The 63,083-nt window shown below is 42.4% G+C and overlaps 1 protein-coding gene and 1 pseudogene across 2 annotated transcripts; both read right to left on the bottom strand.

Annotated features, from left to right (window-relative positions):
* Window positions 1-10,596: 10,596 nt before the first annotated feature.
* Window positions 10,597-61,419, bottom strand: PCMTD1 (protein-L-isoaspartate (D-aspartate) O-methyltransferase domain containing 1). 2 transcript variants are annotated; one of them, XM_088469542.1, is made up of 6 exons: window positions 61,242-61,419; window positions 49,459-49,889; window positions 33,689-33,791; window positions 25,444-25,615; window positions 18,228-18,351; window positions 10,597-13,213 (listed from the first exon to the last, which is right to left on the bottom strand). In XM_088469542.1, exons 2-6 carry the CDS (start codon window positions 49,763-49,765, stop codon window positions 12,846-12,848), a joined length of 1,074 nt encoding a protein of 357 aa, XP_088325668.1. In that variant the 5' UTR covers window positions 49,766-49,889; window positions 61,242-61,419; the 3' UTR covers window positions 10,597-12,845. The 2 variants fall into 2 exon arrangements, with proteins under 2 accessions (XP_088325668.1, XP_088325669.1); XM_088469543.1 differs by lacking the exon at window positions 61,242-61,419 and adding an exon at window positions 60,911-61,224.
* On the bottom strand, window positions 30,221-30,339 carry LOC148526815 (5S ribosomal RNA; annotated as a pseudogene).
* Window positions 61,420-63,083: the final 1,664 nt, after the last annotated feature.

The following is a 63,083-nucleotide window of genomic DNA, read 5'->3' as shown; positions in this document are numbered from 1 at the left end:
CCAACATTCCCTATGTTCAAAGGAGTTGCAGTGCATGTGAGTGCCGAGTTTGTATGATATTTTTTTTATATATATATATATATATATATATATATATATATATATTAGGGGTGTGCACCGGCCACTTTTCGTGTTTTGGTTTTGGATCTGGATCTTTCTTCGTGTTTTGGATCTGGATTGGTTTTGCCAAAACCACCCTTCCGTGTTTTGGGTTCTGGGTTTTGTGTTTTGGATCTGTATTTTTTTTAAACAAAGCATAAAAACAGCTAAAATCACAGAATTTGTTGGTTTCTCTGCTCCTATGCTATTATTAACCTCAATAACCTTAATTTCCACTCATTTCCAGTCTATTCTTAACACCTCACACCTCACAATAGTGTTTTTATGTCCAAAAGGTTGCACCGAGGTAGCTGGATGACTATGCTAAGCGACACGAGTGGGCGGCACAAACACGTGACCCATCTAGGAGTGACACTGCAGTGGCAGACAGGATGGCAGTTAGAAAAACTAGGCCCCAAACTGTACATAATGCAAAGAAAAAAAAGAAATGCAAGATGGAATTGTCCTTGGGCCCTCCCACCCACCCTTATGTTGTATAAACAGGACATGCACACTTTAACAAATCAATCATTTCAGCGCCAGGGTCTGCCACACAACTGTGGCTGAAATGATTGGTTCGTTTGGGCCCCCACAAAACAAGCTGGCAATTAATGTGTCCCTGCACAAACTGGCTCTACGGAGGCAAGATGTCATCCTTATCCTCCTCATCCACCGATTCCTCACCCTCTTCAGTGTGTACATCCTCATCCTCACAAAGTATTAACTCGTCCCCACTTGAATCCACCACCACAGGTCCCTCTGTACCTTCTGGAGGCTGGTCTCCCTGGAAGAGCTGATAATTCATTTTGATGAACATCATCTTCTCCACATTCTGTGGAAGCAACCTCCTACGCCTTTCGCTGACAAGGTTCCCGGCTGCACTAAACACTCTTTCGGAGTACACACTGGAGGGGGGGCAACTCAGGTAAAATAGAGCCAGCTTGTACAGGGGCCTCCAAATTGCCTCTTTTTCCTGCCAGTACAGGTATGGACTGTCTGACATGCCTACTTGGATGCTGTCACCGATGTAATCCTCCACCATTCTGTCAATGGTGACAGTATCATATGCAGTGACAGTAGACATGTCAGAAATTGTTGCCAGGTCCTTCAGTCCGGACCAGATGTCCAAACTTGGTCCTGCCTGCCCTGCATCACCGCCAGCGGGTTGCTTAGGATACCTAAGTTTTTTCCTGGCAGCCCCAGTTGCGGGAGAAAATGACACAATACTTGTGTCATTCTCAACTTTTGGCCATGGCTGTACAAAGCCTTGGAGAAAGATAAAGTGGATTGAGATAAACACAGCATATACAGTGGCGTATTTATAATGCGTGCAAGGTGTGGTGCACATGGGCCCCTTGGTCCAGAGGGCCCACACCGCACACCCTGTCCCTTCCTAGTTATACTTACCTTTCCTCAGATTCCGGCATGCAAGACCGGCGCTGCAGAGCAGGCAAAAAGTCACTGGGAAAATATCAATGGCCATTTTCCCGTTGACTCGCGCATGCGCAGAAAAGATGTCCATGGGAAAAAGGCGCGGGCGCTATTTTCCCGGAGACCCGCGCATGTGCAGTAGATTCTGGCATATAAACAAATAGAATGGAGGGAAGCGCTCTGTGGTGGGTTGATTACTGATAGTAGGTATCTAGAGGGAATTGTGCGGATGTTAGATGGTTAATTTATAACGTTGGTGTTTGTATAGTGTGACTGAAGACTTCTTAGTATGGTATATTCAATAAAGATGTTGTGTGGGATATCTGGTCGGCAATGACTTGAGGCTGGAACTTGTCGATATAATTTAAGAGTCTCAAAAAAATCTGTATAAAAGTCTGGTAGGCAATAACTGTTGGCAGGACATTCAGCGTATATGTGTAGAGGGTGGTGAGGTGTATGATTCTGATACTTACAGTATATCCAAATAGATTGTGACTGAGTGGGCAAAAACTTTCAGCTGGGTGTTCAGATTACATGTGATAATCCTTCCTCACTGTTGTTGTGGTTAAACTTCTCCCAGCTCACATTACTTCAGAGAGTAGGAACGCAGTATGAGAGTGACAATGACACTATGATGCAGTGTGATAGAGGTAAGAATAACTTACTTACCAATAGTGTACATCTGCTGGTCCATCACTTCTCCTCGAAACCTCCTGTGCATGCGTGCATGTGAGTGGGGGGGAGTAAAAGGATATGAACTGAAATGATGCTGAGGCTCTGGTAACAATAATCTAATTTAATGAGCAATATAGGTACAGCCTTAAATCACAGCATTTGATATACAGCAATAAATAAATTGGTGCATTTTCATCTGAGAGTCTTCTGAATTGCTCTTTCGGGATACCTTTTATCCAGCTTGGGTGATGTTTGCTCTATGACAAGACATAACTGTTGACATTTATTTGCTTGTAATGTGTTTTGGTCTGGAGTTTGGAATCTACGGCAAAAATTTCCAAATCTAAGAATTCTATCTTTTCTTTACTGTAAGTGGAAGTGAACCTAAGGATTCTATCATTATCGTTAATTTAGGTCAGAAATTTAGTCAAAGATGCTTCGTCACCCCGCCATATGCAGAGGACATCATCTATATACCTCATCCAGAGGACCAAGTCCACCCCAAGCTACACATTGGACCAGATGATGAGGTCCTCCCAATGGCTCATGAAGAGATTTGCGAAGTTTGGGGTGAACTTGGTCTCCATAGCTGTGCCCCTCCACTGCAGATAGAAATAGTCACCGAACCACATATAGGGCCTGATTCAGAGCCGGACGCTATTTGCGCTCGCTCGTTCAGAAAAAGGGGCCGGCTATTTAAATTGAGCGCTCACTCTTTGCGGTCTGTTGACGCCTCTATGTCTGAGCGAGCGAGCGAACGAAATATGCACTCGCTATTTTGTAAAGACGCCCCCTGGCCGCTCGCATCCTACGTCATCTCCGCTATTAGATTAATCAAGTACATCGAAAGGCGTCTGAACTGCTCGCAGTGCTTGTGGTAGGAATTTCCTACCGCAATCATGCGAACAGTTCGGCTAAGAAACAACCAAGTGACGTGGTCGATGACGCTGCTTTGTTAATTATGCACACCCTTAAAATGCCCATTTTGACCGTTTGGCACGCCTGCGTTCAGATCTCCACTCCCCGTTTTAAAGCACCTTCCCCTGTAGCAGGCACTCGCTATTTTGTGAGCGCTCGATTTCCAACCGCAATGACTGGTTGGCGCATGCGCATTACGACCCATACGCATGCGCAGTTGTGCGAACATCACTCGGAGCGAACGAGCGGCCGCTTACGAGCGGCTCTGAATCAGGCCCATAGTTATGTGTTTCAATGAATCATATTCCATCAATGATGAAATTGATCTGTTCCTGCTTGAGTTCCCCATCCTGATCTAGAAAATACCTTATGCTGTTAATGCCTTGTTGTTGATCTATTATGGGTTAGAGTGAAGTGACATCACTCGTGACAAGCCAGAGTTTGTCACTCCACTCTACACCCTGTAGGTCCTGTAGAAATTGGGTGGTGTCTCTCAAGTAAGCTTTCTGTATTGTCACATAACCCTGCAGAAACTGATCTATATATTGTGAGAGTGGTGAAGTAATGGAGTCAATTCCAGATGTTTGGTTGTATTTTTATGGATCTTGGGTAGGTGGTAGATGACAGGGATGACCGGGTGTGATGTATTCAGAAAACTGTATTCTTGTTTATTTAAAATGCCTATTGATTTCCCCATATCTAGTAGGGACATTAGTTCTTTTTGAAAAGTGCTTGTCGGTATGTATCTTCATCATTTAAAATTCTATGTGCCTCCTCATCACAGTCTGTTCTATTCATAATAACGATTCCACCACCTTTATCGGCCAGCTTTACCACTATATCCTTGTCCTTCTCTAGTTGTCTCAGTGCCTCACATTCTTCCTTGGAAAGATTTGATCTTTTACATTCTGATTTCAGGTCTAATTTTTTAATGTCATTAAGGACTGCCTTTTCGAATGTTCGCACATAACTGCCTTTCATGTGGCTGGGGTTGAACGTTGATTTAGGACATAGTGTTATGTGTTTATATGTTTTCTGTTCGGCATTTCTCTGTATGCTCATATTTTTATCCTTTAAGTATTTTTTCAGGCTCATTTTCAGAATGAAACTTTTCACATCCAAGTACGTGTCAAATTTGTCTAATTTGTTAGTGGAGGCAAATTTTAGTCCTTTATTTAATAATGTAATCAGTGGCTTTGTTACAGTGATAGTACCTAGAATGAAGATTCTCCTAGTGTGTCTAGTTTCCTTTTCATTGATGTTTATGTTTTTTATTGTTGGTTTATCGTGCTGTTTTCTAATTCTAAAAAAACAGTGTCCCCATTTCATTTTTTGTGCCAGGGTTCCCTTGTGTTTCTTGATTAATACCTCTAGAGGTGTTCCTTACTAGATCTTGTCACCCCCTTTCAAAGATCTGTGTGCTAGGTCTGATAGGTGATTGGTGTTGTCTTCCGGTTCCTCTAGAGAGTAAATGGAAAAACTGTCCTCTGATATTTGACTATCGTTTGCTGTTAACTGACTATGAATAGTTAAATCCAATAAATTGATGTTAACATTGTCTGACTGTCTGTCAGGCTCTGTGTGTAACCCTTTCATGTATTGCTGGTGAGGTTGAGCTTCTCATATATTGGGGTCTTGACTTTATTTCTCCCTTTATTGATGTTTAACTTGCTTTTTGTGGTGTAGCCTTTTGATAAGTGCGTCGGCGTGTTTCAATCAGTCTATTATGTTCATTAGTTTTGTACGTTATTCCAAATTTGTCTCACAACTTTTGGACCTCTTTGTGTCAATAATATCTCTTTCGCCCCTATCTAATCTTGTTTTGATCAGACTCTCGAGGTTAATCAAATCAGTTTCTTTCTTATAAGATTCTAAATCTTGATCCAATTTTGTTATGTGTTCCTCTAAGTTCACTAACTTTAAACTACTCTCTTTAATGATTAATTACATTAACTTAAATGAACAATCTGTTAGGATTTTGTTCAATAAAGCTTATGTTGTCATTATTATATGTGGGTATCTTTTTGATTTTGAGGCCCTTAGGAACTAGGTTTTCTTTTTGGTACCATTGGATACATACATCCCACCATACTCTGGTTTCCCTTGTTAACGATTTCTCTAGTTCAGTGAATATGTTACAGAATTTATGACTATTTGGGGTAAGTGGTAACCCTGTATTAATGTTATTGAGTAGTATGTTTGCCTTATCTAGTCTTGATGTCCTGGAGTCTAATAACCCCATTGGTCTAATAACCCCATTCTGGTACCATAGGTATTATGCAGATGCCACCAACTATGGTTTCAAAGACTACAGTATATATCCTAATGGCACATATCACTGCATGACCATCCCTTATAGAAGTAATCTAATGAAGGTTGTACAAAGTAGGGTCATATTGGTCATAAGTCACACCAAAGATGGCCACCGCCTCAAATGGAGTCCAAATCATAGAAAGTAGACCCTATACTATACTAGGGAAGCATAGGGACATCACTAACACTGATCCACCATGCATGTCCTTTGCCCGGTCATTTAGAGACTTGTAACACACGAGCATGCACGATGAACGGAACCCGTAAGTGAGGCTCCTCCACGACGCACCAGAGTTTTAATTAATGAAGACCCTCACTATAAAGCAGAGTAAGTGGACAGGAGCAGATATCTGCCCTTGAAAAAGTCCCTCTTAGGGATGAAACACGTTGGAAACATTTACAGACCCTCTTTTTGATTTTATCCCAAGTCTTATTGCTGCATATCAAATGCTGTGATTTAAGGCTGTAACTATATTGCTCATTAAAATAGATTATTGTTACCAGAGCCTCAGCATCATTTCAGTTCATACCCTTTTACTCCCCCCCCCACTCACATGCATGCATGCACCGGAGGTTTCAAGGAGAAGTGATGGACCAGCAGATGTACACTATTGGTAAGTAAGTTATTCTTACCTCTATCACACTGCATCATAGTGTCATTGTCACTCTCATACTGCATTCCTATTGTCTGAAGTAATGTGAGCTGGGAGGAGAAGTTTAACCACGACAACAGTGAGGAAGGATTATCACATGTAAGCTAAACACCCAGCTGAAAGTTTTTGCCCACTCAGTCACCATCTATTTGGCTAAAACTATCAGCATCATACGCCTCACCACCTTCTACACATATACGCTGAATGTCCTGCCAACAGTTATTGCCAACCAGATATCCCACACAACATTTTTATTGAATATACCATACTAAGAAGTCTTCAGTCACACTATACAAACACCAGCGTTATAAATTAACCATCTAACATCAGCACAATTCCCTCTAGATACCTAGTATCAGTAATCCACCCACCACAGAGCGCTTCCCTCCATTCTATTTGTTTATTTTTCGAGTTAGGGAAGTAAGGGCACTCCCTGACGTAGCAGCTAGTGGTGCCATATAATCCCTTTTCAGGAGCGCTGACCGCCAACCCTACTTTATTACCAGACTCTGGCAAAAAGCCAGAATCTACTGCTCTGACAGAGAGGAGGGGGCCCAAAGGGAGTCTGCACACGGGCCCCTTCCTCTCTTAAAACTCCCCACAGCCTATAACATGAGTTAGGAGCTAATTGGTTTGTACTTTATCTCCATCCACTTTATCTCATTACAAGTCTTAGTCATCCCCTGCTTGTACAGCACTGTGCAATATATTAGTCAAATATAAATAAAGGACTAATAAAAGAGAAGAAACAGTGACTATCAGGTCACCCTTGCATAAATGTGCAATAGTAACATTTCTAAATTAAAAAAATAGATTTATTAGCCCCTCTGTTTCACAGGGCAGACACACATGGGATTTGTTTTCCTCTGATGTCATTGATATTCCAGCCCACAGGACAACAGCTAATCTGCATTATATGTTATGCAAAGTGGTTTGGGATGCCAGACAGAGTGAAGAGTGTATATTTGCCGTTCATTGCTCAAGAACAGTGCATGAAATGCTGCTTGTAGTAGTCCATACTCCCCAATGACACCTCTCATAGAAGCTGTGTAGCTAAGGTCCATGTATTACATTTGGTTCATGCCCTTGCTTGAAACAAACCAGGGAAGGGCTTTGTACCAGCATTAGAATTAAGTCGCAGACACCACTGCAGCAAAAGACGCAGATACAGCTGCACCCAACTGAGAATCAGGCCCTAAATCTACCCAAATACCACCTCACTGCACTGCTTTATATTTATAAAAGTATTCATAATAGCTGAGCAAGTAGTACACACACACGGCCTGATTCTGAGCTACACACAATGTAGATGCTGATGGAGTACAGCGTTTGTTTGCTACCGTGCATGGGTGACAATTGTGTTTGTACACATTGTAGCGATTTCAGACACACATACACTGAAGTGGATTGAAAATGTATTAGTGGTTCCAGGGCGGTGGCTAAACAAATACACGGAGGTGTCCATCTTATGGGTGTGTCACTGAAGTGTTTGTGTACTCAGACGCTCAAGTGCCCTTGCCCAACCATTTTGGGAACACTGCGCAGCAATCATGCTGAATTGAAGTCTCTACATAGTGATGTTACTGTTTGGAAGTTTTGTGTATCATTATACAGATGTGCCCTTAGTTAGCTTTGTTCTCAGTGTGACACAATCAATAGAGTGGCGTGCTTTGGTTTACTCTGTTAATTACACCATCTTGCACTAAGGTTTTTCGTGTTTATTTTCACACTGCCGCTCTACACTTAACATAGCACTCTGAATCGAGAAAATTTGCATAAAATTAGCACACAAAAGAAAAAAAAGTAGCAGAAAACTAGTTAAAAAAAAAAAAAAGCTGCAAAGATCATTATGACAGTCAATGATACAGTCTATCCATAAGACAGACAATGCCGATAAAAATGGAAAATCATGTTGTAATATATTGTTAATTGTCACATATGTCATAGTTAACTATTATATGTAGAACATGATTTTCCACACTTCGCTACAGTTAGTCTTATTGATAGACAGCGAGTAGTCTTAATGCTCTATGCTACATTATGTTGATATTGTATATTTTTGCAGTTTTAGCTATTTTATTTGAATTTCCTAGCATATTTAATAGACAAACATTAATCTTTTAAAAGGAACTTGAACATTACAAATGGCTGATAACATAATACACCACTGTGACATGAGATAGATGGGTCTTTGGTGTGGTTTTAGCAAAGCTTAATAAGTATCACATCTGTATTAAGGGTTGTTGTCAACCCTTTAGTTTTAGATGCTTGTGTTTAGTTTTGAGTATCTAAAGGGATTCTTTCATTTCAGTAGAGTGGGCTGAGCCCACCCTCGCTCTAGTATTGTGTTAGTGGAGAAAACACCCGTCGTACTGGTTGCAAAGACAGGGGGCTAGTTTATTACCTTCCAGAATGTGTGTTTTATAAAGAGAAAGAATCTCTATATCAAAAAAATTACAATTATTTTAGTGGGTGTTTTGTATGATCTTTTAAGAGCTATCTTTGCCCAATAAACATCACCATTACAAAAGTCCTGCTCTGACCTCGTGGCAACCATATTTCTGCAATTTACAGATGAGAACAAATATTCTTCTCATCCATCCTCTGGCTGTCATATGTTGAAATCAGTATCCTGATTTAATACTCTGCAGGACCCAGCAATCCTGATCCAAAGGAGTCATCCACATTCAGCAACAGCTACGTCAACCTCACAGAAGTTCCAGACGTTGGTGAAGAGGCCTAGTGGTGGCAGCAACTATCCTACAACTGACTTACAATTGACACATACAGTTGATGAATGTATGGTGACCAAGTAATTGTTCTTCATGGTAACTATTGTTGGTAGGAGAAATCCCAAGTCAATCTAAAACCATCCCCCAACAGGATCAGCTAAGCTTGCCGTCACCAGTATCAAATACATATTTACTCAGTAAATCTCTATGCCACCCTATGCCATCCGCGCCTCCAAAACACATCAGACCAAGTGGGCAGGACCGCCAGCAGAGCACCTTATGCTGGATACATACTGGCCGACATATATCGTGTGTGCATTGGCCTGTGTGTAGACAATATGTCTGAACGACGTCGTTCACAGACCTATTGCACAGGCTGTGCAGCACAGTCAATGGCAGGCCGCCGGTGACTGGCATCACAACTGGGTGGGCAAATGTAAATGACTGAGTTGTGAAGTCAGACACGACACATTGGAACGACTATTTTGGAGTGTATATGCACACTTAGGGCCGTATTCAATTAGCCGCAAAAAGTGCCGTTTGGAGAAAAATTTTCACCTACTCGAACTTTGCCTGTTTTCAACTTATCTCCAGATTCACTTGTAGGAGTTTTTGTTCGCCTAAGTGGAAAAAAAAAAAACAGGAGAAAAGTTTACTTTATGTACAGTATAGGCAGGCAAATTGGAAGTGCAAAATCTCTATTTTGTGGTGCAAATGTGGGGATTTGGTCCAGAACCCTTTGGACACCCAAATAACCTAATGATCAATCAGTCCTAAAACGTTAAAAAAAAAAAAAAATTAAGACCCCAAAAATGACATGTCGAAAATTAAAAAAGGGTTTGAAAATGGGTAAAAAGTGGGGGGCCTGGTACTTTGGGGGGCTATATGGATGGGACAGTTGTTTTTGGGATTGCACGAGGCTGCAGCAGGTGTATTTTTCAGATTTTTAAAATCTTCACTTTAGAGACATCATAATATGCTAACACCCATTTTCATGTACCCCAAATTTGATCTCAGTATTTATTTTTTCCAAAAAGAAATTGCTTTCTATCATTTTTCAGCACTTATGCATATAACAGCCAATTTGGACACTTTAAGAACACAAAACAGTTATTAGGGCTATTAGAACACTTCTATATCGTTATCTAATGTTAGTGCAGATTTTTCAGTGGTACAGACTGATTTCCCCAAAACCTTGGGGACTTTTCGCCAGTTTAGGTTTTCGCCTATTTGACTGTTCTTGCCATTTGAAATGGAATATGGAGATTAGCGCAGGGAAAAAGTACCGCCTAAAAACAGGCGAAAACATTGCGGCTCGGCATTCTAATTGAATTCGGCCCTTAGATTTAATATTATCTGGGAATGCGATTATTACACTTGGTAACTGCATGCCACCGACGTGCAAATTAGTAGCAATATAACAGGGCAGAGCAACATTATTGTTTTCCTGTGTTCTGATCCGACTGGATGAGTACCGCGCCACATGTGTGAAAATTAAAGGTACGCAGGCACCAGGATCAATCATCATGGCATGTGCCTTATTTTTTAAGCAAATTTGCTCACTCTGGGTTTCTATGAACTGTCAAAACACATCTGAATGAGTCCTAAAATCAGTGACAGCAACCTTCTAAGAAGTACTGTAGAGTGCTAAATATTGTTTTAGAAAATAAACTCTACAAACATGCTATACAGGTATATAAACTGAGTGACTATTATATGCATACATTTTTACCTATGGCCTTACAAAGAAAGAAAAACACATTTTTTTGACTTTTTTATTGCAATAATCCCTGTCAACAGCATATGCAAAATGTTCCAATAGCCACTTGTTTTTACTTACTTTTCAGTTAATGCAATCTTAAAGTTGGTGAAAAAGATGAGACAAGCATTTCATGAAAATACATATATAAACCAAACATATCTATTAAATCGCTTTCAAAGAGTACAATCAAATATTGCATTCAATCTTTCTACAAAAGCATTTTACATATACAATTTATCCACTACCTCAGATGTCCTATAGGCCCAAAAAATCAACACATTAGAAATAGCACTACAGTTCTTGAAAATGCTAAGAAAAAAAAAAAACCCATACCTAAGAGCAAAGTCTGCCATTAACCTTTACAATATTCTTAATGCAGAAATATGAAATAAAACAATATAGGTTTCAGGGCACCTATAGCAGCTATGCAGGTCTCTGCACAACACACGTTATAAAAGTGAATTTAAATGAAGCTACATTTTAAATGCAGTAAAACTTTTAAATAGATTTTTTTTTTGTCCACAGTAGTGTTTTTGTTCAAAACTGGCAACAGGCATAATGGAAACAATTGGTATTTACATTCAAAATGATCTCAGAATAGAATATGAATGGACACCATCTACTGTATTTTACTTTAAATATTTTGACAATATTATCAGAAAATCTATTTCATACTTTAATCTATTGGTTTGTATTGCTCCTGCACAGAAATAGAATATTAAACTAACTTTACTTAGCTGGTGATGTTATTTTAGAAGGAATGTTTGACATTTGTGCCCAGCAAAAAACTTTTAGTGAAGTCCAAACTTGTACCTAAAAATCAAATAAACTCTTACATACAAATGCTATATATTTCTACAGTAAATTAAAAGCTTGCCACCTTCAAAAGTGCACAAAACATTAGAGGGTGAAACAATCTGTCCAGGAAGGGAAATATTGACTTTTGTTATGTTTATAGGTTTGTAGACCATTAGACTGTTACTTGCCTATAATATTAGCACTTTAATATTAACATGGTTACCATGATTTGTTAATATATTACACAAGGTGGCTCTCTTTTTCTCTAATACAGTATTTCAATTATTTGTGGCACTAAGGGGGGCAATTCAGTTAGCGGCAATATCTTCACATATCAATTAAGAGTAATCATCTACTGATGGAGCAAAATCATTTTTAACAGATTAAAAGATGATTTGATATCTGGATATAACATTTTATATGAAAAGGCCTCACAGTTTGCAACTTGTATCATGGTAAATTGCCTAGTACCATATACTGTATATGGGAAAAAAACATTAACTGTAGTAGCAATTATGCTACCATACATTGGTGTTATATTTAAAGAAATTGTCTTTTTTTTTTTTTTGAGTATACTATTAAAATTAAAAAAAAAAAAAAACCAGGGCTGGTCATTAGAACAAAGGATCCAATGAACATCAAGCTAATTATTAGACTGAATAGTTTGCGGAAAATAAGAACACACAAAAAAGGCTAATTTTTTAGCCTAGGTATTCCAAAGCATAATAAAATATCAAAAAGGTAGAAATAACTATATAGAAAACCAATAAATTACAATTCAACGGAGCACGTACAGTATTTAAATTATGAAATGCTCAACAGCAGTAAATTAATTGCTAAGATCTTATCACTATAAGGCAGATTCTTCAGCTAGCCAACATAGATTGAAATACTTATAAACACATTAGTAATACAAAAAATATACAGGTTTGATTAATTTAAATAGGATTGTAACAAAGCAACATTTCTTTTAAAGGACAACATGATCCATATTTAAACACCTTTTCTTAAAAAGCACAAAACCATGACTTTCACAAAATGCTAGCTTTGCAATTTTCATTCTTTTCAACTGGTATATATGTATATGAACAGTAAATGAAACAAACAGAATGGAATGTTTCACCGCGATCGAATGATTTATATTAATTTAATAAGACAACAGCTATTAAAATAGACCAGGCTTAAATATGCTGTGACCTGTATATAGACTACAAGTCATACTGCAAAGTGGTAACTCGTTACAGCTAAAAACTTGTGTACATTGTATCTCAAAAATGTTTAGAAAATATACAGGTTTTAAAAAATAAACTCAATTGGTTAATGGAGTTAGAGACATTTGTAGGTGTCCACTGGATCTGTTGCTGAAAGTTAACAGACATTTTTTATTTTATTAACAAATGCTACATTTTCAAGGAAAAAAATGAAATATCAGCAGGCAATAAAGTTTCAGATTCAAGTGCATCATCATTTTTCTCTGTAATAGGTCAAGTATGCTTTTAAAGATTCAGGAAGAGGTAAGCTCAGAATCTTTTCTCGAAGCAGGTTCTGTGGAGGCTCCTCCGATTTCAAAGCATCATTATGGTCTTTATCTTCTTCTTTGCTGTCCTCGTCATTTTTTTCATCATCATCACTATCTAAGGCTTGTGGAATTAGTTGGTTTCCTACAAATACATAGGTATTAATGCGGCGTCTACGACATCGCCTCCTTTTCCGCTTTTGAGGCGCTTTTGGAGGGACACCTTTGGCCTGCATCTCATCATTTATGCAGTTCCTAAGTGTACGGCGAATATAGATGCGAGCCAAGTCCTGAAGGCTTCTTACAGTACAGGAAGCTGTTAAAAAGAAGTACAGTGGTAAGTAACTTTCTGTCTATACAGTATATTTGAAAAATAAAATGTGGTGTATTTCAGACTAGTCCAACCAGGACAGTAGATTGAAAAGGAGTTAAGAATACAGCTTGGAGCAACAGGACAAGCAGTCTGCAAATAGGACATTGTGCCTTTTAGGAAATGTAGCTGGTTCTGTTTCCATACATTTGTGTATATATCCAATTCATATTGTACAAACTCCACTAGATTTACTTACAGTATAGTAGAAGATTTGTCTATTCTCTGCTTTATTAGATCTGGCAAGCTCTATTAATGAGACCAGCATCAGTCATAATTTTGTAAGCTTTATATTTCAAACAATAGATTAGCACTTGAACCAGAATATTTGAATATAAACTTTACAGGTGTTGAATGGCAATGCACAATGTTAACAAACTCACCCCCAATATAAAATGGATATTTATTCATATAATTTTATATATACAATTCAACTGGTAATAGTACGTAGTCGTTTAGATTATACTCGCAAAACCTGTGGCTCTCCAGCTGTTGTAAAACTACAAGTCTAAGCATGCTTTACCAGCTGATTGGTGGGATGGTATGCTGGGACTTGTAGTTTCTCAAAAGCTGGAGAGCCACGGGTTGGCCAGGCCTGAGCTATAGTATTAGTTATTATAGAAAGACATGCATAAACTCATGTAATGCTTTGTGTCTTTTATACAAATATGTACATTTTACTCAAGCTCTAAAGAATTACTAAGGCTAGAAACAAAAGTTTTCCTCAATGTCTTTCATGCAACTAAACAGGACCGGTTGTACTGTGTCAGAGTCCCTAGTGATGTACCCTCATGCAGGTATCTGAACTTGAAGGTCACCCATTTCAAATGACTTGTAAACCAACGTTATAAGCACTATGGGTTTGTTGATCTCTTCCACTAAGACCGAATCTGCTAATCACTTTGACAACCAGAACTTTGTTTTCCCTACACCTGTTTCACTGGTCTGGCAAACATATATCAGGGGGTACACAGGACACAAAACAGTGAAGGAGAACTTCAACAAATTCAAACTCATATTGTCATTGGGATCACTTGTTCGGTGCACCTCCAGAGGAACATCTATTTGAGGCATTTAAGGAACGTTTGTAAGCTGATCCTACTTACGAGCAATAACACAGTTACAGTTCCAAACACTTCATTTGATTAACTGTACTTTATATACGGACATAAGCTTCAGCTATTCTAAGGTTACTAATGAAACTAATCTTGCTGTACTAACATTTTGCATATGCTGCCTTTGAGTTTTGATAGTCTGAAGAGTATGTATATACACACACACACACAGTGGCGTAACTAGGCCTTTGAAGGACCCACAGCAAAAGTTTGTAAGGGCCCCTATTTACAGATGTGTCCTGCTACATGTTTGCTGCGTACACAGTGAATCGCGCCACATTACACACAACTGTAATCCTTAGTAAGACTGCAAAACATTCGGTAACAGAGTACCATCACAGCCTCATGCACACTTGCAAAAGCTCTGACCTTATTCAGAAATTGCAAACTTCATTGCACGTTATGAGTACTCAGTTGGTGTAAGGCATCGCAGTGGATAATTTATGCATGCCCCTGCAACAGTGTTCAAACTCCCTGGCACGCCTGCATTTCGCCCACCACCAACCACAAAAGGCACTTCCTGTCAATCACTCTGCGATGGGTCTGCGCAGTCATTGCGATCTCTGTCCCGATCACAGTGGCCGGTTCGCGCAGGCGCACTGAGATGCATATGCAGAACGCAACAGTCAGCCGATTGCGTGCGTAATCGCAGTTGTGATCGGTAATGAATCAGGCTCTGAGGGAATAATAGTGTGTGCACCCTAAAGCTGGGCACACACTAACAGATACATTGGCCGATCAATTGATTGGCCAATATATCTGTTGCCCATCGGCCAATGTGTACCCGCGATATGTCGTGAACGTCAGCGTTCAGACATATCGCATTTATTGTGCTGCACAGCCGATGGACAGATATGTCTCCAGACATATCTGTCCATCAGAAAGTGTGTACGGGCGGTCTGCAGACCACCCGTACACATGCAGCGGCAGCCGCGAGGCGGGGGGCGGGACACGCCCCCTGCCGCCGGGACAACCCCCAACATGCCCCCTGGTCGCCGGGACCCGCAGCGAGACACAGATGATGGGCGTTCAGTATGAACGACCATCATCTGCATATATATCTGTCAGGTGTGTACCCACCTTAAAATAGCTTTCCTTTTCTCTGGTTTGTCATTAAGCTATTAGGTAGCATCATAAACAATTATCATCCAATAGGATAATTGACATTTTGGTGTGGGATTTATTTTCTTTTCTTTTATCATCTCTCAGACCATTTACAAGTGCAGTGTAATTGGTGTTTTTTTGGCAAAAATTAGACCCACCTAGTCTATGATAGCTTTTTAGTATCACAAGTACAAATGTACTGAAAAATTTCAACATTAGAATGTCAACCTGGTCAGAAAGTCGAAATGTTCACGTCAACATTATCCAAGTCCACACTGATCATGTCAACACTGATGAAATGTTGACAACACGCCCCTGGTGGTCTAGTGGTGACGCACCTGGTAAGCCATGCATGGCAGCTCCAGCTATGTCTTCCAGGTGCAGCGGTCATCTGATAATGTATTTCGGCTGATCCAGCGTCGAGTATGCTCAACTCCTAACCCTTCTCCTAAGTGCCTAATCCTAACCTTCCCTTCCACAGCCTGCCTAACCCTCCCTCCCGCAACCTCTCCCTAACCTTCCTCCAAGTGCCTAACTCTAACCTCTCCTCCCTCAGCATAACCATAACCCTCACCTCCCACAACCTAACCTTATCCTCCCTCAGACAGTCCTGACGTCTCCATTAGGCAGCTGTCTAAGGGCGCCGGCTGCGGAAGGGCAGTGCTGAGTCCATCAAACTTAAATGAAGCTTGTCACAAAGTGACATCCTTCCTTTGCAGTGAGCTAGCACTGGCTGCAGATTAGGGATGTGCAGGCTCGGATAGGTTCGAGTTTGCACGTGGAGTTCGGATTTTTCCCTCCAAAAAAACGGAACTCAGAAAGAGGCAAAACGTCATCTTGCATGGACGAACATCATCATTCCTGGACAAAAGTCCAGGAATGATGATGTTCGTCCATGCAAGATGACGTTTTGCCTCTTTCTGAGTTCCGTTTTTTTGGAGGGAAAAATCCGAACTCCACGTGCAAACTCGAACCTATCCGAGCCTGCACATCCCTACTGCAGATTTAACCAGCCGCAGCCATCAGTCACCCCACTCCTTACACATGATTTCACAGCTCACTGCTCTGTACAATGCGTACGCCGGCCGGGATGTCAGCTGAGCGGTGCAGCGCTGATGCGCTGTTTACAAGTGTAGATGCCCGTCCCCTGGCCTGCTCTCTCCGAATCCTTCCCTTAACTCCTCCTCTTCCTTTGCAGAAGACTAGGAGCAGGGCAGGCTGCCGGGCTGGCTCAGCTGAGCCTGGGAAGAAAAGAGTACTGTTAAAAAAAAAAGTATGACAGCCAGTATACGCAATTCAGCTCAGAAACTCGTTAAGCTTTTTTTTTTTTTACAATCAAGGAGTTTCTGTAAAATCTGTTTTGTTGTGTTTTAATATTAGGGGCATACGTATCATCAGGTTTTGCAAATGTTACAACTTTATTTTTTTGGTGTGGCTCTAGGTCTCATTTCCTTATCTGTAGACTCATATGTCTACTACCCACTTCTTTTTTGTAGTATGCCAAAGGAGACTTTTGCATAGACAACTAGCAAAAGGACCTGGGTCACCTCAAACTCCCTCACAACTCTGCCCCAAATCCCCTCTCTGCTGCTCTGCCCCCTTATGTTTTCGGGGGACACTGACATGTGGCATAATGATGTATTGGGAGTACAGATGTGTGGCATAATTATATATTGCGGGAACTTGTTTGTGGCATATAGGAATGGGTATGTAATGCCGGCTGTCGGGATGCCTCCTGTCACAATACAGACAGCGGCATCCCGATTGTTGGTATCCAGACAGGGTCAGATAAGTAATCTTACCCTCTCCCTTCCCCCCCTAACCCTCCCTTCTTGTAGCCTAACCCTCCCCGTTAGTTCCTAAACTTAAGTCTCCCCTTCGTGGCTAACCCTCCCCTCTTAGTGCCTAAACCTAACCCTGCCAGTGGTGCCTAACCCTAACCCACCCCCCTTGGGTGCCTAACCCTAACTCCCCCTCAAAAAAACGAATGCTAACCTCGCTAATGGACCTAAACTCAACCCTCCTCCACGGCTAACACTAAGGATGTCCACTTACCTCATTCGGGCAGCCGTCCTTCTGTGTTCTGGCGTCGGGATTAAGATAGGCGTCGGTATTTCGATGCCTATCTTAACTCCCTTGCCGGGATTCAGCCATCAGGATTTGCTAACTACATCCCAACTGTCCATAGTGCACACACAAATGTTGTTCCCAAGGCTTGGTTCAAAGCATGCAGGTTAGGTTTAATGTAGATGGCTGTGAAGAGTACATTGCTGGGAGCAGGGGTGGCAGAGTGAATCTTTGCCTAGGGCGCCTAGAAACCTTGCACCGGCCCTGCCCTCAGCCTAACCCTCATCCTAGTGCCTAACCTCCATTCCCTTAGAACTAACAATCCCCTCCTGCAGCCTAATCCTAACACCCCTACAAACCCTAGCCCTCCGCTGCCAGTCAGCGCAGGATGTCAGCATTTCACATGTTGATCTTTCACATGTCGACACTGAACATATCGACATGTTCAATGATAACATTTAACAATGTTGACAAAATAGATACCAACATTTTACTACATACCCTTTGAGCAGTACATTCGAAAATATTGCAGACTATTGATTTAGAATTACATAGTATTTTCTCTATTGTGTTGACAGACTTCCGGTATTGATCATCCTTATAAACATAACAAGTTTAATGTAATTAAAAAGAAGTTATGAGGAGAATGCTTATACAGATACATAAATACTTACGCAATCTCACAGTTTCAGATTTGTGGTTGTCATTCTTACTTGGTTGCATCAAAGGGGCAAAGGAAACCGCTAAAATGTTCTTGCTTTCCCATGTATTTTGTCCTGTTCTCTGTATCTGAGTAAGCTGAAGTGAAACAAAATAAGTTGCTTCTATTAAATAAACTTAATTTAACAAAAATTTTAAATTGCGGGGTTTTTCCCTTTTCATCACCAGACCAAATTTTACATTTTACTATACTTCAAAACTGGCATAATATTATTTATTACATGACTCCCATGACCCTTCACCACCAAAGCTGGCTATGGTGGTGGCATTATCTACACAAGCCAAAGGCGGCGCTGTAGAAATTCTTCAAAGTCAGCCTTCTAATACATTTTAGAGAAGCGGTAATACCCCTTTTGTCTATATAAACACAATTAAAAATATATAGTGCAAAATCAGACATTTTCAAATATTATTATAAACAAAGTCCAAATATATAGAAAGCCAGCTAGAAACTTAGGTCCTGATTCAGAGGTGCTCACTATTTGCAAGCGCTCGCTCTGAATCAGGGCAGATTTTTTTATTAAAAAAAAAAATCTGCCTCCAGGGCGCTCGCATAGCTGTGGGTGACCACCCACAGCTTGTGCGGGCGACCTGGCGATGGTCGCGATTATCACGACCATCGGGCTTGCGACGAGAGCCTTGTGGTAGGGTCTCATCCACCGCAAGCCCCAGTGAACTTTCTGCTCTAATAGAGCAGGAAGTTCACTACTGACATCACGTGTGATGTCAGTAGGGTCACCCCCAAAAACGGCAGGCGTTCCTTCGGGAACGCCTCCATTTGTATAGCCATCCCCCAACCCGCCTACAAAAACGGAGCGGGCTGTCGATCAACATCGACGGCCGCCCCGTTTTGCTGCGAGCCCCGAGCTAGTGAAGTTCTCACTTGCTCCGGGGCTTGCGCACTGCCCGACCATCGACCCGCTTGCGCTCGCAAGCTGGTCTGAATCAGGACCATAGGACGGTATTCAATTAGCCCCGTTAAGTTAACAGGTACTAATTGATCACTGGCACCTATTCAATTAGCTAGAGTCAAAAAGGAGATTCCTGTCTGGGTCTCCTGAGACCTGAGCAGAAATCGGCCAATGTATCTGTTAGTGTGTGCAGTCAATGTGTGAAGACACAGTTGACGCATAGGTCCATTAACTTTTTAAGCATGAGTTAACACTAGTTAACTGCAATTTGTAAAAAAGGGGAATAAATGAGTAAAAAAGTGAAAGGGCTTTACCCCTCCTTCCTTATATAATTTTTTTCTGTTATGTTGATCTGACATCTCCTTTCTATATTCAGCTTTTCTCTCCCTTCTCTTCCTTTTTTCCCCCTCTGTGGGGATGATCAACTGCATGATGGTATAGGCAGATTGATTCACTGTGGAATTATTGCTATAAGCACGTGCATACAATATTTTATTACTTAATATTAAGTTTATTCATCATAGATAAGATGTTTTACCTAATATAAAGGTTGGCAATATAGACTGCCATATAAGCAGGATATTATATTAATATAATTATGTTTTTTTAAGTGTATTAAAATGTTTTAAACATTATATTAAAATATTATATATACCTATAATTAGCTTTCTTCTAATGCCGCGTATCCACTAAACGATTCGCTCCATGAGCGATATCGTTTAGTGTGTCCCCGGCAGTAGTGTGCTCAATATCCTTAACGACATTGTTCAGTGCTGGCACCCTACCTCATCCCTGAACCTGCACAACATGACGATATAGTCAGGTTGGACAGCAGGTTCGGGCAATGCGCGTCGTCGTCAACGACCAGCGGAAGCGCGCATCGCTGGTCGTTGACGGCATTTCCACTGGACAATATAATGAACGATAACAATATGGTGAATCATTCATTATATTGTCTAGTGGATACGCGGCTTAAGTGTGAGGTTAGAAGCCCCAAGGGGGAGAAACATGAATGAAGACTACCTATAGTGATTTATGATATAGGTTTTACATTTTATCTTACAAGTGTAATACAAAGCATATGGAACAAAGTTACTGTTAATTATATTATTATTAAATATTAAAAGTTGTTCTTTATTATACCCTACACAGTGGATAAGTTCTTTTCACCATTCTATCTGTATTTTTCCACTACTACTAATTCTTCCACTCTAGGAAAGGTTTGCGCCAAAAACACTCCCCTTTTCTCTATATGTATTTGAGCTAGTAGAGGAATCTAGTTGGTTTTTAGGACTGCAACCTTTTTAATTTCCTCTTTATACTAAAGGCACACATCTACTAGCAGACCCAGGGCCCTAGCTAGGGTAGTGCGGCCGGTGCCATCGCACAGGGCACCACAGGTCAGGGGGCGCTGTTTGAGCCTGTCAATTTCTGTTTATTATAATTCTTGCTTGTAGCTTCCTCTTATTTCATCCCCAGCATCTTCTGGCCTCTCCTATCTCTTCCCTGGCCCTTCCCCATGAAGCCATGGCCCTTTTTTGGGTGCATTATGTCCCTTTGAAAAATGAGGGGGGCACCAATGTTCTTTCTGGCACAGGGCGCCAAAATGTCTAGTTACGGCTCTGAGCAGATCCAAAAACAACTGCACGATTATGACATTGTAATCGTGCAGTCGTTTGTCAGTCTGTGATGTCCCTACACTGAACGAGCAGTCGTTCAGTGTAAGCACATCAATCATCCCCTAACATGCTCAACCTGAGGTTATCGTCAGGTTGTTCAGCATGTTCAGCCAATGAATGATGTCGCAAACGACCAGCGGGAGCGTGCAGGCAGAGAACCCTTAATCATTATGGCTTTAAGTAGCAATTTTATTATGGGTGTAGAAACCATTTATTATAACCCCAATACCTCAGTTTTAGCCAATTTCCCCTTCTGCATTCTTTATTTGCAATGGCACAAGGTAGTGCTGCCCCTGTTCCTCTTGATATATGTGGAAGGCATATTTTTAACAATCACAAAGCCATTAATCTCTCTCCAATTTAAAAATCAATTTAGACAAATTATTATATACAGCAATCTTTTAAAGCGCATCTAGCCGCCAATTATAATTTCAAATGGCAAAACCACTTGACTTTATGCTAAATCTAGAGATGTTCATGGACCTCCATATTTTGGTTCTAATTCATAATCGTGTTTTGGCAAAACCACCCTCAAGTATTTTCGTTTGGATTCAGTATTGGTTTGGTTTTAAATTCCTACAAATCTATAAAAAAATAAATAAAAAAAAAAAACAATAAAAACAGCCAAAATCTAGTAATTTTGACCTGTTTACATGCAATCCAAAACCAGAGTTCGTTTTTTAAATCTGAGTTCCGAACTGACAATAGACCCTAGCCAGGGCTCTGTTCTACTTGGAACCCCAAAGTGATACCAAACTGAGGGCCTGATTCAGACCCGCTCGCAAGCGGGTCGATGTTGGGCCAGTGCGCATGCGCACGACGGACCCGGCTCCGTCGTGCGCATGCGCGAGACCCGGATAGCGACGGGCAAGCCGTCGCTATGGGTCTCGCCTTTGGTGGGCGTGCCGGGGGCGTGGCTGGCCAGACGGAGGCGTTCCCATGGGAATGCCTACCGTCTGGGGCCGGCCCCACTGACATCACAGGTGATGTCAGTGGGAGTGCTATTGGCTCTGATAGAGCCAAAAGCACTCCAGGGCTTGCGGCAGACGAGACCCTATCACAAGGGACTCGTCACAAGCCCGATAGTCGCGATGGTCTTGACCATCGCGACCATCTTTTTGGCCGTTCGCTATAGCTGTGGGTGGTCACCCACAGCTATGCGAGCAGCCAGGAGGCCGCTCTAAAATCAGGAAGGACGGCCGTGATTCAGAGCGAGTGCTCTGTCAGAGCGTCCGGCTCTGAAACAGGGCCTGAGACTCTATTCGACTCAGAACCCAAAAGTTTGGGTGTGTTTGTATTTCAGGAAAACAGGGCCGAATATCAATATCTTATTCATTGTATGTTGGAATTCCATGTATCTCCCCATCCCCTAATTCAATCCCCCTCATCTCTTCAGTACCTCTTCTCCTACACAATGAAAACTTCAATAAATGAGATTGTTTTATAAGATGTTTTTGTATCATGCACATGCTCATAACTTGCAACAGTACTTTCAGCTGGACATATCTAACACTAGCAACTTCGTTTCCGACATTAATGCGGCAGATTCATGCAGGATTCATGAGCGATTGAACGATAACATCATCGTTCAATCGCTCATAGAAATCGGTTAGTTAATGTGTGCCTTTAGAAGTTGCGCAGATAAACTAATCCATTTCACCATTGAAAAGGGGAGACTAATTGAATAGCCTCAGGCGATAAAGCCCGAGGCTACCTCCCTTTTTCACTTGTGCAAGTGGTTAACACCTCTCATCGAATTCCCCCCTTTGTATAGAAAAATGTTAAAATATCAAGGAATAAACACTAAGGGGGAATTCAATTACCGTGGTAAATTACAGTGGCTAATAGATTGCCTGGGGGTTATTCAATTGTCCCTGACAGCAGGTGGCGATTGCGAAAACACATGGATCTGGGAACTTATCCCGGATCCTATGTGTTGTTGACCAAAAATGGGAAACTTTCATATGGTAAGAACGGAGAAAATGTAATTGTCAAAAAATAAAAAGATCACAGGAAAGTCCCATTTTTACTGCACAAAAAATTGTGTGCAATTGAATTCCCCCCTTTGTCATTGAATATTTTAGGGGATAGGTCTGTTTATAAATATAATATGGATGATTCTAAAAATTTGATCTGATAGGCACTGTTAGATGAGCTGTATAGCAACTATACAAAGGATGTGAACAGCTTCCAAACGGATACAAATATGTAAATAAGGAAATCTTAACATTAAAATAATTTGCATACAGCTTGATAAAAGTACATTAAAAAGTAGATTATTAAATATGGAAACAATGGTAACGCAATTACAAACAGAATACATATTGATCATGTCAAACAGGTTAATGGTATGCTGCTTTTAAAGGTTTAATCTGGTGACCTTGAAATATTGACTACATTAAATCTAGTCATGTGATATCAATAAGACAAAACAGGGACAAATAAAACCATCCTATATTTCGGACACTGTTTCGCTGGCCCACCTGCGGCCTGCAGTGTTCCACAGATGGGAAAGGTTGGAGAAGAACTCTCTCACTGCTGCTCTGTATAGCATGCATAGGGTATCCATACAGTGCAGTACAGAGCCTGGGGGAAGCCACTGCTTTACTGGATTTGCGGTGGGAAGGTTGGCAACCATTCGATGCCAGGCTTCCAATGTCCATCCCTATGTACAGCAGCTATGATACTTGTCACACTCACCTATTTGACAAGGCAACACCATGACAGTGGCTCCGCTGCTGGGATGTATGGGGTGAGCAAAATGGTTAAGATAGAAGCAGCCTTGTTTTCATTCTAAAAGGAAGATGTAAGTCTGCTCTATGCGAGTAGAACAGTTTCACATACAAGAGATTGGATTGAAAACAAGTGTGCTTCTGTCCTGGGGGATCTGGCTAACATACAGGAAGGAATGCAGGCTCTGGGGTCCTGGCTGGAAGAGGCAGTGGTGGAGCAAGCAAAGTGCCTGGTGAGCTGCGAGTGTCTGCAGCTTGGACAACCATCCTTTTTTTTTTTTTTTAAATAATTTTTTTTAATTGTTAATACTGAAACACAGCAAAGGAAAGTAAATAAATAAATAAAAGCACAAAATATAAAGAAAAAGTCATAAGTAAAATATTCATCCAAAAAATGTGCATTTAACACATTTTCAAAAATAACCATTTTATCTAAGGTTAGCTAATAAAAAAAATAAAATAAAGATAAAGAAAACAAATAATATATAATTGGAATTCACAATCTAAGGAAGAAAATTGTATACTAAAAAAAAAAATGGTAACAAAATGACAAGGGTGCTAAAATAGCTGGGCTAGGCGTGAACCCTAAAAGAAAAAGTAAACCAAGGGTCCCAGATCTGATTAACCCTATCTACATTATTAGGGAGAGAAGCAGTAATTTTCTACATATTAGCAATAAACCCAGTTTTAGTGTTAACCATATGCAGGGTTGAACGGAAGGTTGCTTCCAACATTTTGCTAGAGAGCATCTAGCAGCTTGAAGCACATAGAAAAATAATTTCAGAAATTACTAAACCCAGTAACCGGAAGCACTAATAGAGCCATCCAAAGACTCAAAGGGACTGAAGTTGTCAAGCTCACCCCAATAAGGAACAACCTCAGGGCAGGTCCACCAAATGTGTGAAAAGTCACCCACCTGGCCACATTCAGCCAACAGAGATTAGATAATAATATTGTACAAAATGGATATAATACCCCTTCTTATGGGGGAATAAGAACAATCTTTCAAAAGGTGTAAAATGTCCGATTATCTAGCTAAGCAGTACAAATGAGATCGAATTTGCAAATACTCAGATTATAGGTCTAGATATTTGATATTTGTGTATCAGACTCCTTCAATAAAGTCACAAATACTGTAAATTGAGGACTATTACGTAAATAAAACCAAGAATGAGAATGAAGGGACAACAATCCTTTTATCAACCGAAACCTGGAAAGTTACAGCAATGAGGCAGGAGAAGCTGCGATTGGGGTCCCACAGAGCAGGTAAGTGCCGTGATCTGGCAGAATTAAATAAAAACTGTTCAGTTTCCAACTTCTCACTACACTGAAACGATAGTTGTCCAACTAGTTGGGATAAATCAAACGTTTGATTTCTTCAGCTAGCTGAAACAAACATTTTCAGTAATTTTTTAATGCGTGGGAGCAAACGGTAGATTACAGATTACCTAACAGATTACCTATAGTTCAAACCAGCCGACTAGTTGGCAGGTTGGAACAAAATCATTCTAGTTTATGGCCAGTTTTAGTTTCTTACTATAGGCAAGACCTGTCTAGACTTTAATATTGCTTAGTGAACCTGACCATGTTCCTGGACTGTGTTCCCCAGCTACAAGTGACTTGCACCTCTTCTTGAAGTTTGTTCTCATCTGACTATAAAATACTTTACAACATATCTGTGTCTTCTTCCCCGTGCAGTGCCCCTGGCTCCAATTTATAGCCGCGTTATTCATCATAATCATCCTCCCAGCATGCAGAATACATTTATTGCTAATATGTGCATTTTTACAAGTAAAAGGGAGCTGTAAACATTCTCTCTGAAGATTGCAGAAATAAACAATGTATCACCTGGTCTTCAATAGGCATTACTAAAAGCCCACCAATTTTCAGTAAAATTTTCATGTAGTTTTCATGGTCTTTCTGTACGCCTGCCCCACAATAAATCCGATCATACTGCGGACTGTCTGATGCTATCTCCAAACAATTGCCAACTACAAAAGCAGGCTCACAAAATTCAAATCTGAAAAACAAAAATTGCATTAGACAAATTAAAAAGTACAATGTTATGGAGCGTACACACGGTCAGATTTGTCAGACTTGTCAGATTTGTCAGATGAACGACTGAACGATTAAACGATTTGAACGATTTGGACGATTTGACCAAAGTTTTGAACGATTTGAACGATTGAACGATTTTTGACTGCATTATAATGAATGGAATCGTCCAAGTCTGACTGCAAACCCATCAGATGTCAGATATCGTTATCTGACAAATGGGAACGCGCATCGTTGATCGTCCATCGTTCAGGCATGTCAGATATGAACGATTTTCCAACAGATATGAACGACTGAACGATTTTTAAATCGTTATCGTCCATATCTGAAGAAAAAATCTGATCGTGTGTATGCACCATTAGAGCTAAAGAAACCATAATCTGAGACAAAAATTGTAACAACTAGAGTATGCCATTAATGGTAATTTTATAATCTGCCTATCAGTGTGCATCCAACATAATTTGCACAACTATTGACATTGTGGAATTTAAACCACCTGATGCTGAGCAGATAGAGTAGTGGTTTCGGGCATGTGTTTTGAATGCATACATGCCAACCCTTATAAAGAAAGATAAGTAGGTAACAAACTACGAAATATATAAAATTGTCAGTTTGTCTGTCCGGTTATACATTCGGACACCCCTGCACCGATTGGGATAAAATCAATGCAAGGTGGTCTAGTTGGGTCCTGGCCAGGTTTTTCGGGGGTAAGGGTCCTGGAAGGATTTTGGACAAAAACTTCACAGAGCAGTAACACTAGATCCCAGAAGACATACTAGGGGCTTGAGGTCCTGGTCGGACCTCCCGTTGGTGTACTGTGGGCAGAACTTTGACCCGGGGAGCGTGTTCTGGATCTTCCACTGGATGGATTTAAAATGAAAACTTCACAGAGGGGTAACAATTGGTTTCTTAGTGTAGTGTGCATCTGCTTTTCCCTCCTACTATTTCTGCTGTAGAACTACAGATCTCAGGAAGGTAGCACCTCATATTGTGTTTAAATTAGGATGTGCAGCCCAACCCCCTTTCCTTTTTTCTGAGTATGCGTGTATTTAAGGTACACTTGTTGGTGCTAGCACTCTTCCTACCTGCCCTAGCTGATTTTAATTAGTATGGGTCCTGTGCATTGCAGTACACACATGTAATGGGCACTATTACAGGTAATTCCTAGATAAATTTATACAATGTATCAGTATTAAGAATGTTAGGGACCCACCTGATGAAGTTCACCTTGATGCGGTAGGTGGGCAAACATCTTTGGCCAAATATGTACTAAGAACCTCAATTTAAAACCATGTTTATTGACAATTTATTATATATTTTGTGATATTAAGTGTTCTTAGTGTAGAGTGTGCATCTGCTTTTCCCTCCTTCTATTTCTGCTGTAGAACTACAGATCTCAGCCAAGTAGCACCTCATATTGTGTTTAAATTAGGATGTGCAGCCCAACCCCCCTTTCCTTTTTCTGTGCCTGGCAATTGGTCTGGGATGCCTAACATAATAACTTGAAGATTTAAACCCGGGCAACGCCGGGTACTACAGCTAGTAATAAATAAATGGGGAAGTGGTTTAACCTGTAAATACGGTTTACATTTGAACAACAATTCACAGAGTAATGTAATACTTTATTTTGACTGTATCCAACACAATATTGCTTTTACTTCATAAACTTTCTGTTATGATAGTGGATTTCAAATCTAAAGCCTGGTACACTAGCAATTATCAGGCCAATCAGCCAATTATAGCGTGCATGCAGGAGCATTAGAGCTCGGGGAGGACGATACAACACGTGCTGCATATTGTTCCCGACTCCAGATCCCGTTGTAGAGATCAAAAGACAATACACACTGAGCAAGAAATTGCTCAGAGTGTACAGGTGTTCACAGTTCCGATAATCGATTCGTCCGATTGGAGCGTTTATCGGATTGGGAGCATTTACTGGGTAGTGTGTACCCAGCTTTAAGGCACATGTGTATTGTATATTCAGCCTAAGTATATACTATGCCCCCCCCATACCTGTCCATCATCAGCATAGGTCATGTGCACTGTCAATACATCTCTCCATAGACATAAAAGCTTCCTATTTGACAGCTCAGATCAAAAATGTGTTATTTCCAGAAAGATAAACATATACTGACTTGCACACAAAAGCATTAAAAAAAATATATAGTTTTGCTGGGATCTCAGATGTCAGGGAAAAGAGGTCCTCTCCATTCAAACCTATCCATAATCTGTTTCGTCCTCAAATGACAATGAATTGGAACAGTAAAGGTGATAAACATATGGGGATATAGCCTACTTATGAAACGGGACCAGTGTGGGTATGTATATAAATATATGTATGTGTGTGTGTGTGTGTATATATATATATATATATATATATATATATATATATATATATATATGCATTAAAAGATGCACTTGCTATTTTCTATTTAAAAAAAAAAAAAAAAGGAGTTCTGGTATAACATACCTTTGTTAACTCTTTTTCTTCGAGGTCCATGGGGTCCACAGCCATTACGTTGGGGTATGAATCCCGGTCACCAAACAGTTAACACAAACAAGCTCTCTGCTCCCAGGATGCACCGGGGCTCCTCCTCATATACCCCACCCCCTGCCTCAGGTAGCCAGTTCGTTACCAAGCTCAAGCAGGCGGAGACAAACAAAGGGTAAGAAAGAAGAAACCCATAACTCATGAGTCCAGACTCTCAAGAGGAGAAACTACGGAAAAACCTTCCCCAGAACTACAGGTGCGTCTGGGTGGGTGTCCTGAGGACCCCATGGATCTCGAAGAAAAAGTTAACAAAAAGGTATGTTATACCATAACTCTTATTTTCTTCTTCGCGGTCCATGGGGTCCACAGCCATTACGTTGGGGATATCCCAAAGCACTAACCCTATGGGCGGGGACGCTCCTGGCTCTCGGAAGAGAGGAGAAACTTACGCCCGAAGGAGGCATCCTGAGAGGCAAAAATGTCAAAGGCATAACAATTGACAAAGGTGTGGATGGAAAACCATGTGGCTGCCCTGCAGAACTATTCAGCAGAGGCACCCCAGCAAGCCGCCCACGAAGGCCCCACTGACCGTGTGGATGTACCTTTACTGAGTCTGGCACCACCAGACTAGTCTGTGTGTATATGAGAAATCGTCATATAAATTCATCTGACCAGCGTCCGCTTATCGGCTGGCCAGCCTTATGACTGTCATACAGTACAAAAGGGAAACCTACTTCCTCATGCTGTTGGCGCGATCCACATAATTATGTAGCGCACGGCCAACATCCAAGGAAGCCTCACCTACCAAGAGGCTTGTAGTCTGAAAGCTGGGACCACAATCTCTACATTCATATAGAACCAGAATACCACTCTTGGAAGGTATTCCGCCCTAGTATGAAGTACTGCTCTCTCCCGATGACTTATAAAAACGGGGAAGCGGGAAGAAAGTGCTGCTAGATCAGAGACCCTCCAGTCTGACGAAAAGAACATACTCGAGAAAACCTAACCCCCTAGGGCCACATTTTCTCAGTTTATCCCGGAGAACATACAACATTTTTAAATAACTGCAGCCAGAAGTAAGTTTCTTGTCCTCTAAACTACAGAACATCCTTTCACAAGGAGGAGGTCTTGAAGAACCATGTCGTCCAAGATGGACGAGTCAGGTCTAGATACAGGAAGGGATCCTGTATTAACAGGTCCGACCTTAGCAGAAGAAGCCACAGAGTGTCTATGGAGTGACTCTGCAGGTTGGCGAACCAGCAGCGCCTGGGTCAAGCAGGGTCCATCAGTATTACTGTTGCATGTTCCCGTAAACCCTTAGAGGGAGGGATAGCGGGTGAAGCAAATACGCCAGTTTGAAGTTCTACTCTACTGCCAGAGCATCCACAAACACTGTGCCCCTACCTGGGGATCTTGGGCATGTCCAGTATGGTCTGGCTGTAGTCAGATTTGGAAGGCTTTCCCAACTTTCTGGCATTAGAACACTGGAGCCTCTCCTTATACCGGCTTCACAAGCATAGCTTTGACCCCTCTGATCAGGGAGGAGACGTACTGTTGGAAGACGGTCTTCCTCTCTTGAGAGTGACTCCGGGGAGGAGACCCGTGTGTCCCCCTAAACACCAGAAAATGTACCAGAATCTGAGGGCTGGATGGAGCGTGAGACCAACCGCCTTCTGATTCTTTTGGCTGTACTAGCCTAGCTGCTTGCCATAACTGCTGGAAAGCTGCTAAGGACGAAGTCACCTTTGACCCGAGTGAGCACACATGTCCCTCCAGGGCAGATGCCTAGGAAGCCCAACATGGTAGGCTGCGGCTGCTGAAGATACCTTAATATCAGGGTTGGCGCAGGAGTCGCCAATTTGTCCACAACCTGCGCTATGATCTGGTAGATTTGACTACTGTGGTGACTCTTTAGCACAGTGACCACCACAACCCATTTATATTAAGTCCAGTGAGATCGCCCCTCTCTGTGGCCTGGACCGCGTAAAGGGCCGACGCCATCTGGTCTTTGGCTGTAGAGACCTAGCAGCCTGTAGTAATTGTTGAACGGCTACTAAAGATGATGCCTGCCTCAACCACTGCCTACAGCACCTGGTATTCCCAGGTGGTCTCCCATCCAAGTACTAACCAGGACCAACACGGCATAGCTTCCAAAGTCAGATGAGATTGGACATGTCCAGTGTGGTATGGCTGTAGGTGAAATGTCCATTCATGATGGAAATAGAGGGCATAACCATAGGGGCTGCTGCTACAGGTCACACATGCCACCAACTCAGGGGCCCCAGCCAACTGGCTTACCTTTTCAATGGACATACAAGGTTTATCCAATGTCTAGTATTAATGTGACCATCATTTTACATCCAATGTACCCACGTATCTTTGTAGCGGGTTACATGAGTAGAAACAGCAGTGATAGACTTATGCTGACAAGGCAGCATAATACAGCAGATTCCATAAGTCACATGTAATGCACATGATAGATATATATATATATATATATATATATATATATATATATATAAATGTTACACACACATACATACATATCCACTGTTCATACACACTAAACTCTCTGGCCAACTACCAAACACCAGGTAGGACCTAGAGCTCTGTATGACCTGATCACAGCAGTGGAGGCATTATACATACTTGCAACAAAAAAGTTTTTTGGTCAACTACGAACATCCGACAAGGCTAAGTAGGACATCAAGCTCTGTATAACCTAGCCATCCACAGAGAGGCACCCAGGAAGATGAACCAAATCTCCTGAGAACATTTGCAAGTAACCCACAACAAGCGTCGGTTTACAGAAAACATACGTGTGAAGCACTCTCTAACCCCTAACCACAGTTTAGGGGTTTCAGGAAAGTAAAATTTTGAACAGTAGCACATTCATGCCTAACTGACCAGTTTTGCAAAATCTACCTGTAGACCTGACTCCAAGCAACAAAAGTTGGTAGGATTCAAATGTTATGCACTGTCCTGGGAACAAGGCATACTCAGGGATAGCCAAATTCTCAGCTGAGTCTTCCCAATTAGGAGAGAGGGGGGGATGGGCAACATAGCCCTACCAGTAGATGTGAATTACAATTTAGCCCATATAGCCTACAGCTGGGGCCAATGTAATGTGTTCATCTTCACACATATAGGGGTATTCAATATGGGTGCGATAACATCGTTTTTTGCGTTAATATCGCACTTTTTAACGTTTTTGCGTTAATATCACTTGTTTTAGTTTTACACCGTATTCAATTTCAAAGACTTATCGCAGTTTTGAAGAGTCTTTGATAAAATACGGTGATAACTTTTCACCATTGAATAGGTGTCGAAAAAAAGTGCAGAATTGGGGTTTAGGGGTGCAGGCTTAAAAAAAATAGCCTGCACCCCTGAGATTGACATTTAAAAAAGAACTATGTCAAAAAAAGTTGAAAAAAAAATAGGGACACCCCAAAAAATGTATTTAAAAATTGGGGTGCACAAAAAAAAAAATGGGAAAAAATTGTTTAACAATAGGGAAATAGGTTCAGGGCTATTCTGCAAGTATGCGGCAGATGTTTTCTAGAATAGAATTATAGCGGCAGGTGCACAAATGCAGAATTTTTAAAAAATTACTTTAGGGACACCAAAATATGCTAGTACCCATTTTCATGTACCCCAAATTTGATGGGACCACTTAAAAAAAACGAAAAAAATAACCTAAGTGCTCTTCTGCATCACTTTTTCAATGTCGGAAAAAAACACCTGCTGCGGCTATTTAAATCCCCGACTTTCAATTAAAGGCTAAAATGGGGGTACCCATAGTGTTCCCCCATGTTTTTATAACTTTAGGGGGGTCTTACAATTATTTTAAGGAAAAATTTGTAACTTTACGCAAATCCAACTTCGGAGTTTCCCGTTTTCGTTAATTTTATTTTGAATACAGGGATAAGCAGGAGCGCGCACCATACCTTTACGCAGAAAAAAACTCCGATATGAAACGTTAACTTCGCCAGGGAAGTTAACCTTTCATATTGAATACCCCTCATAGTCTTTTCAGAAACAAAGGCAGCATAACTCAGCAAAACTTAACGCATTTAAGCAGTATATTTGCCATAGGCTCTTAATCAAAAAGCACACCAGCTTAGTAGGATATTTGAGCCTGTTCAACCTGCCACTAAGCAAGGTACTTTGGTCCATAATCTGGGAAAAGGAAACCAAAGGGAGTTCCTATCCAGATGCTGGGAGGTTTGTCTACTTAACACAGTAACCACATAATACAGATTGTATGAGATTCTGTGGGGAAACCCCCCCCAGCACAGGGGACCTTAGCTGCCTGTCCTTCAGACTCTGACATAATAATGACAAGTTCTGAGTACACATGTGATTTTGTTTCACCCTAACTACCCACACACCCGTAGGAAAGGGTTAAGGGAAAAGACAGTGATAATTTACAGGAATCACAGTTCTTTTTACATAAGAAACAGTATCCATAAAACAACAATCACATGTCATGCATAAACACTCTGCGAGTCATATGCATATAAGCTCTCACTACCACAATCAGCCTAAGCTTAGGTAGGATAGAGCCCTGTAAAAACCTAGACCAGCAGTAGGCAAGGTATAGAGACTGCCCAACGTCCTCTCTTGTAGGAGCAGCGTTCAGAGAGCAACTGACATACACTCTGGCTGCCCTATTTGGAGGCTGGGAGGAGCAATCCACAATCACTGCGCCAGAGGACTGAACTAGCGTGTGGATTGGGGGAGGGGCCGCCGGGGAAGCGTACCTCCCCTATGCTGCTTGGACCTGCCCGTAAACTGACCTGGCCGCCGCCACAAGCCCCGGCTGGTCAGGAACATCAAATCCTGGCGGTCTAGGCTAGGAGAACAAGCCGTATGCCTCCTGACTGCAGCACGCCTCCAGCCAGTCTCTCCGCTGGAGGCCGGACCGCCACGTGGTCCTGGCATCAGCGGCCGCCGCAACCACCTGCTTAACCTGCCATCCCCTTGATCCGGTTGCGGTCCAGAGCCAGAAAACCCCTGCCGAATTTCCTGCCAAGGACCTGCCGAGGCTAGCGGTGCGGCGCTGGAGGAGGTAGTTGCAGCGCGTGGCCGGTGCGCCTCCAATCAGGCGTGAGGCTGCATCCAGGACAGTTCAGACCATCAGCTGAGATTTTTATTTTTTTTGTTGTTACTTTTTTGCTCCAGCAGTCCCACTGTCTATGTGGTGAACACACAAAACAGGAAGACCTGGCTACCTGAGGCAGGGGGTGGGGTATATGAGCTCGTTTGTGTTAACTGCTTGGTGACCGGGATTCATACCCCAACATAATGGCTGTGGACCCCGAAGAAGAAATACAAATATATTTATATATATATATTTTTTTTTGTTTAGGTGACTAGTAGACATCACAGTGTGCCTCCACTCAAGTGATTAAGTTTATAGAATACAAACAGCATCTCAGAGCAACCACATTTCGCTGGACTCATGTAAATTGATGCGATCAGTGTGGTAGTCACCTGCAGGAACAAGGATGCATTATTAAACTAATTGAGCTTACGTTAACTCACTTGTCAAAGCTATCACTATACTTAATGAATGCTTCCAATTTCTCTTTGGCATATTCCACTACATCACAATGAAGCTCGACTCCATGATTTATGCCAAATGGACCTACAATATAAAGAAATGATCTGGTTAACACAGGGTAGTGTAGAGGAAGCAGCTAAAAGTATTACAGTATATTTAACATTTTCAAAAAGACCATGTTCACAAAATATATTTTTTTAAGCATATTAGGGTGTTTTGTGTGTGAACTTAGTGTGGACTGGATCCTGCAAGATCTTTGTGTGCAGGAGGCTCCCGATTTTTCGGGTAACCCCCCGAACCCCCGGAAGAGTAGGCACTTCTCCCGCATTCTGCCCACTTCCTAGTGAAGTGGGCAGAATTTCTGCGGTGATCGCCGGTCCCCATGTAGGGGGCGGGGCTTAATGATAAATTTTCCATGAATCGCGCCATTTAGCCCCACCCTCTATTTAAATGTAAGCCAAATCGCACCAATTTGCTGTGAATGGGGCGGGGCTTGATGATGCAACCCATCAGGGCCCGTCCCTATCATTGCCCACCTGCTTCTCCTCCCCAGGCTTCTTCCGGGGAGGAGAAGCGAAAGGTAGCAAAGTATGATTTAGAGCAGGTACGGGGAACCTCAGGCCTGGGGGCCCGATAAGGCCCCCGGAATCATTTGGTGTGGTCCTCTGAGCTTTTTTCTGCTAGCCTCATCTGGCTAGCAGGGTGCTTAGATTGGCACCCTGCAGCCAGAATCTATGCAGCAGTGCCGTTAGGATGCTGCAGATGGTCACAGCATTGCTGTAATCACCAGAGATTGTGCTCCCGCCCCCCTTTGACATCACATGCAGAGGGCGTAGCCTGCACCGGCCCGCAAATCTGTTCTATATATTAAAATGGCCCTCGGACGAAAAAAGGTTCCCCCACCCCTGATTTAGAGGCATACTCAATTTGTAAAACCTTGTGGCGCAGGGTTTTCACCAAAGCAGCAAGGTTTTTCCAATTCAATTGCCAGGGAGAAATTCAAGCCACGGTAATTTCTATAGGAATTACCATGGCTTTTTTTCTTGCAGCCCCCAGCAGGTGCAAAGTCAGAGAAAATCCCTGTTTTAAATGTAGAGAATCTCTACAGAACCCCTTGGACTAATTAGGCAATTGGCAGTACATGTCATTATTGCTTGTTAAAAAAATGGCCTCGAATTACCCCAAAATCAACCTTTTCATTAATTTATGCACTCCAAATTGAATTATATGGATTTATTTAAACAAATAACAATTGCTTTTATCATTTTACATTTTTTTATTTTAAATTGGCCTGAAACGATCTCAGAATCTACTTTTTTCAATTTTTTTTTTTTTTTTCATTTAATTACAAATGAAAAAGTTTTTTTATATTTTCTCTCTCATTTAAAAACACTGAAAATGGCTGATTTCTGCATTTTTTTTTCAAAGTTACTCAATATATTTTTTTTCTTTGTGGTACAGGCTGTTCTACATAAAATTTGTAAACTACCCGCAGGTTTCTGCAGTAAAGATTACAACCATTTTTTTTTCCCATTTGGATACCACGGGTATTAGGAGCACACATACCCTTGGTAATTAAAAAATGGTTGCGATACAATTACGTGGCCAATTGGATATGCCCCTTAGAGGCCGATTCAGAGTCGCAAGCAACTCAGCATCTGTGGCCACATTGCGTGTTTGGGAAACAATTCAGATCTCCATCTGTATTTAGAGTTAGCCCAATCTATACGAAAGTAGCCGTCATCACAGGATGTAGTTATGAGACCAGCGGCTGCAATGTCGCCGGTCTCAATGCACTTCTTAATCCAGACCGTATGAGGTAAATCCGGGATGTACTTAGCATTAGCCACAGGGGGAGGGGGGGATTAGGTTTAGGTCTTTTTTTTTGGAGGGGGAGGTTAAGCAACACTGGGGGGGGTTGAGGATTAGACACTAAGGGGGAGGGTTAGGTTTAGGCACAAAGGGAGGTTAGGTTTAGGCCCTAATGGGGAAGGTTAGGAGGGGGGGAAAGGGGGAATGGTAGATATACTTACCTGTGCCCTGTCGAGATACCAAGCATTGGGATGCCCCTGTCGGTATTCTGACAGGAGGCATCCCGACAGCCGGCATTACGTGCCCGTTCAGTCATCACTTCCGTGCAACTTTTAATATGGATCTCAGAGGTATATATTAACGAAGCATCATGTTTGAAATCCCGGCAGGACTTCAGCGGGTTCCCAGTAAGATTGTATCCCTCTGATTTACTAAGCTCACAACCACTGCAATCCCACAGAGAAACCACAGAAAATACGGTCCTGATTTTTCCCCAGTAACAAAACACACTTTAAAAAGTTAAAAGGAAGACAAAAAACAAAAAAGGAAAAAAAAAATAAATAAAAAAAGTTCCTCCTAAGCTATCATTACCCTACTCAAGCCCACACAGTTTCTTGTTTAATATTGAAGTTTCTTCTCCCACTCTTAAATAAATTCCACCCATAACTGAAAATTAAGTGCCTCTGGGCCTGATTCAGACCCACTCGCGAGCGGCTGTCCGCTCGCAAGTGGGTCGATGTTATGGACTGAGCATGCGCACGACGGAGGGAGCTCCGTCGTGCGCATGCGCCAGACGCGACGAGCGAAGGAAAGTCCTTCGCTCGTTGTGTCCGATCAAAGGGGGCGTGCTGTCAATGTTGATTGACAGCACGCCCCCTTTGGTGGGCGTGCCGGGGGCGTGCCTCCCTGACGGGGGCGTTCCCACGGGAACGCCTCCCGTCAGAAGCCGGCCCACCGACATCACTAGTGATGTCAGTGGGAGTGATTTTGGCTCTGATAGAGCCAAAATCACTCCAGAGCTTGCGGTTGAAAACCTCAACCGCAGGCTCCGGCTCGCAAATTCGATGGTCGCGATGGTCTCGACCATCACGACCATCACAATGCACGCTCGTATAGCCTGTGGGTGGTGACCCACAGCTATACGAGCGTCCAGGAGGACGCTCCATGAAAATGGAGCCCGGCCCTCATTCAGAGCGTGCGCTCTGCTCAGAGCGTACGGCTCTGAATGAGGGCCTCTGTCTTTTCAATTCATCACTCTATTTCACTGGGGTTACAGATATTTATTTTTTCTATGAGTAAACTAAGGCATAATTTCCAACTCTCTCAGTAGATGCAGGAAGCTCCCGAATTTTCAGGTAGACCAGGCCCCATCCCGCGCAGGGAGACTGTCGCTCAAAAATTGGTTATTTGCAGAACTAAAATACATAGCTAGCAATGTATTTTTGTCGCTTCTAACACCAATCAATTTAGTGTGCAACATTTGTACATCTGTGTGCGACTGAGGCTGAATCTGTGTAAAAAGAGCTCTGATGCGAGTGGCCATGGGTTTTCCTCATGCAGAGATCCGTTGTGCTTTATTTATGACTTTGTACGTGTATAATACCAATTCATGTGCTATTAAAGTCGCAGCCTAGGGTCTCTGAGCAGTTTTTCGCTGAGTCTGCAACTAAATGCAAAATTGAATGTAAAATACAATACACAAGCATCGGTGCATGCGGGACACGGCTGTTCTGAGTATCTAGCAACCTCCCCCCATGCTGGGACAGGAACACCGCCACAGCCAAACTAGTTTTTCTTTACTGTAGTGGGGGCGACGAGGATTTTTCAAGCCATAAACAGAGAAAAGCAGTAAAGCTCACTACAAGTATGAATGAGTAAAGCACTATACTCAGCTGAATTAAGACCTCTTGTGAGCTTTACAGCCTGTCTCTGTTTATGGCTTGAAAAAGGATGGTGAGGCCAACCGAAACGTCGCTGCTATACTGTGAGCAAATATAACCTAAGCTGCTTCATTGGTGAGTGCCTTCTCTCTCTAATAAATAAATAAATAAATATATATATATATATATATATATATATATACATACACATATATATATATATACACACACACACACACACACACACACACACATATATATATATATATATACACATACATACATACAGTCCAGAAAACCGGCACTCCCTGTGAAATGTAGACTGACCTTGCCTTGGTGCCCTCCCGGAGATTTGTGTGTCCTCCAAGATAGATATGGGTAAGCCAAAGTTTCAATCTCCTTTATTGGAGATTTTCCTCAGGGACCATGAGGAAAATCTCCAATAAAGGGGATTGAAACGTTGGCTTACTTTTGGGCTTAGGTCCCTTTCTTCCCTGTGTACTTGAAAGTCCTGTGAGTGCCACCACAATACCCATATCTCATTAATATATATATATTAATTAGTGTGATAACTTGGGGTTATTAGCTTGGTAGATTGGTGTTAGTGGTGCAGTGATTAGATGCAGAATTAGAGTCCACACATGGCATTCCAGTAAATCAAATGAAAATGGTGCTTTACTTCCAGCATGGAAACCAGTAAGCAGAAATAAAATAATAAACAACCTAGCCCTTTCTTAGGGCACTAGCTCACTTCTTGAACCCTCTCTATAGAAGCAGCTAATCTGCATGAAAGTCTTTCACAGTCTCTGAGGTTTGTGGTCCTTCCTGCCACATGCAGGACTGGACACTGGCCTCCTGGCCTGGTATAGCCTTCTCAGCTTGTTGGCTGCCGCCTCACAAGGACAGTGTCAGAGGTATAGGGATCTCCCTGCCTCCTTGCAGGTATGATCTGACCACCTGGTCTGCTTCACTCACACAGCAGCCCCACCTGGACTGTCTGACTGTGTCCACCAGCAGCCTCACCTGGGCTCTGGTCATATGGCAGCCATGAGGCATCTTCCCACAATGCTTTTCTACTCTGTGTGGGCGGATCTGTCCTGCCCCACATAGAATCTGCTGCTCACCAGCACCACCTCTGGTGATACTGCCACATAACACTAAAATATATATATATGCAAAAAAAGAGAGAGTGCACTCGTAAATAATAAGTAACAAACGTTTTACTGCACAACATATGCTCACATACATTGAAGTTTAAAAAGTTGATCTTAGCTGCAAATCTGATTCCACCATGTCTCAGGATACAGTCCGATCAGAAAGCCCGCTCCGGTACACAGCGGGTAACGTCAACCACGTCCACGTCACAGGCCACGCCCAACGCGTTTCGTCACTATCGACTTCGTGACGAAACGCGTTGGACGTGGCCTGTGACGTGGACGTGGTTGACGTTATCCGCTGTGTACCGGAGCGGGCTTTCTGATCGGGCTGTATCCTGAGACATGGTGGAATCAGACTGATTTGCAGCTAAGATCAACTTTTTAAACTTCAATGTATGTGAGCATATGTTGTGCAGTAAAATGTTTGTTACTTATTATTTACGAGTGCGCTCTCCCTTTGTTTGCATATTCCTGGAATCTTTTGCTCCGTGGCTGGAGACTGGGATGCAGCTGCACTTGATCTGATACAACTGACTAAATCTGGACACATTCTAATAGAGACTATTGCGCTTTTTGGACTTCATACATACACGCACATATATATATCTCAAATGTCCTGACTGACTCATCAGTACCCAGCCCAAACCGCTAAGAATGGATTTTTCGAAAATTTACTTCTAAAAGGGACTGAAAATGGCTAATAGGTTTCCTCCCCCTGTGCAATGTCCAGCCTGACTGAATTCTCAACTGTGCTGCAACCACTATGAGTCAAACACCAACTGTCATCCCAAGTGCTGCCAAACATCACTGGCAGTTGGTGTGGTTCCCCTATTTGAAGAGTGAGGAAAGGGAATGTGTTACTACATAGGTGTGAAAAAAAATGTGTTACAACAATAGTGAGAGGGGAATGTGTTACTATAAAGGTGAGGGAGGGGAATGTGTTACTACTAGAGATGTGCTTCGACCTCCATGTTTTGGTCTTGGATCTGGATTCATCTTCGTGTTTTGATTTTGCAAAACCACCCACACGTGTTTTGGATTTAGATCTGTATTTAAAAAAAAAAAAAAAAAACCAACAGCTAAAATTACATAATTTTGACCTGTTAGCATGCAATCCAAAACCTGAGTTTGGTTTTTAAATCAGAGTTCCGAACTGCGGAAAGATCCTAAAAGGGACTTTGTTCGACACAGAACCCCTACATTCGGGTTGTTGTCGGTTCTCGGAGAACTGGACCTACACATCTCTAGTTACTACAGAAGTGAGGGAGTGTAATGTTTTAGTACACAGGTAAGGGAGGGTGATGTCTTACTATAGCAGTAAGGGAGGGGATGCATTAATATATAGGTGAAGGAATAATGTGTTATTGCAGTGGTGTGATGGAAATGGAAACCGTATATATCCAAGGTCTACCCGAGTACATCAGCTAGTATATCATATATATGATATCTCTATCTATATATTGTGACAAAAGCACTGGTAAGGTTTAGCAACAGAAGATAGATTTGTCCCAGGTTTCTGACCTATATGCATTAAAGCCCCAGGAAAATGTCTGATTAAAAAAACAGACGTTATAATGTTTGGGCTTTAGTAAAAGCCGGATAAGGGTTCCTCGGGTTATGGATGGAGAGTGAGGGCGGGCCCCTCCATTAGGCTCATTTCGGATCTTCAGCCGGAGAACAGGCTAATTAGCACTTCCACCTGTAAAAGGCTGATAAAAGTGTCAGGGGTTTTAGTTAGTGTCTCACTACCTGGGGAAAGAAGCAGCAGGCCTGTTAGAAACATTATGATTTAATGACCGTGAGTACTGTGCATATGCCTATGTTTGTGGTAGGGCCATTAAGTCCTACCACTGATGAGAGATGGAATCTGTGTTTAGTTAGAACCCAGACGGGATAGGATTTTATTTAACGTTTTTCTTTTTGTGCACAATACACTAACTTTGGCTTATTTCACAGAAACCCTGGACTGTTGTGCAGTTTCCTGATTGCTGTGTGTTTGGAAGTGCCCATCTACCCCCAGGAGAGGGCAACCCTAACTTGATTTTTCTTTTTATTAGAATTTTATTGAATGAATAACAATTAACAAAAGACCTACACAGAGGTCTATATAAAATAAATAGCACAACAACTAACTAAACAGCGGACAAAAAAAAAAATACAGTTAGGACAAGTGAATGTCGATATCACAGCTCAGTTGTACTATAAAAAAAAAAAAAATGTTCATTCAAAGTTTGCCTTTCCAAGTAAACAGTAAGGTCAACATACCATTTCTGTCGGTATGATGGTAATCGTGAAACACTGAACATCCCTGGGCATGTCTGGGGTTTTCATATAATTAATTGGTCCGTTTGTCTGTCTGGTTATGCATTCGGTCACCCCTGCACTGATTTTGATGAAACCAATGCAAGGTGGTCCAGTTGGATTCTTGCCAGGTTTTAGGGGGGTAGTTAGGGTCCCAGTTGTGCCTCCCGTTGGTGTACACTGGGCAGAACTTTGACCCAGGGAGCCGGTCCTCCACTGGATGGATTTGGATGAAAACTTCATGGAGTGGTAACATTGGATCCCAGAAGACAAACTAGGGGGTTGAAGTCTCGGTTGGACCTCCCGTTGGTGTACGCTGGAAAGAACTTTGACCTGGGGATGCTGGGCAGAACTTTGGAGCAAATGCTGAGCCTTCCACTTAATGGATTTGGACGAAAACTTCACAGAGGGGTGGCAATTGATCTGGGTGCCTAATGGAGTGGTTGGGGTCCCGGTCAGACCTCACAACGGAGTGCGCCGAGCAGAACTTTGATCCAGGGAGCCTGTTCTGGCACAGTGGGCCTTCCACTGGATACATGTAATAAAACTTAACTTAATAACTTGAAGATTGAAACCTGGGCAACACGGTGGTGCCCTTATACTAAGGCTGACTCAAATAAACTGAATTTTCCTATACATCTCAAAAGGGGATGCAATTATAAGACCGGCAGCTCAATATCGACATCCGAATCCCATACCAAAGCCTATCTTATTCCCGACGCCTTAACGCCGAAGGACTCCAGACCAAACGAGGTAAGTCCGGGGCACCCTTAGCGTTAGCCACAGGGGGTGAGAAGACTTAGGTTTAGGGAACATAGCGGTGTTCGGGTTAGGTACCCCTGGGGGGGGGGGTTAGGGGTAGGCACCTCCCCGGTAGAGATAGGTTTCAGGTGTGGTAAGGGGGTGGGGGTTAGGCACCACTAAGGGAGGGTTAGGGTTGGAGGGGGGTACTCATCTGCCCTGTTGAGATCTTCTTCCATCGGGCTGTCGCCGTCGGATATAAACCGGCGGCTATTTAGCCGCCGGCACTTCATATCCATTCCTTCAAAAAGCTATTGGACGTACAGAGTTGAAATTTGGCATGGACTAGTAGAACTGCATGCCATATTTCAGGGCAGAAAACCCAAAAGTAACTGGGAGTAATCTAAAGTTTAAACTGACAGATTTTTTCTTCCACTTCCTGCTTGGTCAAAACTGCCACTTTTCTGTTTTAGTCTAGAAGGGATTTTTGGGAAGGCATAACTCAGGGTAGAGGATAAAGTAAGACTTGGAGTTTGTTTTGTTAGGTGGCTCTTGTTCCAGTGTAGTGCCTTTTGGGGTTTAGGTAATTGAGAAAGTTACAGTTTTTAAACTATTAGCCCACAAATGCCCCATTATAGAGACAGGGAATGTCAACTTGCTGCGCATGCTCAGTAGATGGCCTCCTGCAGAGGGTGTACAGTGGCTTCACCTGGGTGCACAAACATGGCTGGTGGTACGGGCATTAGCGATGGTGCAACCTGGATCCGAGAGGATTCAGTCCCTGCCAGCCATTCTGCAGAGTTCGCAGTAGTGCCAATTTCAAAAATGGCACCTCAGCTGCATTTTTTAAATTCAAGATGGCCACCGCAAGCCAATAATGGCTCGCAACGTCATAACCCCACCCCCTTGGCTGGCTTATATAAGCCAGCACGAGGCAGCGGCATGGCAGTCCGTCAGCGGGGAGGGAGCATGGAAGAACCCCTGAAGAAAGAAGATGGCCGAAGTCCTAGTGGGCGGCGGCCATTCAAAAGAGCTCAAAGGCTGCCGTCCGCTAGGTGAAGAGGACACCAGAAGCCCACTCACCAGATGAAGATGTCGGAAGCCCAGGGGAGGCAGCAAACATGTAAAAGAGCTTGAAGGCTGCCGCCTCCTCAGGTGAAGGTGCAGCAAAATAAAATTATTAAACCATTCGGTTTTATGTTTTTATTTTGAGATTTCTTTTTCAGGGGTACTACAGGTACCAGTGGGCCATTAATGCCCCACTTGCTGGTAGTTGTGGTTCTCCAAATACCAGCATGTGGGGGAGGCTTGCTGGGACCTGTAGTTTACCTTCGAAAGGCAATATTTTTACTTCTTTCTATGCACTACTCGTTTACATAATCAAACAAAAAAATATTGTTTTCTTATATTGTTGAAAGTATAATTCAGTGTGCTGAGGAACAATAGGGGATTAAACCCCCCTCCCTTTTCTACGTTTACATAAATCAACCTGGCACCCACAGCCCAGAGGTGTTGGGGAAAGCCCCAGGCTATCAGCCCAGGCCTGTGGTGCCCTGGAGAGGGGGACCCCTTTATTGGAGGGGGTACCCACCTTCCCAGGGATCCCTGGCCTGGGCTGACTAGTGGTCAGGGGTGGCCGGGGGACCCGGTGAAAGTGTTCCCCTGGCTGTGGCACTACTCCCCCCACTAGAAAGGGTCCAGTGCTGGTTATGGATAATACAGGGGACCTCTACGCTTTTTGTCCCCTGTATTTCCAAAACCAGGACCAGTTTACTGAGCCCACTGCTGGTTGTGCTAAATGCAGAGGACCCCCACATCTTTTGTCCCCTCTATTTTCACAACCAGAACTGGCTGTCAAAAGCCATGTGCTGGTTGTGCTAAATACAGGGAACCCTTATGTCGTTTGTCTCCTGTATTTTCACAACCAGGACCGGCTGTGAAAAGCCCGGGGCTGGTTGTGCTTTAGGGTGGAGGGGAGGGGATACACGCCATTTAGAAAAAGAAAATTCACTTGTTTTCATTTTTTGTAATACAGATGCATGGACAGATCTTACTGATCCATCTGTGTCTTATTGATTTTTTTTTCAGATGCATGCCACACAAATCACGGATATCCCAACTGCGCAGCTCTATCTTCTGCTCAGACCAGTTGCATAGACTGCTTGTGCATATTCGAATGACCACACAATTCTGTGAATTAGCAGCTCCACAATTTTGTGAGTGACAGCAATCTCACTGAGAGCTGAATCTCCAGTTAACCACAGGGTGTGATGGCATACCACATTTGTATTGCACAAGGAATACGTCCATTAAGGAGTCAGGCTTAATTATCAGAATGTCATTGCTTTTTTGAGTTTGAGTGGCAGAAATTCAATAGGTTTTTGTGAAATTTCAGATCATGTCTAAGAAGCCCTAATAGGACACGTGAAACCGTAACTTTTTTTGTCTATGGAATTTATTTATATACTGTAAGTCCAAATAGGTGCACACTCACGTCTTCAGTACCAAATTGCTGGAGTGACTAACCCATAGGGAACTACATGAATCCTCTTCTTAAGAATATGTAGAAAAAGGGGTGCACTCAGTCTTCTAATAGCATTCCTTTATTGCATACCAGTAAAAATTTACAGCATTAGAATTCCGACGTTTCAGTCGTATACGTGGACCTTTGTCAAGGTTTATTATCAAGTGATGCATAGCACATATATATATACACCTATGTGTATAATCAAAAGACCACTCCCCCAATATTGACATCATCCTCATTATTAACAACATAATACATCCACATTATTGCATCTAAATACCAAGACACATCACTATTGTTGGTAGCCAATGTTGGTACATCACTAAAGCCAATAAAAATGTACTGACTTATGTCTCAGCTCAGCTATGGAACCAGCTGGCATGCGTATCACCTCCATCCACTTCCCGTGGTTTGGAATGCACTAGACTGGGTTGCCATGACAACCACTATGTAACTTTCTATTCACCGGGTGACTGTCAGCGCGCACACGCTGCCATTGCGATGCAACCCGAGTATTACTCTGTCAGAGCGCTATCCAGTAGCACTCATCTACATAAAACATCATCAGCCCATGTCTTAATGTGTCAGAGCGCCATTTAATAATGTCTAGACAATATAATTATAACACAGGGAAGTGATCCACTACATACATAGAATAAGCAGACTAACACAAAAATTAGCTCATTTAAAACATGCAAATTATAATCATACAATATAACACATACAGTATATCAAGGTAATAGACTCCACAGAAGAGCCAACCCACAAAAAATGCAATCCCAAAGAATATATTAAAACATGCAAAAATCTAAAAACAAATTATACCAATGTGCAGGTGGTACACCCCTGAACTAGATCCAGAGATCCTCAATCAAGAAACATGCCGAAATGCATGGCTTCGTTTAAGCCATGAGGATAGACAGAGTCCAGCTTATGTGTCCACATAGCCTCTTTCTGCAGCACTAACTTAGCACAGTCTCCTCCTCTCTTTGGCGGGGGCATCCAATCAATAATCATACATTTTAAATGATAAAGCATGGTGAGCTTCATGGAAATGCCTAGCCACAGGTCTATCGGAGGATCCAATGGACAACGCGTCTCTAATTGAGGATTTATGGTTAGCCATCCTTTCCCGAAAGGGGCAGATGGTTTTACCCACGTAATATAGAGAACACGGGCACATCAGGATATGCACCACATAGTCAGATGTACAAGTAACACTATGCCGAATTTGGATTTTGCGTCCTGTGTGTGGAGGATGGAAAAATTGAACAACCACCATGCTCCTACAAGTAGTGCAATTCACACACCGAAAACAACCAGGTTTAAGTTGATTTAACCATGTACGGGTTCCTTGTGATCTTTGCATAAGAATGTCCTCCAAATTCCGGCCACGTTTAAAGCTCAAAGGTTTTTCAGGTATTCACCCTTTCAGAACAGGATCTGTGGCAACCACATGCCAGTGTTCATGCACTGCATTAGGGACAATCGAACCAGCGAAAGTTGTAGTTATAACAAATGGGTTATAGGCATTTCTCTGTAGTTTTCAAGCTATATCCTCTTTCAAGAAAGCATTTTTAAGAGATTGGTAGATTATTTTTTAAAAGAGCCTGGATGATGACTTTGGTAGTTTTGGAGTGTATTGCGGTCGTTTGGTTTTCTGTAGAGTCTATAACCATATCCAGAATTAGTGGTAAGTATGGTAATATCCAGAAAATCAATCTGGACACTATCATATGTCATTGTGAATCTAAGGGGAGAATTCACTTGATTTAAGTACTCCAGCATTTCTAACAAAACATCTCCAGTGTTATTCCAAATCAAGAATACATAATCGATAAAAACCAATACTATCTCCAAACAGCGGGATCAGGTGGTTGCTTTCATAGGCATCCATGTAAAAGATTGGCATATGTTACTGCCCATCACTGTCCCAGCTGTCTGGAGATAGGAGTAGTCACCGTACCTAAAATAATTACATGTCAGAGTCAGTTCCATTAAAAATTCAATAGGCGGAGGTCCCACGTGCGAGTCAAGGAGGGCCATCCTCACTGCTGTCATACCCTCCACATGGGGGATCACCGTATATATAGAGACGACACGTCTAAGGCAGGGTTGCATAAAGAGCGGATTTAAAAAAAAAAACAGATTTATTTGATTTAAATCAGATTTTTGGGATTTAAATAGGATATTTTTTTTTTTTAAGTAAACTGTTCAATTTTAGATGTTTACACCTTGTTTTAGCAATTCATAAACAATTTTTGAGGTGAGAACAGTAACAAAATGAACACAGTAATAGAATACAAACAGTTGCATCATTTTCAGTTCCATGAGTAGTTGTACCTTCACTTCTTGAATTAAGATTTCCATCATCAGAATTTGAATGTGAAGCACATTTTTTGTAATGGTCTTTCATTCTTGCTACAAATCCTTGCATTACTTTACTGCATGTTTTACATTCTGCTTTGCATCCAGATTTACCAGGGACAGTCATTTTGTTGAAAGATAACCAAATGGCATCCAGTTCCCTGCCAGAAGTAGCCATACTTACTAACGGCTTGTGTCTGCTTGTTCAGACTTCAAAAGTGAAAGTGAAACTGAAGAGCCATGAGAATCCCAAAAGTGAAGAGTGAAACTGAAGAGCTATGGGGAATCCATTATTTTCCCCAGCTGAGCTATAAAAAAAAAATAAAAAAAAAAAAAAGGGGAAGGACTGCCCCACCTACACGTCGATCTCTTTTTAAGCAAAAGTTGTAGTTTAACGTTTTGATTTAAATTATGATTTAATCATGCAACCCTGGTCTAAGGTGACTAAAATACCATTCAAAACCATCGGTAAGGACCATATTTTATCTATCAAGTCCTGAGATAACTGTCAATCTTGGTGACACAGTTCTGCAAGAAACTACCCAGATGCTGAGCCACAGGGGCAAAAAGGGAATTGTGTGCCAAAATTATGGGCCACCGGGTGGTTGGTCCAAGGTTTTACATATCTTGGGCAATAAAGAATCGGACATATCAGATATTCAGTCTTCAAAAAACCAAACACTTCATCACTAATCCAACCATTACTCAAAGGCCCATCTAGATCTAAATCCAATCTGTTTTTAAACCCTGATACTGGATCTCCAGGTAGTAATCAGTATGTCCTAGTGTCTGAGAGCTGTATCATAGCTTCTCTATCATAATCCATAATATCATAATCCATGGTATCCAACACAACCTTTATTGGCTGTTCTAATTGTTACTCATTCATTATTTTTAAGGTCCCTTAACACCTTTGGAAAAGAAAGCCTTAAATTAGGTCTAATCCTCTGTTGTACTTTGAGAGAATCATGTATATTCTGATCTAACAATCTGGAGAACGTCTTAATGCTTTTTTTCATTTGATTATTTTTTTTTTTTTTTACAATTTTTCTTTTTTGTCCAGAATCAGTGGTATTGGTAGGATTGTGAAAACTAAATATATGGAGGGTTTGGTTTCACCTGAGCTACTTTAGAGTGCTGAACATGACCAGCTGGCCTTAACGGATGAGGATGCTGAACGTGTGCTACTTTGAGTAAATTACTTTGGTCAATTACCTGCTGAGTGCGCTTGATCTTCATCATAAAATCTTGCACTTAGAAAAGAGAGCGATAGGTCTGTTGCTCCACGGTCAGTTTTTATCTGATTATTATCGGAAAAACAAATACCGCAGGGTTTTAGATTGAAGAATATTCCCACGATTGGGAGGAACAAGCCCACCTTTTGCAGCAGATGGTGTTCAGTTCTTAAAAAAAATGTTCATTTGATTTGCCATTATTGGTTATTGAGGAGGTGGGGACAGATCTTAAAAAAAGTCAGACCCGAAATCTTAAATGTTAAACCAAAAGCGGTAATGGTACTACAGAGTGACAACACCGAACAATGGTTGGAAAAACTAAAACTGCAAGTTTACCGATATCATAAAGATCTGATAGCCTTTAAGAGAGCTAAACTTGAAAAAGTGAATAGGGACTAACAAGAACATCGGGTCTACCGTTGGCTAACGGGTAATGACAATACAACATATAGATTTAGAAACAGCAGACCTAGGAACACTCAGTTTCAGTTGGACAGCTGTACATAGTCTGATAGGGATTCCTCAGCCACCTTTGACACAAGTTAATACTCGCTCCCAACTTGACATCCCTTTAAACGTAGAAGGCCCCACCTGCAGCAGGGCAAATACAAGGGCAGGGAGAAAACAAACAAAAGCACAGAAGAATCGGTTATGAACTTTTCTTATGAATTAAGTGCGGCTGAAATGAGCCTCCTGTCAAAGGGCTTGACTTTAGTTCCCACTACCTACCACAATGACTTTAGGTGGTCTGTGGATAAATATAAACTTAACCGAAAAACAAGATTAAAAGAGGAGTTTAGTGATAGACCGAACATACAAACTAATAGGTTTAAGAAAAAGAGCTCCTTTGACCCACCTTCCCAAAACCCCAGCATTAAGACGTTCTCCAGATTGTTAGATCAGAGTATACATGATTTTTGGAGAAGACAGCCTTAAGTACTACCCGGCAACCGTGTGTTTGTTTTAGTGTATAGTGCCGCTGTCGGACGCGGTGGCAGGGGGGGGGGGGGGGCGCAGCTGCCCGCCGTCCAGGTCAGTGTGGTGCACACTGACCTGGACAGTGGGCAGCGGTGGAGATTTTGTGTAGAGTCTGACAATCTTTGGTCTTCAGTATTGTTTAATGGCAAGTGGTAGATATGAGGGGATTTTGAGGGTAAACAGGTTTCTATGAGCCATATGGTTGTGTTTGGGCTGAGGGAGTGGGAGTTGGACTGTCATGTGGGGAAACATGAAAAGGTGTTTTTCAGTACATCTGGGATCTAATCTAAAGGCATGCAACATATCTGCTTGAATGTATTGTTTTAATGTATTGCTTATATGAAGTGCACCCCTTTACGCAAGGTCCAAGGGACGCACATCCGGCCCTTGAAGTGTATCAAGATGTCCATCACTATTAGAAGGCATTGCAATGTGTTGACTTCATGATTGCTACGGTAACATCTGCAATTACTACCTACAGCTCAATCATTATTCGTTACCTGCTAAAATGTAAACATGTACACAAACATTTACTATAGTTTTCATTAAATATGGTTTCATTATTAATCAAGACAATACAACTATTTAAAATGCAGATTTGTTCTTCTCTCAGTAACATAATTAGACTGCAGTTCATGAAACAGCTTCTATAAAATGCTGTACGGAGTCTGTGAAAAATAGCTTATAACAAGTACAATTATCACAGCACCATTATTGCTGTATACATTTAATAAAAGCATAAATATAATTTACCTAAAATTAAGCCCACCATTGTACTTAAATATCCTGTTCCACTTCCAAGATTAAGGAAAGACAATCCTGGTTGAAGTTTTAATGCCTCCATAACTTCAGAATAGATGCAAGGTGCAGACAAATGTATATTTCCATGCTTCCAAGCCAGGTCTTTATAGGCATTGTCCCTGTATCCTTCCAGGTAATATTCCCCTCGATCAATTGCTCGGAATGCCTGTTCTACCTTTTCAGTACGTATATATTGTGCCTCCTTCAGGTTATCAATTAAATCATCATTGTCTTCCCCAGCGCTCACTGCTCCTCCCATGATATGTGAAAAGTATTAATTTATTTGGAAATACATTCGCCAATGAAAACAGAAAGTAACAAAAGATCACCAACTTGAGTCTGTTCCCCTCTAAGAGGTTGTCCGTTCACCTGCCATATGTATTCTGTGGAGGAAACAAAATGCAAAGGTTTGAGTTTCACGAATATAAATAGGGCAGCAGCAAATTACGAAGAGAGTACAATCATATGCGAATGATACATTGCAAATAGCTAGCTCAAAAGTCAATACATGTTAACAAGGAAAATTCATAAAGTTGCAGATTTTTTTTTCATCCATACCAGCACAGACATGTACAAAATCAAGTTCTATTAGCCACTTGCCTGGCACTAACACATTAAATGCGGCCGCAGCCAGGAGTGCATTAACTGACCACATCACATCTCATGCGTTAGTGCTGCCCTTCTGTGTGTAATGGAGGAAATCCATTCTGCACATGTGCAGAACAGATTTTCTCCTCCTCATCAGGCTCCGTGGAAGTGCTGCAACGGTCTGTGACCATCGACATCACTCCCAAAATCGCGCCATAGAATGCCATGCAAATATTGGAAGATAAAGTTACAATATTGGTTTTAACAATCATGAGGTTGTTAATAAGTCTACTTACAGAGATTTCTATTAATCTAACACGAAGGTGGGGGAAGGTGACATTAATGCAGTCTAGGAAATACAGCTAACAAGTAACAATACTTTGTGGTTCTTGCATCAGCATTAATCCACATTTCCAAAACAGCAAGATTCTAGACATAGGTTTTCATAACAGTCTGTACTTAAACCGTAATGCAGTTTTTTTTTTTTTTAAATACTCTCCCAGGATTGTCACACCCCCTTGCTTTTCACGCCGTTCGCTCTGCCCTGTGATTGGCCGTCCGGGGGAGCCGATGACGTGCTTCACGTCATTGTGGCCCCGCCCCCGGCTGCAAAATGCCTGCAATCTCTGCATTTTGTAGCGGGGGCGTGGCAGCGATGATGCAATCATGCAGTCCCGCCCCCAAATTCACATCCCGCCACCCTGCTCTGATAATCTGGCTGCCTCCTCCCAGAAAAAATAAAATAAAAATGAATTAGTGAACTTCACAGCTTTTAGATGAGTATAAATAACTCCTTCTGAGAATATTCGTTTTATAAATGTATCCTTTCAAATTACGTACACAGATTTTGGTATTATGGGGTCCATTCATCATCACTTAATTTAGAAATTAAGGATCAGGGCTATTCATTATAAAGGTAATGAAGGAGATATCAGATATCTCCTGCTTACGTTTCAGCCCAATCTGTTCTGCTGGACCTAAATTCATCAAGCTCAATATTTTCGGAGCTTGACTACGGGAGCCCTGTCCGGTTCCTTACCCTGAAAGCCAGGGCTTTGTGCGCCTGTGTGAAGTCCAGTTCACACAGGCGCTGTAGCACTACAGAGTCAGACTCAGCAGACAGCCGATTATCGGATCACTATCTCCGCACCTGAGCAATGTTGAATTGCTCCGGTGAATGTATCCACAGCTGCTACTCGTTGCGAGTTGGATACTTAATTATCAGGGACTGCCCAGCCCCAGATAATTAACATGATGAATGGACCCCTAAGGGTAACTAACTGCACCTCATCAGAGAAGGAGATCTAAACTTTCACCAACTTTAATGCTGGAGGAAACCATGCTTTTCTTGACCAAAAAATAAAAAATACTGCAATTACTTCTGCAATCTCTTTTTAGACTTTCGTTACCAGCCTTGGCATTAACGGAAGTGGATTGAAGACAAACTAGCCTAGTGTGAACTTCCAAGTTCCTGCAAGAGCATCTACTCTAGGCAACTTTCATTTCCCTGGATGTAGTATGTGTTCTCAGTCAGGAAGTCTGCAGTTATCTGGTTTTCCCCAGCTATAAAAAAAAACTGTAGGGATTGTGGCAAGCTACCCTTCCAATATACTGAAAGGCTTTTGTCCCTTCTCGGGATTCCGTGGTCCTGAGGAACGGTCCAAAAGACTCCATTTGAAAATTTTTTACCTCAATTAAAAATTGTTCCGAATCCATGACCAAGGAGCTTATTTATGGAGCAGCGGTTTTACCACAGGATTAAAAGTGGCAATTTTATCTGAAGATAAAACACGGCGTGTATATAAACCCTCTAGAATTACCCTGAAGCCCACTGTAGTTTTTTTTTTTTTACTAAAAGCAAGAAGAGAAAAATTCCTTTCCTTCTTTCTGCCAGTGAAATAACTGTTGTCTAGGAGTCTTGCCAAGATTCCCAAAATGGGCTGCCCTCTTTTTCTCACTCTTTCAGTTACTAAAAATTTGTCTGCTCTTGATCTGTCACAAACTCTGAGGAACAGCTATTCTTGCCAATCTGTCGAATCCAAAATGTCCCTGACTGATCTGCAGAACTTAAGTTCTGCCTACAGCCTGCCCAATCCGTTGTGACTGAAGTCACAACAGGGTGTAAATTTACATGCGCCCGCCCAGTTGAGCTGTCGATTACCGTACACACAGACCGCTCGTACACACAGCACAATGCCCCAATATATCTGCAGATATATTGGGCGTCGGCCATGCAACAGAGCCGACGTGATATGTTTGAATGAGGTCGTTCACAGACATATCGGTGTACACTGGCCGACGCACACACGATATATCGGCTGTTCTTTTGAACGGCCGATATGTCAGCCAGTGCGTACCCAGCTTTAAATCTGATTTAACAGTTAAACAATTCTGTGAAACATAGGAGAAACTGACTCCTGGAGGTATATTTACAAAAGTGCGGGTTGTCAGAAGTGGAGTTGTTGCCCATAGCAACCAATCATATTTTAGCTTTTATCTTCTAGAACAGGGATGGCCAACCCACAACTCTTTTGGTTCTAAGATGCGGCTCCCCCTACCACTGGAACTGGGAACGCTGGTCTCTGTAGCAATTGGAGACTAAAGATGCCTCTGATCGTTTCAGAGACTAGCGTTTGTCCTGAAAGTTCAAGGGAAATTGTTCAGCGATATCTTTGGTTGTGCAGATCGTACCGTGTGTATGCAGCTTTAGGGTAACAAAGAGCCAGATTTATTTAATAAATAACAAAATAACTCAAAGACCATTTTTTGCCTGATGAATGAGAAGACCATACTTGCCTACTTTTCAGGGAGATTGTGAAAGCAGCACCTATGAGTGTGACGGTAAAGTGGGCGTGTACTGCTACATCTGAGATGATTTCATAAAATGTTCTTACATCCAAATGTAAATGAGCCCCAGGCAGTTAGTAAGATCTACTTGTTGATGAAAACACACTGATACAAAATGCATGTAGCCATAGGGATCATTGTGCTTTATAAACAACAGAGGGAAATTATACTAATTATCCCATTTGAATGTATATATCTCTGTTTTGTTAATAAAACAGCTTCATAATAGGTGTAAGGTGGAATCAGGGAGATTGCTAGACTCTTCAGGGAGTCAGGGAGATTGCTACTATTTCAGAGAATCTCCCTGACAATGAGGAGTTGGCAAGCATGGATAAGACAAGCTCCTAATCTTCCTGCAACAGTTTGATTAGAATGTCATATACTCTATACTGTTGTATGACCTAACTCCTGGCACTATGCAATTCCATGTCTAATGACTTCTGGCTTGCCTCTGCTCCCCTCCTGACATCGAGACTTTTACCTTGTCGCATGCAACCCTACCCTCACTAACAATCTTATGCTTGTACTTTGTTCAGAGTAGAGTTACCCCATTGCACAAAAGCATGGTAGATGCCTAGATGCGGTACTCGCTGTTAGTTAGAACTTAGAAGTGTCCAAGCAAAGGGTCACTTCTTAATAAAACAGTGGTTTACAAAGCACTGCAAAAGCAAAATAACCACATAACACAATACATATTTTCTCAATGCTGACTTATTAAGAGAATATTGATTATTTAGCTACAGTGAGGTCATAAAGTGAAAAAAACACCTTACTATAAAAAAGGACATTTCTATGGTACTAGAAAGGGAACAAATTATGACACATGTTTAGCTATCTCAAATAACTGCTAACTATGAGCATGTCTACCACTGCATGGGCATAAAACTTGCTATATTTCTTTAGCATGTATATCTGACATCACAAATCTTTACAATAATGTTGACATTGTAAAACATAAATCCAGTAATGTGAAAACACTTCAGCAAAGACTGGAAATCTGTCACTTTACATCTAAAATGTACTTCAGGACACTTCAGGTCGTCTAATGGATAGAGGTCCCTTAAAAACTGAACGTCTAGCTTTCAGTCCTTTAGGTCGCCAGATGCGCTGCCCGCAGTGAACGGCACTCACTGAACGTCTTTCAGTGCAGGATCCCAACCTCCTATCTCGGAACATGGGGAACCTGACGATCGTCGTCAGGTTGACCAGCATGTTCCGTAAATAGTCGGGGTCAGCAAGGACCCAGCGTGCACACATATCGCTGGTCCTTGCCGGCTATCCATTACACGATTTTGTGAACAAAGTCGTGTAATGGATAGGCCCCTTTACCGAATAGAGAGTAAGAGCAGAGAGTAATTAATTAACAAACAAATTAACTACAAAGAGCAACTAGGGCAGGGATTGCCAACCACGGTCCTCAAAGCAACAGTCCAGGTTTTAGGGATAGCCTTACTTGAGCAAAAGTGACTTAATTAGTACCTCAGTTATATTGATTTAACCATCTGTGCACAACCATGGATATCACTAAAACCAGGACTGTTAGTGTGCCTTGAGGATCGAGGTTGGGCATCACTGAACTAGGGCCTTACTGGCATCTACATATGGTGAAAGCCAAGTTGTAAATACATTAAATAGAAGCCCTTGAGAAATTTATATTACAGTAGGTGTACCCTAATAATGGGTATAGTTCCATTAAATATTTTATTTGGGAGCTTAGCTCAATAATGAACATTGTAGTACAGAAGGCTGTAATGTAAAGTCCCAAATTAGCAGCTTTAGTCTTTAGATGTGTTACCACATGGCTATACACAAGGTTTGGCTCATGATATTGGGTAAACCTGAGTGAATTGGTGCATTTAATTTTATTTTGCAGTCTGGCATAATAATAATAATAGCCAATCAGTGAGCTGGCTGTTGATTGACTGAGTCCTCTGTCTCTTAGCCAATCAACGGCCTGTTACAATGGTAGCGGCCGCTGATTGGCTGGCGGGGCTTCAAGTGCAGGAACACACGTGGGTCCTGTCACATATGGGGGCAGGGATGTATGTACATATAGCGCTGCTATGTCTGGTACAGGTTGCAGTTTGCTACTTTCTTACCCAAGGATGGCTACTGGAGAGGAGGACAGATTTTCACCTGGGATACCTACTGGACAAGAGGACCGACCAGCACCAGGGACAAGGTAAGTATGTAGAGTGAGTGCAGGTAAGTGCAAGTGCATGTGTAATAAAATAATAAGACATTCGGTGTGTATGCACATTCATTATTTTAATATTTATTTTACAGGGGGGAACTACAGACACCAGCGGGCCATTATTTTTAGGACCAGGGCCGGATCCAAGAACCTGCTGCTGGTTATGCTTGGGAGGGGGGAACCCACATCAGTTTAAAAAAAAAAAAAAGAAAATTTAACACTTTCAAAAAAAAAACTTTAAGAAGCATGCACAGATCATAGTGATGCTTCTACCAAACACCTGTTCCTCCCAAGCCATGGCGCCCAGTGAGGGACTTAAATGCATCGCACACTGGGCCTGATTCAGCAGTGATCTGATGGTCGGGAATCTGCACAGTCAGTGATTGATAAGTCTGCTGCTGTTTGGGGGCGGCAACGGCCTCAGTTTCCCGAGACAGAGGGGTGTCGCCGCTGTTGAGGTGGGGGGGGGGGGAGGTGAGGGAAAAGGCCAGGATCTACGCCGGCTGATTGAAATATCCTGGCCTCTTTCTCTCATCTGCGGCGGCCGGCTTGTGTGACCCGATGGGTCACTTAGCCGGCCAATGTTCAATGTTCTTGCAGATTATCCGACTCTGTGTTGTACAACGCAACTCGAATAAGTAATGCGTGCCTCCTGCTGCATTACCATAATTGTAAGGATAGAATTGCAAAGCTGAATCAGGCCCACAATCGTGATATTCTTTTTACAGTGGAAATCAAACAATATTCAGGATGGTCTTCCAACACTGTTGCAGAAGTTCCCACAAGTGTGTTGCACTTACAGGTTGTTTTGCTTTCACCCTTCTGTCTAGCTCATCCAAAATCAGCTGTATGGGGTTTAAGTCTGGAGACTGTGCATTAGTTGAAGTTTACCGTCTTGTTATTTTCCTCTAGGATAGTTCTGACATAGCCTAGAGGTGTGTTTTGGATCAATCTCTTGCAGCTGGGTGAACCCATGACCACCTATGTGTAGACTAGAGGGTTTTGCATTGCAAAATGCAATGGTAGACCTTTGGTTGAGGTTGCCAGTCAACCAAACCATCACGATTCCATCTCAATGTTTGACAGTTGGTATCAATGAGGATTATTTACTAAGACAAGCCGCTGCTTCCCGATGTGTTAAAGCCCAAAATGTAAAAGGGCAATGCTTTTAATAGCAAAACATGGGGTCTTTTGCCATTAACTCCACACGAACCATCCTTTTATGTACTCAACTGCGTACAAAAACCTTGTGTGATGAATCACTAGTTGTGCTCCATGGCCCAGACAAGCCTCCTTTTCATTGCTGCAGTACAGATGCAAGTTCTTAAACCAATTGTTCATAGCCAAAGGCATTTTTGATAACTCTGAAATTGACATTTATTTTCCAGTTTTTGCAAACCTAATCTTTTATTTTTAACTGCTAGCAGTTTTCCACTCACCTTTGCACTATTTCAAGTTATTCATTGGACTTGATTTGCTTACATTTTATTAAAAGCTGGAAAAATGGGGGTGTTCTAAAACTTTTGACTGGTAATGCATACTCCCAAAAGACTAGAGAAACCATGAGTAGAACTCACCCAGTTCATGAAACTTTCTCTTTAAAATTTTCCCTTGAAATATTATCAGGTGTCAATTTCCTAAAGATTACCTTCAGAGACTCACATTCTAAGGTAGCTCCTTCTGGGGCTTCTGCTTCTCGAAGTATATTTACAATATGCTGCAGGTCCAGCATCTGTTTTACCTTCCCATTAATAGTTTTCTTCTTGTTATAGCCCTACATTTCATATGTGTATCTTTATTTTAGAAGGTTTTTTTTACAATATTGTTTGATTTATATGTTATAGGTTTATTTTCTGTTTAGTGGAATAAATCAGTTTTATATTGAGATTTTGATATCTTATAGCCCGTAGACAGGGGATGATCAGACAACGATCAGATATCGAAGTCTGATCGTCCTGCATGTGCTGGATGTTCGATATACATGTTAAGTCTTTTTTGGAGGTTGAAGCAATAAGTCGATTATTGTGTAAAAAGTCAATGGTAATGATTTGGAAATTATTCTTTCTGGCAAACAAAAATAAGGCTTAAGGTCACTTCATTCTTGCACAATACAAACTTGCATAATGTTAATGAGCTGTTCTCCCCAAAAACCACAACGTCTCTCATGCCTAATAAGCCAGTCTCCTCAGCTACGGCAAAGTATAAAAACACCATGTTATGGCAAATATTTAAATTACCTCCCTAAAATACCTGCACACCCCTGTACTGACAGACTCACCCAATCTTCCTGGACCTCCTCATCTGGACAGCCAACTATACAGAAGGCCCTAGCAGTGACTGACAAAAATAATTTTCCCTTTCAAACCTGCAGCTATGCACACAACTGCAAATATCCAATAATACAAATACAGCGAAAGTGCTTTGTACCACTACTTGGAAGTACAAAGAAGCAGCTTTTAAAGTACAAACAACATCGCTCAGGGAAAACTAGCTAATTAAAGTTTGGTGGAAACGAATGAAGTATTTGGTGGAAACATGGAATTTGACACCAGAAGTGAGCATGTAGACACACCTAGGGCTTTATTAACAAAGAAAACCACAGCTTCCCGATGGGTTGGAAGTGAAATTTTAAATCTGCACTCGCAGCTAATGTAAAGGAGTCGGACTTCCCATACTTTTGATTTAACTGGGAAATCTGAGACCCTGAAATTGTTCATTCAGTATTTTACATTTTTAAGGTAAATATGGGGGTGTAGAACAGTTATAGGAACCAATTCCAAGTTCTGCTGTTAATGCTGCACTACCACTTGGAGGTTCCCCAATGCCCTGGGGTCTACTCTATGCAACAGTTATTTCAAAAGACCTCTGTGGTTAAGGTGCGTACACACGGTACGACTAAAATATACAATATGAACGATAACGATCATATAGTTATCATGCATTTTTCGCCCACCAACGACCTGTGATGTGCGGGCACGTATGGTCGATATCGACCACCTCCTGTGCATGCAGGCCAACCTGGTCGATGTCGACCAAGTTACTATAGGGACCCGCGATAGTTGGTGGGTTCATGGTGTACTGGATGATCGATATCGAACATCTAGCACACCAGGGAGATCGAACAACGATATCGTTCTCAATCGTCCCGTCTGTACGCACCGTTAATCTCACAGTTACGGTAGAAAACATCACTGTGCCAAATACTGATGTGGGGTCTGAGGACAAAGGAGAAGTCACAATCACTGCTGCTTCTCATATAACCCCACCCCCCTCCCCCTCTTTCTGCAGCCATTTAGGGAGTAAAACGTTTCATCACTTTTGGTAGTAGCTAATTAAATATGGGTGTATAAGGACTTCACACTACAGAAAGCAAGTATTGGTAGAAATTTTGGATAGGAGATATATATATATATATATATATATAGATAGATATAGATATAAAAAAAGGAGACAGATATGGGAAAACTAAAAAACAAATGGAGAACTTATGCCCAGGTCCTCAGGTGCACTTTAGCAAATGCATCTTATTTATGTCGTTCAGCAGTCAAAATCATTTTACAAAGATTATATGTAAGATAATATTGAATCAAAATTTACCAACATGTATTATGGTTTAGTGAAGGAAGTGTGCACTGTACAATACATTTTTAATCCTAAATACCAAATTCGCTGGTAGCTGAAAATGATTCAACACTTTGTAGTAGTTTTACCCCTTGTGGCAATAGCTAGTGTCAGTTGTAAGACCAAAGTTCGAGACAGTTTCTGAGTTGCAATTTTACATGGTTCCAGTGATAGAAAATGTCATACGAACATTCCCCTGTATTTTGAGTCGGATATATTGCATTGGTGCATACACACGATCAGATTTTCCTTCAGATTTGTACAATAACAATTTTAAAAATCGTTCAAATCTGAGGAAAAATCTGACGTTTGTCAGATGAACGATGACTGTTCCTGTTTGTCAGATAACGATATCCGACATCTGATGTGTTTGCAGTCAGATTTCATTCATTTTAATAGAGGCAAAAATAGTTTGTAGTTAATGAAATCGTTGGTAAAATCATTCATCGTTCGTAGTTAATCGTTCTTCTGACAGATCTGACCGTGTGTATGCACCATAACTGTGTTGCCCTCCACTTGCAAGAGTAGCTGTCATCACTATTATCTGCATTTGACTGGCCTCATTCTGACTGAAATGGGATGGATCTCTTCATCAGCTCACCTCAGAATAGCCTGCACCTGTGTTTACGACAACACACACCCTTTTGACGCTTAGCCTACATGCAAATGCTCTGTTGCCACCTAGTAACAGCCCCTCACATAGTGACAGAGGTGCGATCAACTCAGAATCACTACTAATTGCTCTAATGCTGGGTACACACTAGTCCAGGGGTAGCCATCCTCAGTCCTCGAGAGCTACTAACAGTTCACGTTTTCCAGACCACCTAGCTAGTGCACAGGTGGTCATTAGTCACTAATACATTTGAAAAGATCCACAGATGGAGCCAATTATTTCACTTGTGATTCTGTGAAAAGATCTGGAAAACATGCACTGTTGGTAGCTCTCGAGGACAAGAGTTGGGTACCCCTGCACTAGTCGATGTCGTCCGATCCAGCAGATCGAAGCAACATATCGGCACATCGTCTAGTGGCCTTGCAGCAGAGGTGTGGGGAGGGCTCACCTGAGTGTAGCAGAAAGGGGTCTTCTTTGCCTGCTAATGCAGGGCTAGTGTTCATCTTTCCAGCATGACCCAGTGGGGCAAATTTATCAAAACTTGCAGAGTGAATATGTATTATGTACCAACCAAACACCTCATTTCATTTTACAGGCAGAGTTTGAATAGGACAGTTCGAAGTCTATTGGTTGGTATTTTATCTCTCTCCAAGCTTTGCTAAAATATCTGCCAGTGTCATTTATCTTTCCTTACTAACAGCTCTATAAGACTATGGGCCTGATTCAGCAGGGAACACAGTTGGTAATACGCACACAATTGGCAGATTGTTGCGTACAGCGTATGCAACGCAGTGCGTGAACTAGACAGCGATTGGGACTGCAACTGCAGTGAATACGCAGACCTATCGCAGAGTGATTGACAGGAAGTGCCATTTGTGGGGGGCGACCGGGGTGATCAGCGTAACGCAGGTATGCCAGGGTGTTTGAAAGCTGTTGCAGGGGTGTACATAAAATAGCCACTGCGATGCCCTATGCAACCTGAGGCCTGATAGCGTGCATGGAAGTTAGCAATTACTGAGTAAGGTCGGAGCTTGTGCAAGTGTGTGTGAGGCTGCGATGGTACTCGATTGTACCGATGTTTTCGTAGCCTTCCTAAACATTACGTGTGTAAAGTGGGCGTCCTTATGTAGTGCAGGGGCAGCCTTGCTAAACATTACGTATGTAAGGTAAAGTGGGCGTCCTTATAGAGTGCAGCGGCAGCATTGCAATCACAATGGATTAGCTTACTATCGGCGTTCATCTGCATACGTAATAGCTATTGCATTCACAGTTGCGATCCATAATGAATCAGGTCCTATATACTACTGGATATAATGCACCTTCCCTATGGCTCTATTCGGCCAGTAGGTGGCGCTTTTGCAGTCTCCCATCCTCCACTGTTCTGCTTTTCGCTCAAACAAAAGGCTGCTGCTTAGTGTGCACTGTGCTCATCTGTCACACGCCTGGCTCAGCCTGCACTCCAGCACCCCTCGTATTTGTGGCAGTTTTGTTTTCTCCGTGCCCACATAATGATGCAATAGCTCCCTATATACACTACACACCTGATAAGTGGGTCACTGCGACATAATACAGTATTGGACACAGGTGCAGGCGAAAGTGACGCAGGAGGTAAAAGTCATGTGGCCCAGAAATCGCAGCGACTTTCCTCCGACTTCAGCAGTCTGTAATCTGTGCGGAGAGAAACGTGCGATGAACTGCAGAACAGGCCAGAGCGGCCCGCTGTAACCACACGACAGACACCAATCGGGCTATATAACAGCGTCACAGCCGCCGCCGGGTACCGGGAGAGAGCGATGGGGTAGAATAGGCACCTCCATATATTCCTACATCGGCACCGAGCCAGCGATAGCAGCTGCCTCCCCAACAACTCACCATGAGAGAGAGAGGCCGGGCAGCAGAGTACAGCGCGCCGTGTCCTGGTGCGGGGCGGGGAGAGGGGAGCCCGGTACCGGAGAGGCCTGTGCGTGCAGCCCGGACTCGTTATTTGTTGTGATGTGTGCGGTGCATTATGGGAGGAGGCGGTGAGGAACAGCTGAGAGGATGTAAACAGTGTAGCAACGTGACCGGCTACCGTGCTGACCAATCAGAGCCGCGACTGGTTGCGTTGACGTCAGCGGGTAGGCAGGGACTTTTTGTAATGCTATATATAGGATTTATATTATGTAGTGACGATGCCAGACCGAGCACTACACACGTATCCTATAGGCCAGGCCTGGCCAACTGTGGCTTTCCAGCTTACCCTGTCACAGTTTTAGCATTCCCTAATAGCAAAGCTGTGGCAGGGCATGCTGGGACTTGTAGTTTCACAAAAGCTGGAGAGCCACAGGTTGGCCAGGCCTGCAATAGGCTATATCTGTGTCACCTGGTAGCAGCACATACAGCATGCTTTGTAACTAGGATACTAGTGACTGTAATTGCACCTCGGGCTCCCTAGTCCTGCCAAGGCCTGTAACACAGGCTTGGTTAGAAAGTGCTAATGTGCTCTAACCCCCTCAGACATTTATCTGGATAACATAACTAAAAAGTAAAGAGCTGTTTGGTTGCTGTGGGCTAATTGTAGCTTTCAGCAAAATAGCCACAGTTGCTAACGCTGGGTTTTTTATTTGTCCCTAGAAATAGTTTATTTCTACTTCAGGGTCCATAGGGTATCCACAGGATACCTTGGGGTATAGGTGTGACGTCAGTCGCTGGGCACCATAGAGTTAAGCTTTTCAGCCTCCCAGGATGCACTAGGGTCCCCCTCCTATACCCCGCCACCGAGCCAAGGCACCTCAGTTTAGTTTGGTGCCCGGCCGGCGTCGGGTGCACCTGTCGGAGTGGGGGCTAGAAGAGCCCCTGAAGCTTTCTTCAGTGCAGCTGTGGCTGCACATCTGGATGTACAGCATGGACAGTCAGTCCTGACGTCCATGCTGTCTTCCCTACACCCCCGCCGGTACCAGAACGCCGGTACCGATCCGGGGATGCTGGTGAGCATCTGGGGTCACAGCTAGCGGTGACCCCAGATGTTCCGGACCATGGCCGGATTCAAGGGGGACAAAGGTAAGCAGCGAGGTCCCGCGGTGGGTCCCCGCTGGTCACATGGTCCTAAGTCCCCAGGCAGGGGGCTCCCTGGGGACTGGCTGCAGCGTGGAGCCAGGCGACCAACCTGCGCTTTCCACTACCCCCTGGGACAGCGGACCGCAGCAGAGCGGTAGCGCTGCGGCGTCCCAGGGGTTAAATGCATGCCAGGGGAGCGCGCCTTCCCTGTCTCACAGCCGGCGCCTCCCCCGCTGCACACAGCCCTCTCTGCATGCTGCCGACTGGTCCTGTGGCAGCGCTCCTCCCCCAGGGCAGCCTCCTCTCTGCTCCTCGGCGGCCATCTTCTCCAGAACGCATGGTGAACGCTGCTGGAAGCGCTGGACGGAAGCATCGTGGTCTGGGTCCCCCCGCATACCTCTCCTCCGCTGTGGCTCAGGTCTGTGTATGCAGCGCTGTGTCCTACCAGGCCCTGTGTCTGTGTAGTTGAGTGATCAGCGCTGTTAGTGCAGGAATTGTTATTTCTCTGCATTGTATGTGACTGTGCTAGCGCTGCCTGTAGCTTTTCTTCTCTAAACTGTCAGCTTTATTACTGTCCCTGTTCTTTCTGCTAAAGCCCTTGCGGTGCGGTGCTGCAGGGTGGTCTCTCGCCTATTTAATACTTAATTGGTGAGAGAGGTCACATACGTGGTGCCATCA

Source organism: Taudactylus pleione, unplaced genomic scaffold (assembly GCF_031769625.1).
Source record: "Taudactylus pleione unplaced genomic scaffold, aTauple2 ptg000093l, whole genome shotgun sequence".
Lineage (NCBI taxonomy): Eukaryota > Metazoa > Chordata > Amphibia > Anura > Myobatrachidae > Taudactylus > Taudactylus pleione.
Note: the sequence above shows the minus strand (reverse complement) of the source record. Positions and strands in the feature narration are given on the sequence as shown.

Bases quoted from the DNA above. Each gene is read 5' to 3' on its own strand.
- PCMTD1 (XM_088469542.1), bottom strand. From the start codon at position 49,765: ATGGGAGGAGCAGTGAGCGCTGGGGAAGACAATGATGATTTAATTGAT. The intron at 18,352-25,443 runs GTGATACATTGT...GTTTCACTTCAG, and splicing joins TAATGCCTATTGAAGACCAG to CTTACTCAGATACAGAGAAC. The intron at 13,214-18,227 runs GTAAGTATTTAT...TCTTTTTAACAG, and splicing joins ATCTGAAACTGTGAGATTGC to CTTCCTGTACTGTAAGAAGC.